We start from the raw sequence: 72,089 nt of genomic DNA on the forward strand, positions 1-72,089 counted from the left end.
AAGAGATGGTGAGCAGAAAGCTAAATCTAAACAGCTAAAACTGCGGGCAGTTGGTGAAAAGTACGTTGGGGCACCTGAATTTAAAAGGCAGATATCATTGGTTAAGATAAAATCTTCAACCAGCTGTCCTCTTTGGTCAGTTTTGACGCTGCCCCAAAGAGTACAATGAGCATTAAAATCCCCTACTAAAACAAATGGTTCCGGTAATTGATCTGTTAAATTTTCTAATTGTTTAGTAGTGAAGTGGGTGTGGGGTGGAATATACAGTGAGCAAATGGTGATGGTTTTGTAAGATAGAATGGTGACAGCTACGGCTTCTAAAGATGTATTCAATTGGACGTTTCGGGTCGGAGTGCCACCCTGCACGACTATAGCCACTCCGGCTGACAAACGGGTGGAACATTCGCGGTCCCTTCGGACAACGGTGAAACCTTTGAGAATTTGACTATTTTTTGGACCGAGATTTGTTTCCTGAAGACATACAGCAACTGGTGAAAAGATGTTAAGGATGTTTTTGATGTCACCTAGATTGTGCATGAGACCTCTACAATTCCAATGAATAATAAAAGCCATTTTGAAATTAAAAGGTAGGAATTGGCACTACGGAAAGAATAAGAGGTGAGATGTTAGGTGACATAGATTTAAAAAGGCTTATACAAATAAGCGATAACCCACCACAGATACCTCGGCGTTGTAATTGACCGCGGTGCTTCATGGGCGAAGCATGTGGCAATGTTAAAGAAAAAATTAACTGGGCTTGCTCAAGTTTTTCACTTTCTGTCCGGTATGAAGGTGGGTCCATCTGAGAATTCGCTACTCCGGCTGTACCAGGCTCTCTACGTCGGCTATATTGGTATAGCATGCCCGTTTTATTAAATATGAGCCGCTGATGTTTGCGACGCTGGAAAGTACCCAGGCACAGATGCTGAAAACATGTATCGGTATTCCACGCGGCACCTCAACCTACGGAACAATTGAGGAGGCTCGCGTCACCCCTTTACCTGTCAATCTACGATGCGAACCTCTTCGAGTATTCTTCAGAGTGCTGTGCCGTCATGGGCGCCACCCCTTATCGGCATTTCCCGACATACGGCCGGACTCCATTTTTTCAAGTGCCATTAAATGCCAAGAATCTGCCATACCATCATACTTTGCCCCTGCTGAACTTCCACGTATGCCCCCATGGGTAATGTCCAAAATACAGGCACGTCTATCTATTCCCGGAATTTCTAAAAAATCGCGAATACCTACCGTCGGCCTCAGACATTTAACACTTGAATATATGTCGAAAGAATATGACTCCTCGGTGAATGTGTATACAGACGGATCAGTCTCGTCGTATGCGTCTGGTGCGGCTTTCGCTGTGCCTGTGCATCAATTCATTCCATGGTTTCTTCTGAAAGCGCTTACAGAGTGTTGGCTCGTCAAACTGCCGAGCTCTACACTTTAGCGCAAGAAAACGGCCACCACATCACATTTCAGTGGCTTCCCAGTCACCGTGGTATACACGGCAACGAACTGGCCGATGCCGAAGCGAAGAAAGCACTCGAAGAACCAGAGTTACTGCTTGCAATTGCTTTTTCAAGAGCGGACGCCAACTGCCTCCTCTCCAGTGTCATCCGAAAATCGACAGAAAAGCACTGGGACAAACCGGATAATAGCCACAGACGACTCCAGAGATTGGACCATACCATGAAATTTAGCCTACCACCAAAAAAAATTCAACGCAGCTGTGCCAGTCTTCTGCACAGACTAAGACTGGGGGTAGCGTTTACGCGCGGATACGTCCACCTCATGCGACGCACTGAGTCTCCAGACTGAGTTGTGCAATGTCAATGAGACTATAGGTCATGTGCTTTGTGACTGCCCTAAGTACGTGGAAGAGCGTCAAAAGTTGAACAATGACCTTACGCGTCTCGACAGCCCACCGTTGTCGGAGGACGTTATTTTGGGCCCTCGGCCAGACGCTCAATCGAGTTTCAAGGCCATTCAGGCGTTACAGAACTTTTAAAAAATTACCGCCCTGGACTTTAGGCTTTGGGCATGCCAATTTGCTTGTCATATGTTTTACATCCCCTTTCTCTCGTCATCGTCACCCATCATGTGCCTCTTTCGTCAATCTTTCTTTCCCTCTTCCCCTTCCCGCAACGCCGAGTAGCTGGCTAGAGGAATATACCTCATGCCGACCTCTCTGCATTTCGTATCATTAAACTTCTCTCTCTCTATCTTTCTGTTCCTTCTTGACTAATTTTACGTTCTTTGTTCATATTGGAGTAAATCCTAGACCTCACTAACCTATGATCACTGCATTTTACCCTGCCTTACACTTCTACTTCCTTCAACATGTTGGTATAGGCAGAAAGTATAAAATCTATTTCATTTCTTGCTTCTCCATTAGGGCTTTTCCAGGTCCACTTCTTTTGCTACGCTTCCTGAAGAAGGTGTTCATTATTCCAAGCTTATTCCTTTCCGCAAATTCTGCCAACATCTCTAGTGTTTCTAGAATCGACGCCGTTGTTCCGAATTGCTTGTTCACCAGCCTGCTTTTCCCCGCTTTTGCGTTGAAAGCGCCCATTACTACAGTATATCTTATCAATATCTTCATAAAACTGATTTACTCCGTCATTGTTACGACTGCAGGTTGGAGCGTAGGCTACATTTTATATCTCCTATTTACCTTTATTACGACTACTGCTGCCCTTTCATTAATGCAGTAGAATTCGTCAATGTTTCCCTTTATACTTATGGATTAGAGGTTCTACCCCGTATTCGTTCTTATCTGGGAGTCCTCTATAGCAAAGCATTTGGCCTGTACAAGGCTCTGTACTGTACTGTACTGTACTGTACTGTACTGTACAAGGCTCACCAGTTCATCAAACCTCACTAAGACCAATGATTTTCCAGACAATGCCTGATAGTTCCTCAGAGTCCTGCTAAGCTAGCTTCAGTCGGGAGGGTTCGTGTATTGAACGTTGCCAGGTTCGACTTCCAGTGGTGGCCTGTCCGGGTCCAGAGGTTCTTAGCACCCTCTACTGCGTTGCAGGTCTGACCACCGCCTTGGTCAGGTGCTCCGCAATAGCTGGGGACTGAGGGCCATGGTTTAACTGTAGTAGTCATGATGGAGGCAGTGGCCGAATACTGCACCAGGGAGCCACATTCCTGTTCTGGTGAGGGAGTTTCATGTTGAAGATTTGTGGGGATTTCTAATTTGGTTGCACCTGGACTAGTAAAGAACCCCTGGATCTCTGCATTTTTGCCGGTGTCAGGCGCCACTCCAAGCGCGGAGATATGGTGTACTGGAGGAGGATTCGCGCTCACGATCTTCAGATTAGAAGTCCGATGTTCTGCTTCTGCTCCACGCCCCCACCTCAGTCACATAGCTACAAATGGAACCTTTCTAATAGGACACTTAGAAAACCGAGGATTTGAACTTCTGACCATAGCAATCAAGCAACCGAGGTAACTCAGTCAGATAACCCTGCAGGTGGCGAGGCCAGGTTATGGCGGAAAAGACCAGCCCACGGGAGCCTACATGCCCAAAAACTCACTTGAATTATCCGCGACCAGTCAGACATATTGTATACACTTCGCTCAAAGTGCAATGAATGGTTGCCTGAACGGGGCATGCGGCACATCTAGGGCAGAGCCTGTCAAATGATCAATTACAGACGCAACATGTACACTTCGCGCATGTGGGCAACAATAGTGGACAACCAAAGCGATTAGAAGGATTAGAAGCGATTAGAAGGACAGATCTGCCGATCGGCGGTAAGGACTAAGCTGTCATTATTTATGCTATGAAGAAGTAGAAAGTTATCGGAGGGCTCCTCACCGCGATAGGTAGGTGGATATTATTAATCATTCCATTGTCTGTGGCCGCGTCGAGAGGCGCGAGTGAAATGTAACCGTAATGTAACCGGGAAACACTTGCAGCGAACGCCATACACGAAGGCGAGCTTTCTCGCTTAACGCGATCTCTTGCGTGGGCCGATCTTTTACTGTTTCGAACTTTTCATATTTCAGTCTGAGAAGATTTAACATAAAAGGCATGCGCAATCTGTTTTGTTTCATTACAATTGTTTGTTTATAGGCTGTTATTCTCAAAATTCCGAGGAATAACTGTGTAAAGAATTCAAGACAAGGTATGAGCAACATTAGTGATAGAACTTTACTGTCGTATTCAGAAAACGCGACTTCAGGAGTGACGCCTAGCGTGAATGTCTCATGCCGAGGGCGCTCATTGCGTTTCCTCCGGCGCGTTCACGATTTAAGTAAGCATGGGCTTCAGCTTAAGTTGCGTTCTTGAACACGGGAGCTAATGCCGCCTGGAATATTTTTCACTCGCGCGATGCGAACGCCGGCTGTGACGCAGACAACGTATTTTATCCGACATTAAATACCACAGAGTTTCATACAATAATTACTAGAGGGAACTGTGGCGCTAGTGTCTACGGGAGCTGCAATGAGAACAATTGTACCAGCACGGGAATTATGGGAATTACATGGATTTGTCTAAACTTCGTCCTTTTTGCTTGAAACGTCTTTGCGACTTTGTAAAATCGTCATTCTCAATAATGTACTGCGCAATAAATTACTACCAACATCATTAAATATGTCTGACAGCAGGATTCGAACACAGGAACTCTAGCACAGAAGGCTGATATTGAAACTATTAAGCCACGGACGCGTGTAAGGACAAGTGAATGAAACGCCTTTATGTATTTATCGCGGGCATGCCAGTGTCTTGAGACGTTTGGCTCGTTTCGATTTGACCACCTGGACAAGCTCAATCCTTGCAAAGAATGGCAATTGTGCGTGTTCGCGGCGTCTTCTGCACTTCCAAGAGTAAACATTGCGCTGAAATTTGCGACACTAAGCGTAATATACAAAGCCACAAGAACGTCTGAATCCACAAGCACGAAGATCAGACAAATCCATGTAGTTATCATCATTGCCATGGCGGTACAACGAGTGCAGGGCCAGAGTTCCCTTTAGTAATTATTGCACGAAACTCTATGTAACATACCACGGCGTCACTCGATTTTAAGGCGCGCAGCTTCCGCGACGCTCCGACGCCATTCATATTAAACTTACATCGCTGTGCCGTTGTTCTCCGACGTGGGCGGCGTTCGCACATTAAAAAAGTTACAACTGCCGGAATTGTTTACTAGTAAAAAAAAGTGCATTTGTCTGGCGGATTCATGGGCGCCTTCGCGGGACAGTCGAACACTTCTGCGAAAACGGGCGAGTTCTTGGCCGGAACGTTGCACTCATCGCCCATGGTCTGTGGCCGCTTTGCGCACACCGCGTAACAGTATGCCAGGAAGAAGATCTGGAAGTCTGTGAACGCTTCCAGGTGAAGCACCTTGAAGTCGTCCAGACCTCGAAAGTCAACCGCCACGGCCGCCGAGAAGCCCTCGTAAGCAATCTCCAGCCCGGGCATGACGGGCAGCGCGCGCATCGGGCGCCACAGCGAGCTGTCCGAGCCGGAGTGGACTTTGCAGTTAGCCTTGATCTCGTGCGCTGCTGCCGCCTCTGCTCCGAGCCACAGTCGGTCCTTGCCCAAGTCGTCCACCTTTACGCCGATATCGTCGAATGTCCTGGCCATCTGTCGAGCCGCGAAGGAGCCTAGGCCACCGTATTTCATCGCCAGCGTCGCCTCCTTGTAGTACATCGGCGGGCTCAGGTTCACTAACGCGAGCATCATCAAGTCTGGCAGGTAGAGGTAACGCTCGCGACCGAACCGGGGAAACATGCGAACGCTGTACACGTCCTCGAAGTATTTGTGGTTGCGTAGCGCCCGGTAGATCTCGGACGTCTTGACTAGATTCGTCATGAAGGTCTGGCCGCGCATTTCGGGAAAGACGGCGTACAGCCTATCGCGTTTCTTAGCGTCGAAGAAGCTGGCCCCTGGCAGTATGGTGCGGGTCATCTTGTCCAGCTTCGAGAATATCACCTGCTTGCTATCGTGGTCCATCCAGCTGAGCTTGTTTACTAGGCGCTTTGTCTGTCCGTTGATTCGATGCAGGAAACTGGCGATGTGCAGTCGGCTCTCCGTCGTGCGGAAGCGCTCGGTTAGCGTCGTCGCCCAGCCGAGCAGCCCTAGGCGAGATTCGACGTATTCCATGCAGCCGCGCTCCTTCATCTGTGTCAGGTTCTTGTAGATGCCGCCGAATCTTAGCGAAGGTGCCCCGTAGACAGCCCAGAGGTGCGTCTGAATGAACATCCACGAGAGCCCGATGATCAGCTTGTCGTGGTCCATGCTCTTCAGCAGCTTGTCGATGCTCTCCAATATTTTGCAATCCTCGACAATCGCGGTGTCCCCGCCGGTCCATACGAACTGCCTGTCGTGCTTCCTCAGAAGAGCGAGCCACGAGCCCACCGGAAGAGACGGCGTCTTGTAGTCCAGGGCGGCGACTTCGAACCATTCTTGCCGAGGAGTGTCGTATAGGAACTCGAGCTTCGCGTTGACAAAGGCCGTCTCGATGCCGAGGAGGTCAGCTGCTCCCACACCAGATTGCGCACTGTTGGTGTTGAGGACTTGGTAGTAACCGTTCACGTAATCCTCGTACGTTTTGATCGTCCTGACACGGCGTAACTTCTCCTCCCACACGGCATCCAGGCGACCGCGGGAGACGAGCAGCGCGGTAGAATTCCTTACGGTAATGGTGCCGAGGTCGAAAAGGAAGTTCATTTCCCAGTTCAGCGCCAGGTTCACCATGATGTCGAGCGGGTGGGTTGCGCCGCTGGGCTTTTGCTCGGGCCAGGGCAGGCCCAAGGAGTGCCGGAGATCCGCGAATTCTTTCAGGTTCTCCTGCGCCGACTTACCGGCCATGGTGCAACTCTCGAAGAACTGCGTCGCCTTGCTGCGATACCTCAGGTCGGCTTTAGCTTCCCCGATCGCCAGATCCAAGGCGGCAGCCACCATGCGCGACTCGGTCGTCTGTCGTCGCTTGGGGTCGCTCCAGCCGCCACACACGAATGCGTGGAAGTCTTGGCACGGGTCGACCGACCAGTTGACGGCCGCGCTTAGCTCTTGGCCAAAGGCAGCGCAGTCATCGCTCCTGCACGTGTCCACGCGCTTTTGGGGCTTTTCCAGGGTGATCATGTAGATGAAAGCCCCGACCGCGGCTATCAAGAGGGCCAGCGCTGGGACGACCACCAGCATGATCACCTTGCCGCGGTGCATGGTCTTTGCTTGAGCTTTCTCATTCGCTTCGACGTGCTGCGAGAGAGGTTGACATAATTAAACCATGGCTCTAGGAATGTAAAACGTCAGGTGCCAAGCTCCACAGTAATGTAAGAGTCTCTTTGGCTTGGCATTAGCGCGCGGTGGGACAAAGTCCTCAAACAACGTCACATCCATAGGCCGGTACGAAAAACAGACAATGAGCGTTGCATTTGAACGTCGTTAATGTTACGCACCCTTTTCAGCGAGAACAAGGGATACAGGGTGGACTTTCCGCAAAATAAGCCTCCAAAGGCAGCATTGCAAGAGGAAAGCCCTGTGCGACGCTGCACAGCCGAGCTCCAGTGAAGCAGTTAGCTCAAATATAAAAGGCCTCAGCGCCCAGCGTGCGCTCCTCGTTCTTGACTCGAAACGCTTTTCCACCAAAGATGTATTTCCGGCTCTTGTAGAACTTCTTCGAAACTCTTCTAAAGCTTTCACACAAGCTGTGCGCCCAACCCCAGCAGGTTTTGCGCATGCTCCGTTATATGTGAGACAGCGTGCAAGAAAAGCCCTCGCGGTAACAACTGCGCACTTAGAGACACTTCAAAACTTAGATTCAAGATAAGAGGGTATCCCATATGCGTATGCGAAGCTTGAGCGAGAAATACAAAACCGTTCATTGAGAGTAAGAATTCCCACAAGTGACGTAATGGCTCCGACGTCAGCATGCGTATTACGGTGCTCCCAATTCACTTGAAGCTTTGAATTTTAACCCAGTCCCATATTTTTTTCATGCGAGAGCATGAAATAACCCATGGAGGATAAAAGCCGGTGTCTCTCGTCTGGACAAGCGATAAATGGCACCTATATTCCCATTGACTGCGGCGCCAGGTCACGAGCACGCCTCGATGGAGCACAGAGACCGAAAGGGAACACCTGCTGCTGCCATAGCAAGCCAAGCGTTGCGACAGGGGAGAGCGCATTGTTCTGACGCCACGCCATGCTCGCTTTCGGAAGCCTGTGTCCTCCTTGCGTTCATTGCCCGCGCAAGCTCTCATCTGCGTTCTAATTGCGCCTCGGTAAGGCCAAATCAAAACGTGCCAAGGCTCCTGATAGCGGGACTGTACACTCTGCTTTATGACGTCCTGCTAACTGGACAAAAAATTCCATTGCGAACCGGGCTTCGCAATGAAAAAGCCGGTGTCTCTCGTCTGGACAAGCGATAAATGGCACCTATATTCCCATTGGCTGCGACCCCAGGTCACGAGCCCGCCTGGACGGAGTACAGCGAGCGAAAGGAAATACGTGCGGCTGCTTTAGCACGCCAGGTGATGCGAGAGGGGAGAGGGCAAATATTGTGACGCCACGTCATGCTCGTTTTCGGACGCCTGTGGTATACGCGCGTTCATTGCCTGCGCAAGCTCATCTGCGTTCTAACTGCGCCTCGCTAAGGCCCAATCAAAACGTGCCAAGGCTCCTGGATAGCGGGACTGTACACTCTGCTTTATGACGTCATGCTAACTGGACAAAAAATTCCATTGCCAAGCCCGGCGTGCTGAAAGCAGCGACGTCAAAATCACCGTGGCTTACTCGGGAACATCCCGAGTAGATTCTACGGCCGCCAGGCACGGATCCAAGGGCACCGGCCTTGCGTCATCTAGGAAGTGTTGGCCAAGCGTCTCAACACGCTCGCTTGTCCGCGAGCTGTTCATAACTGGAAGGACCGCTCAGCTGCGCTCAATTGGATAATGCTTTCGCATGCACATCTCATAAGAAGTGCGTAGGTGTCCTGGGTTATTGTTCAACAAACACTATACTTCAACTAAGCTGTCTCCATAAAGCGTTTAGTCATTAAACGACGAATGTTTTATTTCCCTCGCAAGCATTAAAAAGAAACCAAATTAGCACTTGTTTGATAACTTTGTGCGTTGTCCACGGAGAACGCCTTGAAATACGCTGCTAAGGAGCCTAGAGATTTATTGCTGCAGAGCTCAAAACATTCTGAAGCTGTTCCAAATATTCTTAATCCGAAGCATTCTTCGCGTCATTCTTGGCACTTTGTGATAGGTAGGTTTCTTTCTCGCCTCGTTTTAATAAAAGGAAAATAATGTGTGACAGATGGTGGGATTTAACTTGTGCCGTGGAGCATAGCAGCCAAGTGCTCTAGCCACTACACAGCGATCACTTTTTCTTTCTATTTTTTTCTTTATTGCCTGTTTCTGCAATGTCACAAACAAAAAATAAAGATATTTACAACATTCTCATTGTCCGCTTTAAAAGAACACCAGCTCATCTGGGGCCAGTGCGTACATTCCAAAAGAGTTGTATGTGTAAGAGGAGTTCTGCATGGGCTAACTAGTCTGGAACACTTCTCTTTATTTATTTTTTGTTCTTCAACAAAACGTGTGACACTCTCAAGGATTGACGCGCCGAACGGGCATCCACATCGACGTGCACAACTGCCATCCTGCACCTCCATATGCTATGGAGTACAATCAGCATGATTAGATCAATTTGTGGGTATCTGTTACTTTCTACAGGGAGGTACCGAATGCCTGGGGTATCCGAGAGTAATCTTTTTTACTGGTACACCGCAGAGGGTCCCGTAGAAACACGGCGTCCCAGCAATCGAGGGACACATGCTCTGTCGTTTCCTCTTTTCTACATATTATGCAGTGCGTTCCCCATGACACGTATATACCCTTTTCTGCCAGCCAAGGTTTGGCAGCAAGCGTACATGTATGTAGTTGGGGAAAAAATGTTTTCATCCTTGCAGGTACCATCATTTTATTTACCCTCTTTAGTACATCTTTCCCTCGTCCTACAGGGTACCTTGACCTATTCAAAGGTACAAGAAGTGTAACATCACATAGGGCCTTGTACAACATTTTTCATGTCATAGCAGCCAAATATTCAAGCGGCAAACCGAGCAGACAGTCTAGAACTACTTCTTTTAGAAAGTCATGTACGCTTCCTGCCAAATTATTCGCGGATACAACAATGTACGGCAGTGGTTTGCTCAGACGAAGCTGCCACATTGTACATAGGAAAGGGTCTTTTCCAAGGACTTTCACGTAAGGACAAAAACGGATTATTATCTGGCGCAAAGAGAGGTTTGTCCGACTTGTTCTTGTTCTCTTGTATTCCCACACGAACAATGCAAAAACACGGGGAAATTTCTGGATGTTAACCCTCGAGCAACGAAGAGCCTGTAGCACGTACCAAGCTTTACTGACCCGAAACCAGTTACCGGCACTTGCTCTGGAAAATATTGACCATTTACAACCATTGCATTCTCTTGTTCCACCTTGTGATTCTGTCCACTGTTCCTGCCAGTACGGTTCATTGTCCCTGTAGTATTGCAAGGGTGTCCCTAGATATTACACCGGTGTGTTAACAAGATTGATGTCACCGAAAATATCTGGCATCCCAAGCCAGTCACCATGCCAGAACCCCAGGCATTTTCCCCAATTCACCGCACTTCCGCTTACCGAACAATGTTTTTTAACCTTTTCCAATGCATGCACAATGCATTGGAAAAGGTTGCACGCGCTATATCACAATCGCACGCATAATTCTCTAGTTTCAAAGGCAGCCAGCTTTTTGAAACACTCAGCGCGTTCGCCAGTTGCCGCTTACTCGCCTTCTTTCCTTGTGACAACTCGTGCTTTCAGGGCCGCGTTAGGCTGCAGTATATCCCAGACCTGGGCACTTTCCTCAGCACTTCCTTGGTAGCAGTTTGCGCTATTTTAGAAACTGCGGCGTTGTGCAAACTTCAAGTTCGCCCAAGTTTCTCATGTTTTAACACTTGTTCGCCGGAGTATGAATGCCATCGTCGTTTTAACATTCGCCACATGACATAGCCATAGGTACGTACCAGTGTGCTTGACGTAGCTGCTTATGACGTCTCAAACCGTATTTATCTCGCTTACGCTCGTCGGCTACCCGCGTATAACCGAAGCAATCGCCATGTCGTAAGCTCACGCCGAACGGCCTGCACAGATATGCCTTCGCTGCCGTACGGCGGTCTTCGACCTGGTCGTCGCCGCGCTGCTGGCGTCACAAACCCGTGCGCCCGCGAACCACAACACGCAACTCCTCAGTTTTCACAAACACAACACGTTGGTTCATCTGGCGGCGGTGTGCGGAATCCCAAACAATGCTGGAGAGTCGGGTACGTACAAAATGCTTCGCATAACATGGACAACCACAGTGCGCGCAAATTTGTCGTGGTCCGGGATTCGAACCAGGACGAATTTTTCTTCAACTGCGAGGCTTTCTCTCTGAGAAACCTGTATGGGTCTCCTTTGTAACTTCGTGCTACGATTCGGGGGGGGGGGGGGGGGACAATTTTTCTCGTTCATGTACTTTACCTTGCGGGCTTCCGCAGAACTTATTTGTCATATCCTGCAAGGGACGGTGGTCTGCTCCAGACCACCTTCAGTTACAATTCGCTCCATGGAGAAACAAGACGTGTGTCGAGTGAGCTCCTGAATTGCCTCTTGCTATGTAGAGAATGCGGTTTAAATCATGGATCCGGGACCTCAAACAGATGCGACGTAATGCAAACGCATTTGTCTCGCGTTTACCGTTTAATTGCCACTGAATTTAATAGACTCCTTGTTGCGTTCTTCTATTTCCAATTACAATATACTTGGTTTTCAGCTTTAGCTTGACCTCTTCTTCGATTCCCTGTCCAGCGAAAGAGAGAAAACGTTATTTAATAAAGTGGCTAGGTATTCAGAGGCCCCCAGTCGAGAGCCTTGCTGCTGGGTTCACAACATTAAAGTACAGATATTCGTGCAGTCTTACACTTTGTGTCAACCACGTGCCTGAGCCATTACATGAAATTAATTTTTGCTCTGTGCTTCTCTCTACGTTGAGAACAAGCGCAGTACCAGTGCGCTTTCGGCACCTGGGTAGGAAAGCGCCGCCGACGGCGCGCTGAGAATCTCTAAAGCAATGCGCTGGGAACTGCATCAGGTTCGCATCAGGTGCGCGTGTGGTCTGCTGTGGTTATTTAAGAACTGTTAATAAAATGAGACACAGATAATTACTAGTCCAGCATCTTTCCCAAGACTGCTTCCCTATAGCATGCGCTACTGATTTGTAACTTCTTCAGCCAAAGCCATATTGTGCTCGACTTTAAGCAATGTGGAGCATGCGTTCGCTAGGGCCGCATGTGCCTGACAAGTGACCTTCCGGTCACCCGCCTCGATGAGCGCCACAAAAACGCACCTGTCCTTTCGTGCTGATGGTTCTCCTCCGCGCCACCTGCGATGATGTGCCACTGGAGGACCATTTTGCGAAACTGAAGAAGGCGCCTATGGGGTTCGAGATCTGCAAAGTAGAAATTAAATCAAATCGCAGCTTATTCAGCGTGAAGAGATCAAAGTTTAGAAATACTACACAAGTCGAAACGGAACGGTACGACGACGTCTATGGCCCGTGTGGCATCTTTTTTTTAAGCAGTACAGATTGTGATGTATCAAAGTCCCTCAAAAGGGGGTGGGTGAGACGGACATCTTATGCAAGCACAACCCTACCCAAATAAAAATAAAAGCCATTGATACATTCGAGGAAACAAAAAGATACGATTGAACGAGAAACGTGCAAGACGTGTGCGTGTGTTTAACCCTATAGGCCCTGTTTTTTGTTTTCCTCTAGGCAGAGATTATTTTTTCCTTGATATATTTAGTGTGAAAGTGTCTTCAGAAGCACGGTACACAAATGAAAATTTTTATTTTACAATATTTAACAAAATTACGGATATGGCATCAAATGGCGTCACCAGGGCTCAAACGTTCTGAATAAACACGTGATGTAGTCTGAAAAATGTAAAACTATCTTGTATAATATATTGTAGGGAGTGAAAAGTTGGATCTTATTTCCGTCAGACACTATGTTCGCTCTTGTAATGTTCAAACAAGAAAATGTAACTATAAAAATGAAAAGCTTATCACAGGTGATCAGACATCCTGACCCAGTCCAGGTTCGCTGTGAGTTCTTGGTATATGTAGGCCAAGCTACTCAAAGCAATTTTCAGTTTGTTTTACACCTAGCGAACAGGTTAGGCATACCAGTCAAATGAGTTTCCTTTGTTTTTATTGATAAAGTATCTGCATGCACCGGACGTCCTATGGTGTTTTATCAATTTTAACCTAAATAACAGTTCTTAACGGGTAAATACACAAAACTCAACAAAAATGCCCCATATGCTTCTATAAAACGCTTCCGCATACATGCCAAAGTAACCAATTTGAATACTCCCAATCTCAATTTCACAACCACTGAGCCCTGATGGCGTCAAATTCGTACACCGCCAAATGAGCTATTATAGGAGTCGCGAAAATCATTTCGCTCATGTATTTTCCTGAGCTGCCATTTAGCGCATTTTTATTGTACAGCTGCAACGGAAAAAGAATGGCACAAGTGAATCATGACCGGAGCGAAAAAATTGCGACACGCGGCGGTATTGTTGCCGAGCGTGCTGATAGCGAGATTGCCAGGCATATTCCATTTCCAAAGCGGGGGTGGCCGGCAGAAAGCAGCCCATCCCGACGTTGCCCCATCGGATATTCAACATCTTAAAAACACGCTTGTGCATTTCTCATCGGCCGAACCATGCGCCGATGTAGCTGCGCACATAATTTCGTTTTTTTTTTTTTTTTTTTTTTTTTTTGCGCTGGCGTTGCGAGCAACGGTATCTTCATCGCAGCTTTCCTTTAAAAGATTTGCTGGGCGATGCACTGTCAAAAGTAACGTGTGGAAGTGCCTACGTCACACGACAGCAAGACTTTAAAAGCAGGTGTAGTTCGCATGAAATTTGCCAGAACGACTTTAGGATGCCGCGAATCGACAAGGAAACAAGGGTCCAAATCTTAACCCTTGTTCAAGCTGGGCGGACAAGGAGGAGCGTTGCTGCGGAGGTTGGGTGCTCGCTTGGAAGCGTTACGCGGATTGTTCGAGCTTTCCTCCAAGAGGCAAGGATTGAAGACGCGGCTCGACATGGGCGCCCAAGACGGACCAGCGAAGAAGAAGACAGATTGTCGCCGCTGCCTGTTGCGACCCTTTTATAACAGCCAAGGAGATACGGCAGGAACTCGGCCTTCAGATATCGCTTACTACTATAAGGGAACGCCTTCGTTCAGTGGGGCTCCGCAGTAGAATGTCTTGCCAGAGGCCGCTTTTGACGCGACAAAACAAGACGCTGAGATTGGAGTTTGCCACAAGACATCTTTTCTGGACGACTGAAGAATGGATGAATGTAGTGTTCACCGACGAATCTACCTTCAGCAGCAAGTGGGACCAACAGCGCCGTGTCTGGCGGCCAGACTGTGCCCGGTAGGTCATGTGCTTCCGTGTATAAAAGGACAGGGAAGCAGCGCTTGCCTACGTGTTCTTTCGTCTCACATATGTTAAGAACAAAATGGCCGAATGTTTATGGCAGCTGCTGCGGTGGTCTTCTCATTTTATTGCATTTCTCTACGCCTGGCATATTTTAAAACCGGTTGCTAAGGAGTTTACTTTTCATTTAAATCCTACTACGCGAATTTCTGAAAAAAAACTGTTGAGCTGCTGCGTAACAAGCAACACGCGAGCTTTGTTTTTTGTTACAGGTTTGAACCCGAGTATACGCAACACGTTGCTGCTAGCGGCCGACGATCCGTCAATGTGTGGGGTGTTATAACATACCAAGGGCTTGGGCCGCTCATCCGGATAGATGGAGCTCTGACAGCATCAGCCTATGCAGACATACTCGAAAGGAACTTAATTCCTTTCATCCTGGATGGCCCGTTTCCGGATGGATGCTTCATTTTTCAGCATGACAGGAGCCCCATCCACACAAGCAGGTATAATTACTTGCAACCTATATGCACTTCGCACAAAAGAACTGGCAAACTTTTTGCTCACAATTTGTAAATGGATGCTATGAATTGATATTAGTGCATTGAAATGGAGGACTAAGAGTCTGTTTTTTTTTAAATAATATTCTCAGTTGAGGCCTATATGATGTGGGCATTCTACCGGTGCCTTTTGGGGCTAATGAACATGTGACTGTTGTCATTTAGCTTTTTTTATCTTTATCCACTTACAACGTTATTTTCTGGCTGATCCTTCAGAAAAGTTGTCACTATAATGTTTTTCTGTTCATAAAATGTCGAGCCCTAAGGCTGTTATTTTTTCCGAACGAGTGGTTTCGTTCGGTATTTAAGAGAGTAATGCACCGCGGTGCTTATGCACAACAGCGTTAGCTTTCAATTATTGCACCCTCATAACTCCCATGTGCTGTTCCTATGTTTCTGCTAAGCAAAAAGCTTCCCAGGCTTTATGATCTCAAAATGTCTTTTTTTTTTCTTTTTAAGGATGGTGCGGCAGAGGCTTGAGGAGCTGTACATTCAGGAGCTTCCATGGCCTCCAAAAGGAGCGGACTTCAATATTATTGAAAATGTGTGGGGCCTCATGAAGTAGCAACTGGCAAGACGGCAACTGCACCGAGCGTCAAAAGATCTGCTTTGGGAGGCTGTGCAAGAGGAATGGACGCGACTCCAGGGCCTGCCTAGTATTGCGAGCACACTCTATGCCTCACTGCCCGCACGGGCACGCAATGTCGTAATGGCTGGTGGAGCTTTCGCCCGTCACTAAGCCACTAGCCTGGAAGGGATTTCTTAATTTATTGACAGCTGTCAATTCATTTTATACTTTTCTTTATTTCACGTTCTGTGCTATAATGTTAAGGACATTGAAAATTAAAGACAAAATTTGGAGCTCAAGCTGTGCTGCGATCATTTGTTGCCAAAAAGTAAACTCATCTCTAGAATGTTTATGTTCATGCATGGTCCCCTGTATCTTCACTAGCGCTGACAGCCTTTGACAGTCTATTGTCCAGCAAATTGTGGGCTTTGAGGGAAACGTTCGCTAAAGAAAATGCTGCCCGTCAAAACGCCAGCTCAAAAAAAAAGAAAAAGAAATGAAGTCATGTGCGCGACAACGTTGGCGCATGATTCTAGCGATAAGCAGCGCATAAGCTATCATTTAATATGCAAGCTTTCGGATGGGCAGCTTTTTGACGACCACCCCCGCTTTGGAAATGGAATATGCTTGGCAATCTCGCTATCAGCGTGTTCGGCAACAATAGCGCCGCGTGTCGCAATTTTTTCGCTCCGGTCATGATTCACTTGTGCCATTCTTTTTCCGTTGCAGCTGTACAATACTATTATCAGGCTAGATGCCCAAGTTGTTTGGCCCTGACGATGACCTTAGGTGAAAAGAGGTGTAGTGCTGCTAGTATTGATTTCCTTAGTTTGAATTTTGTGCAGAACAGTTATTGTATCGCACCACTTGACATACACTTCTGGCAATTACCCCAAGACTATGCTGGCTTCACGTCGAAAGTTTCACTTTTTGTATTCACTTTCCTTCCATGAATTGTGTGGAAATTCCATGAAATGTCCTCAGTTGGCAACACCAGCACGGAAGGGGTTAGGGGCTTTCTAGAGATGATTTTGTAATTGCATCCCATTTAGTTCAGGGTGGTGGCGAATGGTAACCTAGCCTACGCAGCCTAACTGCACTGTATCCATTTGTAGCGTATCCCTCTGCCCATTTGCTTTATCTCGTGAGGCTGGCTTTGCCTGTGATGACCACGGCTTTATCGACTCACCCCTGCCTTTCTCCCACCACTACACTTGTAGGGACGTGCGCGCAGCCATGAGACAGGCGTTCGCCCCAGCATCTCGGTGACAACTAGCTTTATTTTCTTTCTGCTGGCGCCTTCTCGTGACGCTGGCTTCCCTTTCCCTCAATGGCCGCGCTTGCAGCGCCACAGCTGACTCACGGTGAGAGCACAGAGTTTCATAGAATAATTACTAGAGGAACTCCGGTGCTAGCGTCTACGGGAGCTGTAATGGGAGTGGTTGAACCGCCATGGGAATTGTGGGGAAGTACATCTTTTGCCTAAACTTCGTCCTTCTAGCTTGAAACGGCTTCGCGACTTTGTGAGCTCGTCATTTTCAACAATGTACGGCGTAACATATAATTAAAAAAAACATTACATTTTCCGATGGCAGGATTGGAACACTAGACCTTAGCACAGAGGCCTGATATTGAAACCATCACACCACGGACGCATTCGTCGAAAAGGGATGTGAAAAGCCCTTATGGATTTATCCCGGGCATGCCATCGCCTTGAGACACTTGGCACGTTTCGATTTGTCCACCTCGACAAGCTCAATCGTTGCAATTCGTAGCGAATGCGCGCATTCGCACCGTCTTGCGAACTTCAAAGAGTATAGATTGCTCTGAAATTTACATGAAGGCATATAAAGCGTAATAAACAAAGCCACAAGAACGTCTGAATCCACAAGCACGAAGATCAGACAAATCCATGTATTTCCCATAATTCTCATTGTAGGTCAACGACTCCAGCGCCAAAGTTCTCTCTGGTATGTTATTGGAAACTCTTGAGTGAGAGCACTAACGAAATTGTTAGGAGCTCGATTTAGCGGAAACAAGCAAACACGTTTTGACAGGTTGAGAACGAAAAGTGCACTGGCTTTACTCCACACTAAAACAGGTTTGCCAAGTCGCAGTGGTGGCGCCCCTGTCGGCCAGCCACCTAACGTCCCAAGAAAGGGCAGGGGCAATGACCCTCGCGTGGAGGTAAGGCGAGGTAATCAAATTTCGTAGAAGCGGGGGGCAAATCACAGTGACTGACGGTCGCTGCAAACCCTCTCCCCCCCTCCCCTTTAGAATGCCAGATGTCTAGGTGTGAATGGCGGGAGGAAAGAAGCGTTAATGTTCAAAATAGACGGGTTTCACGTGGTCGCACGGCACTGTCTCTTTCTTTGCCACGCACGACAATCTTCAAGTTTTCTCTGAACGCTAAACCACACCAAAGGGGCCTTCATAGGAAGGAGTCAACGGAGATTTGACAGAGTCGCGCCGCAGAAACACGAGCATGGTTGTTTCCATTGTCAGAAAACTAAGCACAGGGTGTCCGTGGACGATTTGTGGGGTTGTAGGTCGATGCTAGTCGATCCAGAAATCTGGCATCTCTAAGCACTGCGCCGCTGCTGACGGAGTGCCTTGCTGGGTGCGGAAAAACTGGCCTGCAACGCAGATTGCTGATCCATAGAGCATCTCGACTGCGCTTACTCCGAGGTCATCCTTGGTTGTTCGCAGCCCCAGTAGTACTAGGGGTAGCCTTTCCACTTAGTGCTGTCGGTCGAGCGTGGCGGCCAATGACGTCTTCAGTTGTCGGTGGAGACGCTCGACCATGCCGTTGGTCTGCGGTTGGTAAGCCGCGGTGTTATGCAGGCGCATGCCGTGCAGTCTCGCCAGGGCAGAAAAAGCGAGCTTTGGAATTGCCGGCCTCGGTCAGTAGTTATTCGCAAAGGGCAACTGTACAACTGTACCGCGATGCCCACGTAGCAACAAATGCTTTCGCAACTGTTTCGGCTGTGATGTCTCGTAGTGGCGTCGCCTAAGACCACCTTGAGTACCGGTCGACAAACGTCAGAAGGTACCCGAAACCTTGGCAAGGGGGAAAAAGCCCCGCCAAGACTAAACGCATGTTATCGAAACGGCTTTCTGGTAGTCGAAACGGCTGCACCGCTGAACGCTTGTGCCGAGTCACTTTCACGGTTTGACAAGCTTGGCAGTTTCTTGCGCAGCTTCGAACATCTTTCTTGATCCCTACTCATACGAAGCGGTCTATGATAAGCCTCTGTGTCGCTCTGATTAGGAATGGCTCAACCCTTGCAGTGAATCGAATACTGGCTGCTGAAACTAATAGGACGCGAACGGGCAAGGCGCCGCCTGCGATGTGTCGCACGTGAACAATGTTGTTGTACAGGGAAGCGGCACCTACGGAGACTGGAGCGACGAGCCTTTTTCCCGTAATCGGCGCAGGTCGCGGTCGTTTTGCTGGCTGCGGCCAAGAGCTTGGAAATGCACAGAGCCGCGACAGTGCGTCAGCTGCCTGGTTTTTGGTCCCAGAGATATTGAGGATGTCCGTAGCAAATTCGAAGATAAAGGAAAGTTACCGAAGGTCCCGTTCTGAGTACGAGGAACTGTTTTTCTTGCAAACGAAGTTTAACGGCTTGTCACCAGTCAGAATGTAAAAGCTATAACCTTCAAGAAAAAAAAAACGAAAATGTTTGACAGCACAATAGATGGCCAACATCTCCCTCCCGAAGGTACTGTAGCGAGCTTCTGTGAGCTTGAGGCGCTTTGAGAAAAAACCCAGCGGCCTCCAGTCAGTGCCATCGTGCTGCTGCAGTACTGCACCCACTGCCTTGGTCGACGCGTTTACCATAAGGTGAGTTGGGGCATCGGGCAACGGATCAATCAGCAAAACTGCCGTAGCCAACCGCGTTTTGGCTTCCTGGTAGGAGTGTCGCGACGCAGCAGGACGGTATGCGGCTGACGAACTTGCACACAGGATGGTATGAAGTGCCTGTGAAAATTTATGAGCCCCAGAAACTCGCGCACCTTTCTGAAGGAGGTTGGAGAGGGGCAGTCCTCGATTGCCCGCACCCGTGATTCCAGTGGCTTGATGCCTTGGGGTGAAATGCAATGGTAAAGAAAATCCAGGGCTTGAACTGCGAAAATGCATTTCTGCGGCTTTAGGACTAGGCCGTGTTCATCCAGTCGCTCAAATAGAAGGCGCATGTGCTCTTTGTGGAGTTCGTCTGTGTGGCTTGCAACGAGAATGTCGTTAAGGTAGATAAAAATGAACGGGAGTCACGCGTAACCTCTTCCATAAACCTTTGAAAAGTTTACCCCGCATTCTTCAAACCGTAAGGCATACGAAGAAACTCGAACAGCCCAAATGGAGTAGTGATTGCTGTCTTCGTGATGTCACTGATTTCGACAGGAATTTGGTCGTATGCGCTCATCAAATCCATCTTACTGTACGATTTGGTTCCTGCGAGACGAGCGCCGACGTCACGTATGTGGGGAAGGAGATATTGATCCAGAGTAGTAATGGCATTCAAAGCTATGGTAATCACCGTAAGGCCGTCAGTCGCCACTGTCCTGCTTTGGAGCCAGATGATGGGAAAAGAAGATTGGTCATTTTGTTTTTTCCCGTCTTGCATCGTTTGGTAACGCCACCTGGTGGCTGAGAGCTGCTGGTGTAAGGTGTTGGCATCGACGTAATTTTCAACATGCAGGTTCTTTTTTCTTTTATTTTTGACAAGGACTGCCATGTAACCCAAAATGTTCGCAACGCCTTGTCTACGCAAAACGCGTCACGAGGTGTCGCTACGAGCGTTTTTATTGTGAGAGCACTTGGAGTTTCTGCTAAGAATTCGTAGACGCCTATAAGGCATGACAAAGTTAACACCTTTGAAGGAGACTATGCACTGCGGTATATCACAGACGTCATTAGGATAGCTTCGGCAAAAAAAGGCTGCGTAGCCCGGACTCAGACAGATCCTGCAACAGAGGAGCCTGAGAGATGAAAACATAACGTAGGAAATCTTTACTGAAAAAAGAAAGCCGAAGGAAATGTCCCTAATAACAGGGCCGCAGGACCCGATTAATTCCCAATACAGCTAATGAAACAGCTGGGTCCAAAGAGCAAGGCACTTCTGGCTAATGCCATGGAGCAAGTGATTAAAGCAAATCAAATTCCATTTGGGTACATCAAGACCGTAAGTTGAGCCAGTTGGTTAGGATTCATCGTAAGGTGTGCGTGTGCGCGTGTGTGCGCGTGTGTGTGGGCGCGTGTGTGTGTGTGTGTGTGTGTGTGTGTGCGTGTGCGTGCGTGCGTGCGTGCGTGCGTGCGTGCGTGCGTGCGTGCGTGTGTGTGTGTGTGTGTGTGTGTGTGTGTGTGTGTGTGTGTGTGTGTGTGTGTGTGTGTGTGTGTGTGTGTGTGTGTGTGTGTGTGTGTGTGTGTGAAGGTTAGGGATTGAAACAGTATTTTTTTTTCTTTGATCTTGTTCGTCACGTCCTCTATTATGCACTCACCCGTTTTGCAGAGACTGCGTCCTCGCAAATAGCCATTAAATGCTTTTAATGCAATCCCCTTTCAGTATTCTTACGCCACGCGATCAGGTAGCCAGAAACTTTTTTAAATCAAACAGGAAACTCAGAGAGCCCGCTGGCTTTATTTGAATAAAAACCTATAGGGCCAACATGGTTCACAGCACGCACACACACCACGGATGATGACGCGCGTCGCATGTTTCTGCAGCCAGGCGAAATTTCCGAATACTGTAGTTACCGTTGCACCGACAGGCTACATAGTGGTCCCACGACGACATCGTATGAACTGATATCACGTAAATTTCGCGGAGAAAGAGCTAGAACATCTCGAAATTGTTCCGCAATACGCGACGGCAACACATTCAAACAGCGCTACGCCAGTTCGCACAAGCCAGAGGAGGAGGAAACGCTTGCCGCACGCCCTTTCCTCCTGATGAATAGTCTGTACAGCAACGTGGACAGGGATTTGTTATGGCACATTCTCAAGCACGAAGGTACAGACGAAGATATTGCAGTGCTGCTTAGGGACAGCCGAAACAATTTGAACTCAAAGGCCGGGAATACAATGAAGTGGCCAATTTCAGCTAAGTCTAAAGCAAGGATGCCCTTTGTCTCCATTGTTGTTCGCGGTTTATGTTACGGGCATACAAAGACGACTCGAAAATAGATATTTTGATCTATCCTTACATCCATAATGGGCAAAAGCTGCAACAAAAGAGGCCATATAACGTAAAACTATTCCAATCTGTTTTTATTCCAATTTCATGACGCCAAATTTACGTAACTACCTATACGAGCATTGGGCGCTGACCTGCAGCGTTGTACGAATAGCTTAAACGCTATGCTCGTTGATAGGAGGGCACTTTTGTTTGCTTTCAAAACGAATAAAATTACAGCCGTTTTTCGAATCTGATTGGCTGCCAGGAGGCGAGGAGCACGATCAAGTGTAGAGGGTTTCGATGGGGCCGAGTCAGTGCACTGAAATTGGAGAACCGGATCAGGAATATGGTGCCGGCGTCTGCGATTAGTCTGCTTCGCCTTAGCTTGCGGTGGCTGGTCGAAAATCTTGGAACTTGCAACGGAAGGTTAAGGATGCCGATAAAACGGATCCTCGGCAGAGAAGAGTTGACACATCGATGTCGTATGCGTGCCGAAAGGGCTCGATAACGTTATGCGGCCACGCAAAAAGTTTTGTTGTACGCAAATAAAGCCATGCTATCCAGCAGATGCGAATGGCCAGTGCCTGAGCGACTGGTGAGCAGCCATCTTATGTTCCTTTCGGAACGGGGCAGTCTCCGGCTATTCGAGAAAGAAATCAATTTTGTTCGCCATCTTTAACCCGTACACGTCACTTTGACGCGGTGAGTTTTCGCGGTTTTGTGACGTCGCATGACAGAAAGGCGTAGTCGGCGCGGCCTCGAAACTTTTGACCAATGGCAGAGGGCTAATGGCGAACAACCGCCGAATCAGAAATAATTATTTTTCTTTTATTTGGTCTATTCATGCATAATCAGCATGTACATGGGATATCAGATGGGGAGCTATCGCGGTGTCCGTGACGTCGCATGACAGAGGCAAAGTGAAGGCGGCCAGAACATTGTGACCAATCGTGGATGGCCGATTGCAGAATTGGAATCAAAAAGTGTGGAATAGCTTTAGGCTATGGCACCCGAGGTCCCTGTGCCGATGTATACGGAAAGCATAGTGCGACTAGCATACAATTACAATGCAAGATATTTACAGAGACTTGCTAATATATGCGTCAATGCAGCAACGAATGCAGGCCTGAGCACACCATATTATGATCTTTAATGTAGAGACGAGAAATGACGCAGTATCAATCAGAGAGGAAGCCGTATGCATAGTGAAGGAATATGAATACCTCTGTGTGCACATAAAAGAAAGAAAGTAAGACCTTGCTGCTCAAGCATTCACCAATCTAAGAATGAAGGGGAAGCGGAATTCGGCAATGATAAAACGTAGAGCACATTGGGGCTATAATAAATATGAGGTGGTGTGATGACTCTGGAAAGGAGTAATGCTACCAGCCATAACGCTCGCAAACGCCAAATCGTGCTTAAAATCGAACATTGTGTCGGGGTCCGAAGTTAACCAAATGTCGGTAGGCCACTTGGCTTTGGGAGCCAACGGTAAAACCACAAAATACGCAGTACAGGGTGACATGGGTTGACAAAGACGCGCCGGGGAATGCCGATTCCGCGGGTAAGTAAGATTACTCTTCAGCCGGACACGCGATACTGCGAAGTCGCGGTGACTGGCCGAACTCTTTTAACGCCTCATGCGACCGCCCCATCTGTTGACCTAGTGCTAGTGGAAAGGGTAAAACGGCTTCTCCCTTTCCAGTTGGAGTTGGCTATTGGTGTTGATCCGGGCCGCGTTCCTCGCTCGCGTGCGCGCCGCTCCTTCTCCCCCGCTAGGCTCCACCCACCCTCTCCGCGTCATTTTATGCTGTGCTTTCACTCTCTCTCAGCTCTCCCTCCCCCAGCTCGGCGAAGCTGCGCACGTCAAGAGAAACCCAGCGAGGTTCTAATATCTCCACTTTAAAAGACAACAGAGATTTACAAGAATGTTAAGAAATTAGAAGGGTAAATCTGTAATATAACACAGAGAAGTGCCTTGCTATATGAGGCTCGAGCTGGTTCCCTAAAGACACACACCGGACCAAGGCCTCGCAGCAAGATGAGACGTGTGTACTGCAAAGAAAGCACGGAAATGACTCGCCACATCGTGGTAGAATGCCAATATATTCACCCAGCGAGACCCGTAGGAACCGAGTGTCCACCTTCCAGAGGCGATGGGATACAAAGAGGGTGGAATGATCAACTGGTCAGCAGTCGAGATAAGAAACGATTAGTGCAGTGTTGGAATAAAGGGCACCGTAAATATTCATATTGTTACGAGGTGCTGCAGGAGTGAACGATAATGAGAGGCCTGACGAAGACGACGATCGCCGATAGTCGTTCGCACGGGCTCCATCTTGCCTGCCTGTCTTCTGCCCGTTGTATATATCTTGTAAATATAGTGCCAAGCGTCTTTTCTCCCCGTAACATTTTGGTGGAGAGTGCGGGTTTTTAAGGTTTCAAGATGGATCTACGCAGCGGACGCTCCTTGGCGGCAATAAATAAACAATATAAACGGAGACATGGCAAGCGTAGGTAATGGTACAATATAGTGACAGCAGTTTTAAATAGAAAAGTTAAGATCGACATCAGAGGGGCAAGAAGGCTAGATGGCGATAAATGTAGTGAATCAAGCAGGCTAGGTGACAGTCCGCGCCTCGCGTAAAAGGGGATGCCAATACGTACCATCGTCATCTGCCGTTCACGTCACCTCGGTAACCCGGTGTTTTGTAAAGAGCCCAATTAAATAAGCTAAAGCATTACTTGATCGCGTTCACCGAGTGTGGCGGTGTCGCACCTTTTCTTTGGACGTTACCGTCCTTGAAGCATCCGTTAAAGGTTGGTGGCCTAGGGGCTCTTTCGGCAGTGGTGGTGGTTCCTGTGGAACAGTAGCCTGAAAAGCGAGAAATAAACAACACCCGTTCGTTACAGTGCAATGGAAAATAACGTTGCGACAAACGTTTCACGGTGGGTGCCTTGCCACACTTGGACGGGTCATGCATGCTCGAAATATGCAGACTTAAAAAGTAGCGGCGGAATAGTTAAGGGTGGTAAATTATTCTGTCAAAATCCCATTTTCATTCATTTGGCGACAGAGATTTGATTAATACAGAGATTTGAATAATAGGTAAGAAAATGCAGAAAAAAAAACATCCTTGCTTAATGAAATTCCCCTTCAAAGCTCAGCGCCGGCAGAGTGGAAGCTACATAACGGCGCGAGCAAATCAAAATTGGGCTAGAGTATGAGTGCCTTGGCAGCTACCAGGTTCTACCAGCCAAAAGCACGATCTGCTTACGAAACACACCACATATGGTGCGAGACTCCGAAACGATTCCGACCACTTCTGGTTATTTATCGTGCGCCTAAATCGAAGTACACGAGCGTTCTTTTCCCCCACGAGCGTTTTTTCCCAAAAAAAAAGTTTCTTGCACTAAAAAAGTGCACAAAATGACTGTCACAGCATCTGGACCCATAGCCGATATGGCTGGTTGGGGATTTATCACAAAGGCTGAGTAAGTACAGTGTCAATTATCAAGTCCAATGATAATATGAAAATTACAGCATCAATGAGAGATGTACAGAATATCAGCAGTAATTCGAGAGTTTTCGAGCTCTCCGAAAGAGTGAGTCTCTTAAACCACGATGTAATGTTTGGCCGACATTTATTCAAGCTAGCCATATTGTACCAAATTTTTTCGCCAACAAGGGACATTGTTCGACGGCCGTAAACATTTCGCACTATCGGCACATTAAAGTTTTTGCTCCGCATGGCGACTGTTACACCTTGGTGAGAGATCGGCATCCTGACGTCTGCAAGCATGTGTGAGCTGTGACTAGAATCTGACGACTTGTTACTAGATGTAAATAGCGTAAAATAAACACCTTTTTCTTTCGCTCCTACTCCCGGACGTACTCATCCATATGGGACAAAGGATTCCTTGCCTAAACGCTACCCCGAATCTCAACAATGCTAACCACAGAACAATGTGAAGCATACGCACTGTGCTTCTACAGAATATGTTGGGCAACACGCTCAGTTTTCCTTGTATTTAGCACTGATTTTTTTCGTCTAAACCATCCAAAAGTGAACTGTAGTTTGTTAACTGTAGTGCTATAACTAAGACAGTGTCGTCTGCACAGAGAGCAGTTTGCGTGTGGGTCAAGGAGATAGGGTAATCATTGACGAAGAGGAAAAACAAGGTTGCTCCAACTACTGAACCTTGCGAAACACCCATTTAAAGGAGTTTCCTGTCTTTTGTTGTCGCATACTTGTACAAACTGAGTCCTCCAATTTAAATGGCCGCGAAAAAATTTTGAAGCAATCCTTCTAAATCCAGACCGTAGGAGCGTCTGCAACGACGTATTGTGCTTCACTGCGTTGAAAGCCTTTTTTTTATCTAGGACAATACCAATGATGATTTGATTATCGCTTAAAGCCGGGCTTACTTTGTCTGCCACAGAATTTACCGAAGTAGCCCTACAGTATTCCCTTCTAAAGTCATGTTGATTCGGAGTTACTATACTGTATTTTGTAATAAAGTCTATCATTCTTTGGCTACTATAGTTACCTTCTGGAATCCGTGATTTGTACGATACTTACTAAGATGGTATTTTGTATGCCTCCAGTAGTACATTGAAGTAGCTGTAAGATAGGGGTTTTCAAATGCGCGTTTTTATTTTTCAATTATCAGTTGAAGGAAGGGAGGGGGGTGGCTTATGTAGACAGCTACTTTCTTATGAATAAATTAGCCTTACCTTAAATAGCAATAAATGCCGCACAATTTTTGTTTTCTGTCAATCCAAATAAAATTTCGAGGCAATAACAGGTGTCAGGTATCATGTTACTGAATGTGCAACATGACGCCTAGCGCTAAAGTGCCTACGCACTTGCAAGATTTCGCACCGTCGATGGCACCCTTCAAGGATATAGCAAAATATAAACAGTTCATGTGCGTCCGCATGACTGTTAAAATAACCTGTCATTTATTTGCGAACACGTGCGCATTTCGAATTGTTGCCGCAGTTATAGTGTTCACGGTTGGGCACTATCTGGGCTTATACGTGACGCTTTCATCGTGCCCCCAGTATCCCTTATTGGGTCCCCCCTTTTCCTTTGTGTTGGTCGCCTTCGGGGATTCCTTTGAAGCGTCAGGCCCTGCATGCGCTTCCAGCACAGGCGCTTTCGTTGCATCCGAGACCAGCGCAATCTGCAAGCATAGAGCGCCGCTCCTTTGTTTCAATGGTTCACGTGGTCAGAGATGACATTTGCATGACTTTTGTCTGAAAGTGTTTGCTGCGGCAGTCGTAGCGAGCTAATAAACTTGTTCGCTAGTGCGCGTAATGGGACAACCTGGTAATGGCACTACCTCCGTAGTCGATTCAAATCGACCACCTAAACGTAAGAAAATTCGTATATTGATTGCGTGTGACACGTGGAAGATCTGCTCAAGCAGAATACTGTACGTTCGCTGCCTGGATGGCAAACAGTCAAGCGCCGAAATCACAAAATCTTGTCTTTTGTCATTGGATAGACTCCTTCGTTATTAATAGGTCCAGCCTCAGAGTTGATTGATGTTTGCTCTTAGGAACAATGCTAGCACGAGTGTAAATCCAAGCCTAATTTCGCACTGTGTTCTGGGTTTTTGTTAGCGTACAATTTGTCCATGACTAGTACATGTTCCCAGACTAAGCAGCCAGAATACTGTTTGCTCAGTAACATTGTTATATACAAGCGACATGATCTACGATTCTCAGACCGCACGTCCTCTTGAGCCGTGCGGATGTTGTAACGATGCATTTCACTTTCTGATTATCTTTTCTTATCATCCGGAGCACCGAGCCACATATTCCGGCGATAACTGCATTGCCGCAGCGTTTAAGCCAGCGATTAAGGGCGAAAGAAAAATGGAAAATTAAATATATCCGTACAAAGTGCGCCTTCTCTGCGACTTCCCGCACCATGTTGCCACATCGGCAGCGAACAGCGGTCAGTATCGCTTTTCTCACTTGCTTGCTGCATGGCCTCCGTGATCGGATAGCCTTCCGATTTCGAAGTCCATGGTTGCCGGTTATCGAATACATCATGCCCCATGGCGTTGAGCGGCGATCGCATCCACTGTTTGACCTCCAGAAAGGAAGGCCAAGACAAGGGCGAGGAGAGTGAGTAGGTTTCAAGTGATGGATTAAAAGGGAAGAGGATATGCGCAACTTTGGTAAATCACAATAACAACGTACCACGAAAAATTATAAGATTTATTTATTCTTATTCTTTGGTCACAAACCGATGATGGGAGGCAAAAGGCTGCACACCACTTACGTAAGGCCTGCCCTTTCCCCACCGAAACGAAAAACAAATCATGGCAAATGAACGTGTGGTCGAAATAGGGGTTCTGTCGTTCCGGTGTCCAATGTTCACAATTTTCTTGGTCTAGCTTTATAAACAATTAACGGTCTTCTTTTCGATAGAGGCATTCTATTTAAACAAGCTAAAACAGACGAACATGTCAATGCAAATGCGGCTGTTTGAAAATTAGTCTACGAACTGATTTCTAAAAATCTTCGTTGTCACGCGTTAATATACACTGCGTCTTAAGGTAACCATATTTGCAAAAACAACAATATAGACACGGATTTGGCGAGTTGCTCTTTGCATTGTTCTCTCCACTTTAATTACACAAAAGACGTGCAAGAATTAGTCCACAGGGGCATTCTTTGCATCAGGTGCGAAGGTGTGATGCTTTCCCAATATAACAAGCGTTTGTTGACATACAGGTATGCATTGGGAGTATTTCAATGTCCACCTTAGTCATGACAGACGTTTTGTCTTTGTATGCTGTTGTCCTGTTTGGCTGGGTCCCAATACATGCTCTTGCGACAAAATTAATGGTATACCGCTAGACAAAAAATTACAGGGTCTCTTAAGAACTCTCAAGAGGTGAACGGCGAAAGCCTACTCATCCTCCTTTTATCATTCGCCTTTTCAGTCATTATTAGTCACTACTGCTCCCTACTAAGCATTTTAGACATTTGTAATCAATTGTAATCATTACAAGCCGTCGTTAAACGTGTTGGTCATATCATAGTCATTAGTAGTCATTACAAGTCATTTCAGTCATTATTAGTCATTACTGGTCATTATTAAGCATTTTTAGCCATTTATAATTAATTGTACTCGTTGCAAGTTGTCGTTAGAGATATTTGTCATTTCGTAGTCAATATTAGTCATTACAAGTCATTTCAGTCATTATTAGTCATTACTGCTCACTACTAAGCATTTTTAGTCATTTCTATTCAATTGTAGTCGTTACAATTTGTCGCTAGACATATTGGTCATCTCGTAGTCATTATTACTCATTACAAGTCACTTAAGTCATTATTAGTCATTTCTGCTCACTACTGAGCATATTTAGTCATTTCTATTCAATTGTAGTCGCTACAATTTGTCGCTAGACATATTGGTCATTTCGTAGTCATTATTAGTCATTACAGGTCATTTCAGCCATTATTAGGTACTACTGCTCACTAGTAAGCGTTTTAGTCATTTGTAATCACTTGTGGTCATTACAAGCCATCGTTAGACATATTGGTCATCTCATAGTCATTAGTACGAATTACAATTCATTAGCAGTCATTTAGTCATTACTACTAATTACTAGACATTTCTAGTCATTTCTAATCAGTTGTGGTCATTACAAGCCATCGTTACACATTGGTCATTTAGGAGTCATTTGTAGTCATTACAACTCATTAGTAGTCATTATTAGTCATTACTAGTCATTAATCTCTAAGAATCTCTATTATAACGTTATCATTCACGAACTGTCACTATGAATCATTTTTCATTCTATAATTTGTCTTTTATCTGTCTTCATTTGGCCTGATGACGCTTCGTCGGACACTCCGGCAGTCAGGTCTGCTGGCACAAACTTCACCATGAGCCTAGAATGGCTTTCGCCTCAATAAGTCGCTCTTTTTTGAAGGTAGAGTGGTTATGTAAACATCGCCTCAACGTCACAGCTAGCATTCACGATGCAAAGCAACGTCAGCTCTGCGTTATTTTGATTCCTAGCGTATTACCGCTGTTTACCTTGTGCGACGTGCAGGAAATGCGATGCAATGCACCATTTCCGTATCCGTTTAAACGCGGCTGTTAAAAAAGTAACAGGCTTTCGTTCACAGAGGCCGCGGCACGAGCTGAATACAGTATACCTTTATGAAGGGTGTCCCAAATAATTCTAGCCACAGTTTAAAAATATCCAAATGCCACGTAGCGGGTCATAACCAAGGTAATCTTGTTTGCCGTCACTTGGAGATACTCAACTTATTTTTCATTCCACCTACTTAATGATTGGTCTTAATTATTGAACTTCTCAAATATTATAATTAGATCAAAAGTGTCAATGAGAAACTTGTAAGCGACATGAACATCTACCGACACAGCTTTCTGTTGCTCAATACGTGCTACATAAGTGTGTTTACGAGCGGGCAAGCCCGCGAATACACGCAAAATTACCGCGCGACCAGCCGCTCGAGGCACTCTTGAGTGTATTCGGGCACTTCTTTCAAGCTCGAAAAAACACTTTAAGTAGCACGTATTGAGCAACAGAAAGCTATTTCGGGAGTTTTTCATGTTGCTCTACAATTTGCTCAGTCACACATTTCATCTAACTATAATATTTGATAAGTTGATTCATTAACAATGACTAATAATCTAATTAAGCGAGAATAACATAATCCGAGTATCTCCAAGCGATGGCAAACATTACCTTGGTTCTGTCCAGCTACGTGGCTTGTGCATATTCTTAAACCATGGCTGAAGTTAGCTGGGACACCCGTATATGCCAGCGTATCCTAAGTGTCAAGCGAGAACGAAGCCTATACCATATTCATATATTAGTAATAATACTAATATGTCGTGACCACCAGTTCACAAAAGGATGAGCACCTTTCATAACTTTTATAAAGCCTCCATTTAATATTATTCTTTAGTCTATAAGGAATCGGGGGTTTAACCTGATGTTCATAAATTTTGTTCGGGGAGCAAAAATCGGTAATTATCGGGATTTACCCGAAAATGAAGAACACTATATGTAGAGTATGGGGTTACCCGTAAAGTTCTTACTGCGCCCTCATATTCCGCTGGGGAGTCGTACCTTTCCTTTTGATTTGGTCGCCTTTAAATGTGCAGGCCCGGCAGGAACTTCTGCAACAGGTGCTTTCGGTGCAGCCGGACCCTCTGAAGTCTGCGAATGAAGTGCAGTGCGTACATTAAGTTTCTGAGCTACACATCATCAGCGATCATGTGTGCTCTATTCTTCTTTTAAAACTTTTTGCTCCGACATTATGTGATTAGCTGAGAAACGAGTAAGTAGACAAGCCAGGGCTGTAACACTGCTGCCACCTCAGGAGATTCCAAATGAATCGGCTGACGTAGCTTCGTAAATTGATTGCATGTAACGACGCAAGTCATTTCATGCTACAAATAGCTCTGTATCGCGTGGTGAATTGCTGACCAATCGCATTAGTATGCCCCCTGGCTTGAGCAGGATCTTTAAGATTTTATGCTTGAATTTGCGTTTGCCTCTTGGCCTTTCGGATGTCCATTAATGCTAGTACACGTGCTCCCAGAGTATGCAGTACATGGCGACATGTCTTTAGCTCTACTGCGACCGCTGTGCTTCGAGGCGGGCCTGCAAGTGCAGTGTATTTCAACGCAACATTCTGAGGAACAACGCTAAATCAGAACGACAGGCAGACGAACAACCCAGGCGTTCTCGTGTATTATATTTAACGCAGCCTGGCCACGTCACTGTACCTACGTAATGGTTGATTCGTTGGTTGCTTACTTTCGGTTTTATGGCACAAAGCCAACTAAGGCCATGCTGCGCCATGTACCTCCGTAATGTAGGTTCTGATCGATTAACGAATGTTAAGCGCACAAGTCCTGCCGTGCCGTAACGGGTGACTCTTTTTTTATCATTCCATCTCTCCCAACCTTTGAGAATCTTACGTGTAGAAGAAGCAAGTGCCACGCCGTTTTTTAAACAGCGGAGCTGTTCTAAGTCGAGCCTTTGCCGTCCGTTGTCTGGTGTCACGCAGAGGGGCAGGGTGCGGAGAGGGGTATAGAAGCAGGTGCTTCGCCGGCGTGCGCCCTTTCGCCCCATGAATTCCGCTCGGCGCGAGCGGCAGCACCGACGTCGCGCAAATCCCGAGCTTCGAGAGCGAGGAGCGCAAACAAAGCGTCAACGGAGGGAAGTCTCTACCGGCGAGGATCGATGAGACGGGAAGGTCAAGTCAAGCACCGGTGGAGGCAAGCCAAACCCCACTTTTCAGAGAAGCCAACCCAGCCAAGCACCAGCACAGGCAAGCCAACTCCCAACTTCGAAAGTATAGGAGGCCGAGCAGAGACGTTGACGCGGAGAAATTCCTCCCACGGAGCGTGCCGATGGATGGTTCAAGAGAGAATTCCTCGACCGTGAGTGCGGCCACAGCTGCAAGGTGTGTGATAGACTGTGGCTTGGTCATAACCTCGCCCAACTAAAGAGTGTGCGCAATCCGGAACCGAAGCTCGAATATATCAAAACGACGACAACGAGACAAAAGACTCTTCAAAATCGCACTAAACACGAGTTCAAAGTTGAGAAAACGACCGCCAGATTCACTTATTTGACAGTTTTGACTGCGTGGAACTGATTTTTTTTTTTTCTTTCTTCTTTTTTTTTTTTTTTTTTTTTGATAGTCGCCGCAAGTCAGCCGCCGTGTTGCAAGGGGGTCGTGTGCGACACGCGCGTCATCGAGCTGCTGCGATGAGACTGCGCCCCGTCTCGTATAACCCAATGTTCATTTCTTGCCTTAAGAGGAAGCTTTAGCTCGGGCCCAACTCCGACGCGGCCTATTCAAATACATGTAAAACGCAAAAACGTTTTTATGAGATAACCCCTGGACCGATTTTGATGAAATTTGTGGCATTTGAAAGAGAAAGTTAAATTCTAGTGACTGTTGGAAGCGGAATTTCGATTTAGGGCTTGAATTTTCTTAAAACGATTTTCAAATATTTCACCGTTTGAAAAAAATAGAAGCACGAAGTTTACAAATTCATAGCTCTGCATCAAGAACTGATATCGCGGTTCTGTAAACGGCATCCATTAGATCATTCAAAGCGGACAAATTCAATATGTCATTTTACATCTTACGTGAATTTGTTACGTTGGTTACAACGGTTTTGCAAAAGTTTTATATCCCTGTGATTAAATTTTTTTATATTCATGTGTAACACATCAATTTTGTCCGCTTTAGATGTACTACTATATGCAATTCACAGAATTGTATTATCATTTTTAGTGGTTGAGTTACAGAGTTGTAAACTTGATAGTTTCGTTTTTTGAAAATTTTCGGTTTTTGCCAATTTTTAATAAAAAATTGACGACCTAACTTAAAAATTCGAAACGAACAGTCACTAGATTTTAAGTTTGTCTTTTAAATGCAACAAACCTCGTCAAATTTGGTGCAGTGGTTGGCGAGAAAAACGAATTCTGCTTTTACATGTATTTAGATAGGAGCACCCGAGCTAAAGCTTCCTCTTAAGAGCACGTTCATTCCCTTGAATCAATACACATACGAACCCGATATTGAGGAAACAAGAGGCAGGGATACCGCGTCGATTCCATCTTTCTTTTTCCTGCTTCGTCGGTCATCCGAGCAACGCACTCAAGCTATATCCCTACCGCCGCTCCCGACCACCTTGTAGTATTTCATATTCCATGTTGCATATGAAATGTCATGCATTCATAGTTTACGCCATTCCTTCTTAAAACTTACACAGACACGCGTTAGCTTCGAAACAAAAAGAAACTAGAATGTAGTCGGCTTGGCAGGACACTTCTTAGCAAAATGGCGTACTGAGGAAGACAGTATGGTTCTTTTTTAAGTATTTGCAAATGAGAATGGTACTGTGCTTTTAAAGTTACGCTGGGCTCTAATGGGTTAAGTGTCGTGAATGCTCTTTGTGCAAGCGGCGGTTATTGTTTTGTACTGTTTCAGTGGTTACTGCGTGGTGGTCACAGTAGTCACGTTTATCGTCGTGGGAGCTAGGGCAGGCGACTTGAAAGTTCGATTGGTTAATTTTTCGAACGGCCTTTCTCGGATAGGTGAGAAAGGAAACAACATGCCTCCTCCCGAACGCGGTAGTCCCAACAAGCGCGGTAGGGTAGGGCAACACTGTCCTGAAAGATTGCGTTTGGTTCCGCGCTAACAAGGGCCACACAACAGTGATGAAGACAGGGCAAGCACGGCACCGCCTATTTTGTGTTTTCGCGTTATTCCAGCCTTCTTCGCTACGGTGTTTTCCTCATTAAAGCGATAAAGGTGTAATGTATGAACCAACAAGCCCAGAAGTACGCGGTATTAGGCCCCTAAAAAATTGGCCGACGATTACGATATTTGGTAGTGCGATCTTTGAGCGCAGCTCCTGCCTTACTTGAGCAGGCAACCCCATACAGGACACGCAGTTACGAACGGAGGCGGTTCTGCGTTTCGCATTGGGCAGCACACACCGCGATCCGCCGCTATCGAGCCGGCGCTCCGGCGACGCACCATCGCGCCATATTATAGTGGGTCACCTCCGCGAAGAGGGGAGGGGAGATTAGCAATTATTATTTACTGTTTTTTTCTGAGGTGGGATGAGGAAACGGGTGGAGAACAAGGGTATTGAGTAGAGGTCCCACACTCATTCACTCACAGACAGGCCTCAATGTGGCCGCACAAGGTTGGGGTGGGAAGTATAAGTAAGGGAACGAAACGCTATAACTGGTTTTCGAGTCACCGCAACGGCACTGCACCAGCTAAGGGGAGGTGTAGGGCAACAGGGGAGGCTGGAGAAGGACAGCCAGGCGAGCACTGCCAGAGGCGGCAAATGCCACTGAGGAACGCGCCCCGCAAACGGGCAAGCGTGAGACAAGGCTGAAAGCCGTGGATCACGCGCGAGATAGTGTTACTGTATGTGCTCCCGCAGGGAGCGGGTGCATATACAGGAACACTAGCGCGAGGCGGCAGGGAGCGCTCGCCACCGGCACCGCGGTAGTGCCGCCACAGCGGGAGAACAGAACGGCGAGGGTGGAGTCACCGCTACGTAGCTGCGCGGAGGACGGGGGCGAGAGGATAGGTAAGAACACGTGAGCCAGCTTTGGAGGAGCGAATAGAGCAAGGCTCGTGCCATGCGCGAGAGATGGTGCCAAGAGCACGCGCAGCTAGAGCAGCGCGCTAGCCCCTGCTACGGAGCTGGTTACGGCGAACCACGACGGCGAGGCAGACGGCGACGCGAGACGCGGGAACGGGCGCCAATGAGCTGCGCTCTAAAACGGGCTGCGACTGCTTGCGTTTCGTAGGATTGGTGTTGTCCTTCGAAGAAGACTTGGAGGCTGTACTGGCCGCGCTGGCTTTCGCGTCGACCATGCCTCGATGGGGGGAGTCACTGGGCTTAAAGGGTGGAGGCTCGTCCGTTTGTCTAGCTTTTTTCGCAACGGCGTTTCCGTCGTTAACGCGATACAAAGTGCAATGCATAAACCAACAAGCCCAGAAGTACGCGGTATTACGCCCCCTAAAAAAACGGTCTCCAGCGCCGTCGCACTCACCTTACCGCTGGTTTCGGCGGTCGAAGCCCGCGACTGCTTGCGTTTCGTTGGCTTGCTGCTGTCCTTACCCGAAGAGCTCGACCTTCCGGACGAAGAAGACTTGGAGGCTGCACTGGACATGTTGTACTTCCTTACGTCGGCCATGCCTCGATGAAGGTAGTAGCTGAGAGATTAGAGGGTCGAGACTCGAGGTCCGTGAGAAGGAGCGACGTCTCGAACCGTCGGGCTTCTTCTACGTTATCTTTTGAGCGCGTGCTTCTCGCGCAGCACGCGCTGCATCATTGACGATGATGACACCGGACAATGGCACATGCCCACAACAAGGGATTGGCCAGGAAGCGAGCGGTTTAGGAATAAAGAAAAGGAGCAGACAAATAGTGCCCTTGGTCGTCACTGCGTCATCATTTCCTTCTGTTGACTTTAAATTCTGAGCGTGACAGGTTACACACTTAGGAGGAGAAAAACGAAAACAATTTTAAATAGTAAAGAAAACACAAGAAAATTCGTTTTAAATATGCAGCACCAACGTTGTTTGGCTGACGAAGAGGCGTGACGAAGAGAGGCAACAGCCAGGGAGTGAATTCCCCCTTCGTGCAGCTTCGAAGCCATCAGCTATCTGGAGTCGGTTAGCCTTCGAACTCAGAGCAGATCCCCTCCAAGACAGGAGGTGGGCGGCCGCTCTCAGCCGTGCAAGGTGCAGCTATGACCGGAATAGGAGCGGAGACGCGCGCTACGTAGCTACCGTGCAGCTCTTCTATCCCCCACCTGTCATAGCGGGCACACATCTCCCTGCTTCCCCCTGCTTGCGCGCACTCCCCCCGCCATCCGCGTTACGCACTCGAGAAGACGCCGCCGCGCAAAGCCAGCATCCTTCTCGGCTCACCCTCGCATGCTTTCCCTCCCACCTACAGCATGCGGCGCGCTGCCGCGATATTATTGCACTTTGAATTTATACGGAGCATCACTTATTTGCCAGGAGTGTGTCCATGTAATGCCTATCGCAATAATATCCAACATTCGATTTTTCGTATATTCGATATATATTCGGTATGAAGGTCCGCGCTGTGTCACGTGTCGCGTACTCCGCGGAGCCCCACGTGTTCGATGCCGCCCAATCGAGCTTCAAATTCAAATTCAAATTCAAATTCAAATTCAAATTTATTTGCCACCATGGTACAGATGATGGCGGGGACCCGTAGTAAAAGCTGCCGTTGGACAGCTTGACAAGGCCACGGGCCCCCACTTTGACAGCAATACAGTGGTTGTTTTTCTTTCCCTTTTTTTTTTTTTTCCTTTTTTTTTTTTTCCTTTTTTTTTTTTTTTTTCACACACACGAAAAAGAAAAGAAAATACAGGAAATACAGATAACAAAGGAAAAAAAAAAAAAAAATACATATAGCAGAGTTGTTATCCGGTTACAGTAGTCAGCATAAAATCAACAGCATTGTCCTGGCTGGAAAAAAAAACTTACAATGATGGTGAAAGAAAGAAGAATTGGGTAGACAAATCACAGAAAAAAAAAAAAAAAAAAAAGGTTAGGTGTAGTGTAAAAAATACTCGAACAGTTTGTGGCGTGTTGTGTTTTGGAGATCAATATCGTTTTGTGCGAGTTTGTTAAGAAGTCGTGGTAGTTTATTTTCTAATGTTTGATTACCATAGAAAGTTCTGTATGTTTTTACGTTCCATTGTGCTATGTTTCTTGTGCTGTACATTGCATCTCGTTTTTCTAAACCAGCTAATTTTGATAGAAAAGATATGTTCTTAAACACCTCGTTTTTCACACACTTGCTCAGACGATAGTCATAAAGTTTAGTAATTGGTAGTAAGTTATACTTTAAGAAAAGTGCGGCCGTATGGTAGGTATGCGGAACATTTTCAACAATTCTTAGAAATTTTTTCTGTAACAAGTGTAGTTTCTGAAGATTGCCTGCTGTTGTTGCACCCCAGGTTAAATGGCAATAGCTGAAATGCGATTGTATCAATGAATTATATAGCATTAGCATTACATTTCGCGGTAGTATCTCACGGTTCTTGTAAAGAAGACCAATAATACGTGAACATTTATTTGTTACAAAGCTGACATGATCATCCCATGACATTCTTTCATTAAATAATATACCTAATGTTTTAAATGAAGGCACAACTTCTAAGGGTACGGACTGAAGGAATATATTCTTAGTGAGACGGACCTTCTTGTTTCTACCTCTGAAAACAACGACTTTAGTCTTTGCTGTGTTAATCCGCAACGCATTTCTGCTACTCCAGTTTTCTATTTGCCTCAGTGCATTGTTTGCAGTATCTGTGAGTTCGGCTGCATTATCTCCGGCAAGAAAAATACTGGTGTCGTCAGCATAGATGATAAATTTAACGAATGGAGTTGCATGTACAATGTCATTGATGTAAAGATTAAACAGAAATGGACCCAAAATGCTACCTTGTGGAACGCCACAGCCTACAGATTGCATATCTGAGAGGAGACCATTTATTGCTACTGCCTGTTTGCGATCCATGAGGTATGACTGCACAAGCGATAGTGCATGGCCGCGGAAGCCACAACGCTCAAGTTTACGAAGAAGTATTGTATGGTTTAATAAGTCGAATGCCTTCGAAAAATCAAGAAAAATACCAATGACTATCCTATTATGTTCGAGTTCGTTCAATATATATTCTCGTTGATCTAATAGTGCAAGTTCAGTAGAGTGGTGCTTACGGAAGCCATACTGAGCTGCTGTTATAATTTTGTGTTTTTCTTCAAACTGCAAAAAGTTTCTAAGTATTACTTTTTCTAGTAGCTTAGAAAACACGGGTAAGATAGATATTGGCCTGTAATTCCCGAGCTGGTTTTTATCACCCTTTTTAAAGATAACTGTTACACGTGCAATCTGCATTTTACGAGGAAATACAGCGGTACTGACACAAAGGTTTAAGATATGCGTGATGTATGGTAAAATAAGGTCAAAAATATACCGTATAGGCTTTATCTGGAGGCCATCAATATCAATGGATGTGCTATTGTTTAGTTCGTGGAAGGCTGTCATTACATCTGCTTCTTCAACCGGTTTGAGAAATATAGTGTCGCTTATATGAACGACATCACTGAGATTGTTATGTGGGACTTGATTTCTAGAAGCGCAAATAAAGTGCGTATTAAACGTATCTGCTAATTCTTTTCCAGTTATACTTACACCATCGATATTTAGCATATTTAATTCACCTGATTTGCTATTTCTCCCCAAAATTGCGTTTAGCCTCTTCCACATAATGTCGACACGACCACAAGTTGACGTGAATTGATTTGTGTAATAGGCGTTTCTGGCTTTCTTGAGCTCAGTATTCAAGCGGTTTCGATATTTTTTAAACGCTGTCAGATCACATTCAGCTCTCGATTTAATAAACTTATGATATAGGATGTTCTTTGTGTTTATCTTTGCCACCAACTCCGGTGTGACCCATGGTTTGCGACTGTGACGCCTTTGTTTTTTTGTTAATATTGGGAAACAGGCCTCGTAAATCGGCTTCAGAATACCTAAGAATGCCTCGTAAGCATTATTGGCGTCATTTTCTAAAAGGACAGGCCTCCAGTTGTTCTTTTCTACCGAGTTTCTAAATGTCGACAGTGTTTTTTCAGATATAAGTTGGAAAGAATATGTTGAACTACGTTTCTTTTTAGACATGTTTTTAACACACATAAATATTGGCAAGTGATCGCTGATGTCAGAAATTATTACTCCAGATGTGATCATACTAGGGTCATGGTTAGTGATAAACAAATCGATCAGCGATGAAGACGTGATCGTAACACGCGTTGGCATTTTGATTGCATTCAGAAGTCCATGTGTTCTAAGCAATAAGTCTAAACTCATTTGGGATGCATCAACCGATAACATATTAATGTTTAGGTCACCACCAAGGACAATGTTTAAATGCTGACTGGTTGCAAATGAAATCAGGCTTTCAAGAAAATTCAAGAATATGGCTACGCAACCCTTTGGTGGACGATAGCACACTGCAAAAATAGTGTTGTTCAAACACATTGTTAAGATTTCATATTCTTTCACAGAAACTGTGAATCGCTCTAATATTTCAGGCCGCCACTTCTTCTTAAATGATATGGATACGCCACCACCAATACCAGCGTAACGATTCAGAAAAAATGTCTCATAACCAGGAATTCGAAAGACATCATAATCACTTGTAGACCAGGTTTCGCTGATCATGATAGCGTCAATGGGAACATTTAGTTGTTGAAAGAAAGTGTCGAAATATGCTTCTTTACGTCTGACAGATCGAGCATTGATATGAAGACATTTGAATGACGTCTGGAAAACCGGGCCAAGGTAATCTTTGAAGTTCTCTGGGAGTAGATAATTCTTTTCTGTTACAGTCTGCATTTTTGGCAGGAAACAAAAATAAAAAATCAATTTTCCCTTCTTATTGCAGCTTGCCAAGGTCGCAAGAGTGCTGCACTAGCATTGCTGACGCGCCATCAGTCTTTCTTATCAGAATCTTGCCGTTGCTGTGCCAGACATACTTGTACTGATTTGTTTTTGCCCATTCTTTCACTTCCCTCAGCAGTTCTCGATTTCGCCTGGTCAGGTTTTCCAACATGTGAACATTGGCATCCGCAGTGGTCAACTCCCGCCTGCTAGCCCACCATTTGTCCCTCATGCTCTGTCTCGCGAAACGGCAGATGATGCCAGGCACTTTGTCACGCTTTGCCGGCAATCGATGAATTGCCGTGATGTCGTGTTCTGATAGCTGGGGCAATCCACTTTCACCGGCCAAAGCATTAAGTTTGGACAAAAGATTTTCGCCTTCCGTTTGTGGTACACCATGAATTTCTAAGTTCAGTTTCCGGTTGCGCCACTCGAGGTCATCGAGTTGGACACTGAGCGATTCAAGCTGCTCTTTGTTCATTTCTGTTTTTGCGAGCCTAGTCTGGATTGCTTTAATATCTCGCTCATTTTGTTCTGTGCGCGTCAACAGGTCTGTCATCTGTTCGGACATAAACTGCACCGATTGCTCAATTCCATCGACAGTTTCTTTCAGTGGCAACAAAACATTAAGTTTTCGGTTAATCTCCTGAAGTACGACCAACATATCTTCTACGGTCAACGGTGCTTTTTCTTTCTCATCCTGGTTAACATGTGAGGTTGGTAGCCTACATTTCGGGCATTTCCATTTCTGGTAGGTTGATTTCTTAGATTTTATTGTTGCCTCCGACACTCCTGCGCAGCTTCCTACATGGTACGAAAGCTTACAAGTCATGCAAGATATACTCTCTTTGGGATCCAAGATTTCTTGTTCACACTCAACACACTCCATACTGACATAAACAAGGTTCGCTCCTTTGGCAGCAGCAGTGGCAGCAACACAATAACACCCCCCTCAAAAAAAGCCACTAACCTGTAACAGTATGCAGGAGTATTTAGGCAAACGCTCTTCCGAACACTGCTGCTGCCAAAGTGCCGTCTTGGATGCGATGCCGTAGCTTTATAGCAGATGCGTCGATGCAAGCGCATCTGCTTATATCGAACACTTGTGCACAAATTTCCGTCAACACTGTGTACACATTGTTAACCGTACACATTGTAAACTGAAATTTGTGCAGAAGTCTTCGATATGGTGCAATTTTTCGCCCGACCGCACGCGTGCGGTGCGGCTTGCGGCGATGGGCGGCTCGAGCGTAAAAAGGCCCTAAGAGAGCGGAATGAGGGCTTGATCGCCTCGATTCCGCATGTTTACATTTCGTTCGTTTGCGCTCAGTCACCGCGGGAGCCTTAGTGATTGCTTGCACTTAATCCCGTTTGCTCTGTGAATTCTTTTGCTTGTAAGTGTGCTGCGTACACATAGCGGTTACTTTGAAAGAAGAATTCGTGTAAAAAAGAAGGCTGACAGCCGCTGCGACCGAAAAACTTTCGACATAACGTCGCTGAAACGTGCGACCCCACGGCAACTAAACATCCTCTGTGCGCGTGTGTGTGTGTGCGCGCGTGTGCGCGTGTGCACGTGTGCGCGTGTGTGCGTGTGTGCGTGCGCGCGTGTGCGCGTGCGTGCGTGCGTGCGCGTGTGCGCGCGCGCGCGTGTGTGTGTGTGTGTGTGTGTGTGTGTGTGTGTGTGTGTGTGTGTGTGTGTGTGTGTGTGTGTGTGTGTGTGTGTGTGTGTGTGTGTGTGTGCAGCCGGCGGTATGGATCGTGTCAGCGAGTCTCCTCGATTGTGTTCGGGCTGCCAGCGCGACCTAATCTCGCGCCACATCAACGTCGAGCGTAGTGTGTGCGTGTGTGTGAATGCGGTTGACTGTTCTTGTGAACCGTGCGACGTCGCCACGTAAACTTGAAGCATGACGCGCATGACCCGTGCACCGACCCGTGCATGACCCGTGCACCGCTAAAGCCCCGTAAGAATTCGAGGGCCCTTATACGAAACGTATGCGGATTGGCCTAGCTATTACTGCACGGTGTTTTGCTGGCAATCCGTGTATAGCTTATGGCGTTTTTCTTATGTTCATTTGCAGTTGTGTATTTTTGATCAGTAAAATGGTATCGCCGATTACTGAAACATCTTCGACTGTAAAGGGCTGTTTATAGTCCGACGTAACCCCGGCGCGCGCGCACGCTACGTCACGTCGGCGAAAACGACCCAACGTAACCGGCGGCTTGCGACGCGCCCCGACGGGCCCGGCGCCGATATGGCTCCTGAGCCATTCGCGCGTCGGAGTCGGCGGAACTAAAGCCCCTCAAATTTGCATTTAGGCGGAACTCTCGCACCACAATGCATTGCGCGCGAAGAAAAAGGCGCCAACACCGCAGGCGGCTTTTGCGGACGGCGCGCGACTTGGCGAACGTTCTGCGCATGCTCCGAAAATAGCGACCGAAGGGGATGGCATCTCGGCTGGCGCAGCGCAACCGACGTAGCGTGACTGACCGCGAACGACGTTCGCCCACGCGCCGATAACGTCGGACTATAAACGTGTCTTAAGGGAAACTTGGAAGTAACGAGCTCGCAGCTGTATGTAATGTACTTTGATATATTGTATTATACTTTAATATTTGATGGCCAGTAGCAGTGTCTATGCAGTATTTGTTTTTAAAAGCAGAGTAATGCAGGCAATTAGGAATATATTTATTCACATATGCAATGCTCAAAATACGATTAGGATATTCATAGTTGGAAATGTCTTTTTGGTCATATTGTAAAGCGTAGTTAACGCGCGCACAAACACAGGAAAGTGTAAAAGTAGAATTAGCTGCTGAATTTTGTTATTTTTTATCGCATGTAACGCAATGCAGATATTTGTCAGCGAGTTAATACGCTTTTGCGCCACTATTTACTTGCATGCTAGGTCATACTGCACTTGCTAAGTCAACGGGATCATAATGCACTAAGATCAATAATCTCCACAAACTTCGGCCGTCAACATTCATGCGCGCGAATGAAATACTATCGCAGCTCTGCACACACGCGTGTATACTTTCTCTCGCATCTTCATATCGCTCTACGTTACTTTCCGCGCATAGTCGTGCAGTTACCGACGGTTCAGTCTTTCCGTCTAATTCTATGCGATCACTTTTATCTTGTGGTTTGGTTTTGTTTGCCGCACGGGATGCAAAATAACTTCTTGCCGTCCTCCGTCTGATCTCGGCACCCACCCGCACAGCAACAAGGCATTTCGGTCCTTCGCATCCTAGGTCATACTGAGCTATTTAGCGGGCCCATAACGAACTAAAATAAATAATCTCCACAAGCTTCGGCCATCAACATCCATGCGCGCGAGTGAAATACTATCACAGCTCGACATACGCACGTGTATACTTTCTATCGCACCTTTGTACCGTTGTATGCTACTTGCCTCGCATAGTGGTGCAGTTACCGACGGTTCAAAGTCCTTCCGTCCAATTCTCTGCAACCATACTTTTCTTCTGGTTAGGTTCTGGTTGCCGCGCGGGATGCAAAATAACTTCTTGCCATTCCTAGTCTGGTTTCGGCACCCAACCGCACAGCGACAAGGCATTTCGGCCCTCACGGAACGAAATTATCGCAGCAATGTGCATAGCACAACAGGCGAAACGCGCGTACTTCGCCCGGCGCGCAGGAACTTTCATGGTGGCAAAGGGGCAGAGCAAGGTCACATGTCACCGATCAGCCTATCGCTGGCGTCGTCGGCTGGATCAAAGACTTTCGGTACTTTAACATAATTCAGAAATTTTACGGTCGAATTGACTGTAGCACACCATGCGGATGGTATTAACACCTTCCGGTTTCGGGCGCGTGCGTTTTGAACGCCAGCTGGTACACGTCACGCCGGCTCCGCTGATCGGCGCGGCATTCATTTTTCTTTTCTTTTTCGCTTTTTCGCTTCTACTGCTGAACCGCGAGCGGTCTTGGCGCGGAATCGTTTTATTATTTAGTAAAAATGATTGCGAACGATCTTTACAAGCCTCCGCTGAATCCGCGTCAAGTGCAATTTCATAAAGAAAATGCAAGACGTCTTCTCAAATGATGAAATGTTTATTTTGCTCTATATAAATGCTCGTTACAGGCTTCTTGTGCATTCATCCAAAGTTGTGGCACCAGGTAAGCAGCAGTCGTTGCCGTACGAAGCTCCACCGGATGCCATCAGCTGAAAAAAAAATTTAGTTACAAGCATGTATCATATTGGTATATTGACCTATAGAGGAATATTGCGTGTAGAGGCGAAACGTGCGTAAGTGGTGAATGAGCGGCATTACAGATAAATTCACTTTTACATACATTTCGTAGCAAATAGACTCCTCCCAAACAATGCCATAAAATCTGAAGAAAACATCCGATTTTCAAGCATCCCTCTCTTCCCGGGCATCATTTCCTGCGCTTTAAGAGCACATAAACCGGGTGACTACGTGTTTCCAAAACAACTTGGCCTCAGTCGACGCGATGGTACGCCAAGTACACAGAGGTGGCTACAACACAGACTCTCAGCCAGACCATGCTACACGCTCGCAGAATGCCTTCTAGTCGCACTCAAGACGAATTTGCGGGTGCAAAGCCTGTTTTCAGTCACTCAAAAGACAGAAATGTCAAGTTCTTGAGCTCCTCGGCTTTATCTTTTACGCGTCCTGCTGGCGCAAGCAACACTCCCGTGTTATCACTCTCGACAATCGCTCGTCACGTTTTCGGCAAGCGTCAGTACTGAAATAAGATATATGTTGTTGCAGGGCCATAAAAAGCGTCACAAACTTGTCCCACTAAAATTCAATGCACGCAAAACTAACTCAACGCGGCCGGCTTGCTTTTTGCTAACAGCTTCACAATCCCAGGCGCGGCGAGGTTGCCTAAAAAGTATCCCAATATGTTACGAAATCAATTACAATAATTTTTGGGGTCAGACAATGCGTCACGAAGATTCAGTACACGCGAAACTAACTGCGGCACACAGCCAAGCTGCTTTTCGCTAACTTCACCATTACGCCGAGCGCGGCCACTGTGCTTGAGAAATGCCCCAAGAGGAAGCGAAATTAGTTGCAATAATGTCTGGCGTCAGAGAAAGCGCCAAAACATTCTCCCGGTGAGATTGAGTACACGCGAAACTGCGTCACACGGCCGATCGTGCTTTTCGTCACAAAGCCAGGTGCGGCGAGCGTGCCCGAAAACTACCGAAATAAGTTTTAATAATGCTTGGGCTCATAGAAAGCGTCGCAAACATCTCTCAGTACGAGTAATTAACTCAAGTTAGCTAGGCGTGGACGGCGGAACTCTTTTTCAATAACCGCGTCACTATATAAGTTCCGTTTTGTGCGGTAAGCCTCAATCTGCTTGAAGTGCGTCGCAGACTATCAAACAAAATTCCTCGCCTTGCTGTAGTCCAGTAGTGCAGCGGTGCCGTGTCGAAATGCAGACAGAATCCAAGAGAACGCTGGGAGCCCAAAAAACGGGCTAATTCCAAAACAGACGGGTCACCGAGCACGCGAGCTTCACATGCGCAGCCAGCCTCCCTCAAGCCTGTGGCATGTCTGGCGCATGACGTATGCACGTGCGTCTGGCGTGCCGCTAACTTGTTGTTAGCAACGCAAGAAATATAAGTCGCGAAGTATAAGTTCATTTATACGCAAAACTTGTTGCTTTTAGCAAGAAAGAATAAAAAGAAATAAAACGTTGTCTGTAAGTTCATTTCACATTCTTTTTTTTTTTCGATGCTCGCGTCAACCAGCGGATGGGATTAACACTAGGTGTGACGTGTTTCCTGTTGCCAGTTTTCGCCGAGCGTCCCCTATTTTTTAATTTCCTTGTCTATGGTATTAGTGGCAAGCTTTGCGCTACAGCTTGCGGCCCGTGGACACATCGGCCAGGGACGAATTTAAATCACGGCCACATTGCCCAGGCGATTATAGGCCTCATCGGCACTGGTTCATCGGCCATCGGCGTCTAATGTCACCGTTTGATGCGCAATCAACGCAGACGTATTCGTAGCAGTCGCGCGACACACGCAAAGCCTACAAACCGCCTCGCAAACGAAATCGAATGCACGGGATGGCAGTGAAGTTGTTCACGGCCGCCATCTTAGAGACACACCATACTATGGCCTCTTGTTCAGGACGCCGTTCGTTGACGCACATCAGCCTCATTTTGCAGCTTCGAGCAACTTCTCGCAAGACTAGCTTTGATATAGCACATATTTCACCATTCTTTGTTAACAAATCATTGTTCTTTTGAGATAACTGTGAGCCAACACTAATGTACAGGTTTTATGTAGGATTCGTAGAGTGACATGCCGATTCTGGAGTATTGGCCTAGAATGGGCATGAACCCATGGAACGTACGGAATGGCTATATCACAGAAAGTAAAGCAACCGCAATAATCCGTTAAATTCACCATTCCAGTAAGAGTCACCCTTAGCTCGGGCCCAATTCTGATGCCGCCTATTCAAACATATTTAAAACGCACAAACAATTTTCTGTGATAACCACTGGGCCGATTTTAATTAAGCTTCTTACATTTGAGAGAGAAAGGTCAATTTTAGTGAATTTTTCAAGCGAAATTTCAATTTAGAACATTCACGCGTATTAGAAATATGTCAGAAATTGGTAGGTTTGGAAAAATAGAAACACGAAGCTTACAAATGTGCAGCACTGCAGCAAGAACAGATATCGCAGTTCTGTAAATTGCATCCGTTAGAGCATTCAAAGCGGATAAATTTAATATCGATTTATATTTTACGTGAATTTGTTACATTAACTACAAGTCTTTTGCAGAAGCCTTACTACATATTGGTGGTCCATCTGAGAGCCATGTATATTACATCCATTTTGTTCCCTCTATATATGTACTATTGCATGCAATTTAGGCAATTCTGAAAACACTTTTCATTGCTGAATTACTTAGTTGTAAGCTTGGTAGTAACCTTTGCTGAGAATTTGCGATCTTTCGCAATTTTTAATGTGGTAGCAATTATATGGACACTCCAGGCGCATTTCTGCCACCGCCGTCGCCGTAAGGTTCCGTATAAAGTCCAATAGCGACTAAATCGTCGCCGCGCGCCGTATGCTGTACGTGCGATTGAAATCGTGCAGGATGAGCCGGCGATGGCGGCTCAATTCTCCCGCACGCAAAGGAGGGAAGTGGGGAGGAAGCGAGTCCTCTTCCGTCGAGCGCACGGCTCCGGAGGGAGGGGAGGGACGCCTGCCCGTCCGGCGGGCAGACCTCCACTCTAGCACACATGCTCCGGGAGAGTCGGTCAAGATACCACAAGCTCAGCAAGGAGGAGTGGGACTCGCGTTTGCGTAGCCCTGCTCTAGACAAGCAAATCCTGGCTTTCCGGCGTGGCCGTGACCGGGTCGGTGGGCTAGACCTGCCAGGCCCGACGTGGGACTACGCGGGGACGCGACGAGTTCCCGTCCTCGCCGGAACTCCAACAAAGTTTTTTCACTCAATTGTGCGCTTTGCCATTCTCGCTGCCGCGCGCACGGAACACCTTTCCAACTTTATTGCCATCGAAATTTGGCGCGATGCCAATGTCGTGTCTCGTTTACGGCTGCACCTGCCGTAACCATCCCAACAGGGCAATGCGGATTTTCCGATTTCCGTCGGTAAAGCGCGATCGACAGCGCCGTGAAGCTTGGATTAGGACTGCACTTTGTGACAGGTACGTATGGGCATATGCAGTTTACCTCTGTTTTTGTCATTACTGACTCGTACGGATAATCTCGACGAAGACGCAAATGCCTGTTTGAGCTAGCGAAACAAACGATCTCTGAGCTCGCGCGACCTGGTTGCGAAGTGTTTTTTCTATCCTCTCTGTGCGTCCGTCGCTAGAACGCTGTCATTTCGCAACTTCACATCGTGCACACTTGCAGCTTTGTAAACGCTCAGCGAATGTCCGTGCTGTCGGCTTAGTTATCTGTCGGAGCCAAGCTCACCTGAACTGCCGGGCTGATGTTGGAAACAGTGTGCAATCTAAGTAGCTGATAAAGCTAGTTAGCAATCGTTGCTAGTTGTCGTTTTGTCGTTCTTGTCGGCACCAAGTAAAGTAATATTTACTTGCAAAAGGCTTTTATGTTCATTTAGTGAATCGGGATGTAGCATGATATGTACTAAGGCTCATTTTCCTGCGCGGCGTGTTCTGGGGCCGAGTGGCGCGTCTTACTGTGTAACTGATGCATCTGGGCCGGTATCTTGTAGCGATGCCTTTTCCGATTCTATGCTTTTTCTGGCTTTTCGCGCTTGGCCAGTGGTCAGAGCGACGGTCTGCCCACATTATCAGCGGGATCAGGCGGCCGTGTGTGGTGGATGATAAGAATAGCATAGAATACGGCATAAGGCGTCGCTACAAAATAAGAGGCCCTGGACTTCATACTGACAAATGTACTTGTTGGTCTTTTCTTGCGGTTACCGCTCTTCACCGTCAAACAAATGCTATCGCTCAGCGCGGGACACGCCCGCATGTATCGGAAGCTTCTCGAATGTTATCGATCGTTCTATCCGCTGTCATCGCCGAACCTTGTGTAATCTGATTGCATGTATGCGCGACGCGAATGGTGTACAACTTTCTGGAAGAAACGCGGGCACCAGCGATTATTCTCGAACGTTCGATGACTCGTGTATAAAAGCTGACGCGCTTGACCCGCTGATCTGATTTCGACGATCGCCGACTGTGTTCGGCGCTATCGTCGTGCTTTAATTGTAGCCTGTTTTTGTGAGCACAGCTTCGGCCAATAGAAGTTAGTTTCGTTTTTCACAGTATCGCTACTGTGTTCTTTGCCGTCACTACTACGTCACAATACCGACGCTATTTGTGTACACGCACCAGTTAAAAAAAGGACGTAATCGACCGCTATGTTCCTAACGCGGCGCGTTCTAAGAGGAAGACAGGCGCCCCAAGAACGGGGTATCACCGATTTTGGTCATTCTGACCATTTTTTGGCATTTTTGTAGGTGTACACACATTTTATGTGGGTAAATAACGTATGCAACTTGGTATTCTGTTGGCCTCCCCACTGCTTGTGTATGCATGTACGTCTAGCACGTGGCACACCATAAAACAAAACACGCGATGCTGAAATGTGATATTGGCCCCAAGAACTACTCCTCATGCCCTATTCGAGTCATGCGTTTTTGTGCGTACTCATACTGTTTTTTACTTATTCACTTTACGCCACAGCTGCAGCGGTTTCAGGCCAAGGAGGAGTTTGTAAAGCGCTGTCGAAGCTCTTGTTCCAGCCGTTCGTCACGCTGAAAAACCCTCTGGGCACAAAGCGTTCAATAGCGGGCTCGATGGCTAGCTGACGATGACAAAATATAACGGCGCGTACACGTTGCTTCGGTCTTCTCTCACACGCTGCTTGTTTGGCCGCAAGTGTCGCGTGGGGCGCCTGTCGCAGCGCGCAGTCGCGCCTGCCAAATTGTTTCTCGCGGCCACCGAAGGATGGCGCCACAATGCATCGCAAAAGGCGGATTCGCTCGCGTCCGCTGCTGCGCTTCCTTACTCCAGCGTTCTGACAGCGAATTTCCGTGGTCAATGGCTGCGATGTGTTCATGTTTTCTCATGCGCGTGACACCATGCTTGTTAATTTAGTTAGTATGCCTATGTTTACAAGTTTATACGGTCCAAAAAAAGTACTATCCTTACTACGTATAGCTGTCTACTAATTTGCTATCGCAATCGGTGCTTCGCCTTTCAGGCGGAACTGCGATTTTTTATTAAAACATTGAAGGCCTAAATCGAGAATTCGCTTCGAAAATTCAGTGGATGTCAGCTTTTTCTTTTAAATCTAACAACTTCATCGAATTTGGTGAAACGGCTGCCGATAAAAATGATTTCTCCTTTCCCATTATTTAGATAGAAGCCCCCGAGCTAAACCTTCCGCTTAACAGATCGGTGCGCTTTCGAGATGCCTGTAAGCCTACATTATATGTTCAGGTATTGTATTGTCAGTCATTATACAAATAAGATAATTATGACCTGCTTCTTCGGTCAGCATACAAGGGTAGTATTAACGAGTTCGCTGGTAGTCTCATATAACCTTCGTATATATTGACCCTTTTCTCGGTGGCCTCGCCGGACGCCGCCTTCTTTGATTACGAGGTGACGCGTTCATTGATTGCCTCAGCTGCCTCTGTTATCTCCGTGTTTACTGTGAATGTGCATGACGCCTGGTGTGGCTCAGCAAACCTCTCTTGCGGATTATATCGTTGACGACGGCTGGGTCGACGACACGAAGCTTTGGTCCCTGCTTCAGTGGGCATCTAGGCACTTTCGGTCCTCATTTCGCCTTGTCCGAAAAGCACGAGCAGCGTATACGGTGCTTGTACTAAAAGCGGGGCTAAAAATGCATTCCAAGCTCTCCAAACTTTCCGCTTATGAATTAAATCAGGATCGGTGAGTTTATTTCTTCTTTATTTATTTGGCAATTGCATTGAATCAATTACTTGTCATGTTTCTGACTTCGTAAAGTTTCTTGGAGTGGTCAGGGTCTGATTGTTTATTTTCTGCCTAATCGCTCGCGGGTGTGCTCAGTTCGACAGATCTTTTCTTGCTGCGCACAACGCTTGGAATGTAGATGATCTCTATTTTCTAATATAGCTTGTAGCAAAGACGTACTATCGCTAGTCACTCGTTCACTCTGTAAACTGTCACGAAACGTTCAGTTTCAACCACTCGTGTGTGACCACACAGGTGTAGTTGCCGTCACCCACGCTTCGGCGCATTGATTTAAGAGTGATCCCATTCTCTTATTCTTGATACGTGGGCGATACGGTGTGCGTAAGTTTCTGTGTGAGTTTGGATGGATAGGTGAGTGAGTTTCTGTGTGAGTTTGGATGGGTGGGGAAGACGACGAAGTGCGTTGTGGGGAACGCTGCTTTTCTGTCTCTGCTAATTTCAAGCTACTTTGTGGAAGACGCCGCTCCCTTCACTACGGCGATGGACGTAGAATCACCTGGAGGGGTGCCGGGTCCTTCCACGTCAACAGCGGCCCCTCCGAGAAAGCGGTCTAGTCGCCCGAGTGACACCGACAGCGAGGACACTGTGATCTATTCAACGACCAGTGATGAAACCTCGGATGACAGTGACTTCGTGCCCGTAGCAAAGCGCAAAGCAAAGAGAAGACTCGTCGGGACATCTCCTTCCACAAGTAAGACAACTGTGGTCCCGAGGCGAAAGTCATCGGACCACACAATTTTATTCGTGCCTGTGGCTCCTAGCGACAATCTAAACCGGCTCAACCGCCAAGCTACATCTCTATCGCTCGAGGCGCTTGTTCCGGGTCAGATCAAAGATATAAGGATCAACGCCCGAAAGAACATTCTCGCTATAGATGTCACAAACCGCAGCGCACTAGACGTTCTGAGTAACGTTAAGGTGCTGGATAGGGTCAACGTACGCTGCTACAAATAAGACGATCGTGATTCTACGGCCGGTGTGGTGTATGACGTCGACAATTCCATTAGCGATGCTGACCTGCATATACTCATTAAGCCAGCGACAGAGGGAATTGCCATATTGCAAGCCCGTCGCCTGGGGAGTTCGCACTGTGTGAAGCTAACATTTAAAGGAGACAGCCTACCGTCACATGTCAAGGTCGGGCACTTCAGACGCGTAGTACGGCCTTTTGTTCCAAGGCCACTTCAGTGCCGGAAGTGTCAAAAGATAGGGCACGTTAGTGCTGTTTGCACAAATGGTGCCGTGTGCTCACGATGCTCTGGGTCGCACAGCTCTGATGCATGTCGTGCAGAAAACCAAAAGTGCGCCAATTGTCATGGCTCTCATGATGCATCTTCAAAGATTTGCCCACGTGTGAAAAATGAGCTTAAAGTCTTGAGGCAAATGGTCAGAGATGGTTCGTCACACAGGGAGGCTGCCGCTAAAGTGCGACGTCGGCGTTCACATCGCCAGAGGTCTAGGAAACCCACTGCTATTGCTAAGGATGCACCGCGTCCACCGACAGTCCACAAACTTCCACAGAAAACTAGCAATACTAGCAACGAGGTTCCTAAACAGAAAGTCCCGAATAACATTGCCTCATACGAGGAGTGGCCGCCGTTGCCAAGGCTAGACGAACCAGTGGAGCAGCAAGATGTAGCACGCTCGCCGAATTATCCTTCAGCTTCTGGCAGCAGCGCAGAAGACGACAAACAAGTCGTCACCATGATACGGGTCCTTGTGAACACGCTACGAGTACTACTGACTGCCATACACACTCCGGCGGCTCGAGGTGCACTTGAAATACTGAATGCTCTGAATCCGGTACTGTCCGGTCTTGAGAAGCACCATGGCTGCTCCTCAGCACTACTTCCTTAAAGAAGTCAAGCAAGCGTTCCTCTTCGAGTGGAATGCCAGAGGCCTTAAATCCCGCATTTCGGACTTTCGTCCGTTTGTTTTCAAGCACAAATTTCCAATCATTGTAATTTGTGAGCCAAACATTGAGAGCGCCTTCCGCCTATCAGGATATGAAGCTTTCATGTCTGCCACCTATGCCGACCGCAGCAAAGTCATCGTCTACGTCAGATGCGATTTCACTTATCTTTTACACCCAGTGGCACCTGATGACGACAATCAGTACGTATGTTTGACTATAAAATGCAAGAACGTTTCACTCACGCTGGTAGGTGCCTACATTTCACCTTCGAGTCGATTTGACAACGCAAGACTAAGTACAATTATAGCAGCGACACCTGGACCATGGATTCTTACCGGCGATTTCAATGCGCATCACCCGCTATGGGGAAGCTTGAAGATGGATTGTCGAGGAAGACGTGTACTATCCTTCGCGTCGGACCATGAACTCTGCTGCCTAAATGATGGCAGTCCCACTTTTCTGCGGGGATTGACATACAGTAGCTGCCTGGACTTAACTTTTGTTTCAAGATGCCTCAGTGCCAGTGTGAAATGGTTTCCGGACAGCGAAACACATGGTAGTGACCACGTTCCAACGTACGTTAAAATCGATGGCATACGCAAGTCACACTCTACCACAGTTCTTCAACGCATCGACTGGCCTAAATACAAGTTACTCATGGAGAAGAATTGCCAAAATATCCAACAATGTCCGCCTGGCAACATCGAGGAGCTCATTAACAACGCTGCTCGAGAAGCCACAAGAATTTTTAGGCCTAATCCTAAATTTTCTGAATTCGAAGCAGAATTGGAGCGGCTTCGAGCAATTCGCCGTCGCGCGGAACGGAGGTACAGGCGCACTAAGTCCATCTACGACCTAAGGGAGGCGAGACGCATACAGAAGAAGATTCAACGTCGGATCAACTCCCTGCAGTCTTTAAGATGGAAGACTTTTTGTGATTCCCTTGATCCACATAAACCCCTATCACATATATGGAGAACGGTGCGCGGTCTTCGAACATCACCACAACAACGCCACCCTTTCAAATGCCTGGCTCTCAGTCAAGGTCGCCGAGAGATCGACGTAGCGGAGGATTTCTGTTTAAGGGTAGCGGGTCTACCATCCTCGTTTCCCGTACATGACCCACTTGACGTTCCGATCTCGCGGGATTCTCGTATGGACAATCTGTTTTCCATCGAAGAGTTACAAGCGGCGTTGGCAGCGTGTAGACGTTCCTCATCACCTGGGCCTGACGGGGTGACTTACGCAGCTCTTGGCAACCTCGGTCAAACAGCCCGGCATGCTCTTCTAGAGGTGTACAACAATTCATGGCGGGAAGGAGTGGTTCCAGCTGCATGGAAGTCCAGCCGCCTCGTGCCTCTGCTCAAACCAGGTAAATCACCCCTAGATGTGGCGTCTTACCGTCCCATTGCTCTGGCCAGTTGTCTAGGAAAAGTGATGGAGAGGATGGTGCTGACACGTCTAGAGTGGTATCTAGAACGCTACAAGATATACCCTGACGCTATGGCAGGCTTCTGACGCGGACGCTCTTCAGTAGACAACGTCATAGATCTTGTCTCGTCTGTTCAACACGAAAAAAGCCTAAGGAGACTGTCAGCGGCGACGTTCCTGGACATTAAAGGCGCTTATGACAACGTAACACATCGAGCCATCCTGGACGCCTTGGGCGATGTCGGCCTAGGGGGACTTGTGTTTCGATGGATATTCAGCTACTTGACAGACAGGTCATTCTTTGTGCAAACAGAGTATGGTGCATCATCACAACACAACACCTACCGCGGAGTACCACAAGGCGGAGTCTTGAGTCCCACTCTATTTAACCTCGTGCTCATCGACCTGGTTCACACCGTTCCACAATCCGTCCATGTGTCGATCTATGCAGACGATATATGCATTTGGTCATCAGGAGTGACGCGTCCGCAGGTGCGCGCCAGACTGCAAAAAGCGGCCACACTAACATCCAGCTATCTTCGAGCACGAGGTTTGGAGGTGTCCTCCCAGAAGCGCTCTATCGTCGCTTTCACGCGCAAAGCAATGAGACAATACGTTGTTAGAATTAGTGGACAGCCAATTGCCTACGAGAAGACGCACCGTTTTCTAGGAGTAATAATAGATCGAAACCTCTCCTGGAGTCCTCACGTCTCTTACCTAAAAAGGAAACTAGTGATGATAACAGACGTGCTCAGATTTCTTGCAGGAAAGTCATGGGGTGCGTCTGTGAGTGCAATGCTCCAACTCTATAATGCACTGTTCTTGGGTCTCCTACGCTACAGCTTACCTGCACTAGGTGGGACCGGTAAGACCAACCTCCGAGCCCTCCAATCTGTACAAGCTCAAGCTCTGAGAATTTGTCTTGGCCTTCCGAGGTGTGCATCAACGGCAGCAACAATAGCCATCGCGCATGACCACCCTATCAATACGTATATTCATATCGACTCCTTACGGGTGCACATCAGGCACTTTGCCCGACTTCCATCGCATCATCTCGCCTCCCTTCCTGCCGCTCGACCTCGTTCAGCGTTTAACAGAATTATTGCCGCCAACCACGGAAGTTTACCGTCAAACTTCACACATGCAGCACGGCCATCTCTACCGCTGTGGTACCTGCATCCACTCCAAGCCCTTCTTGTTATTCCCGGCATCAAAAAGAAAACGGAAATGTCATCTATCGCCCTCAAACAAACCGTCCTTTCATTCTTACATGAAAAACACAACGAACGCACTCACGTTTACACGGACGGTTCTGTCTCCTGTAATAGTTCAGCTGGAGCAGTGGTACTTCCCGCTCAATCTGTCACTATCAAATTCAAGACGTCTCACGTTACATCATCGACGGCTGCAGAACTCGCAGCTATCCGTGCTGCTCTGGAGTTTATAGGTCCCAATTCACCACATTCATGGTCCATCTTTTGTGATTCAAAGGCAGCTCTCCAGTGTCTGCTGTCCCCTTTCAACGACGGACCAAATGTACAATTAGTCGCAGACATCTGACTACTCCACCATGACGCAATCGACAAGGGACACAACATCATCTACCAGTGGATACCGGGTCACTGCGGAATTTCGGGGAATGACAGTGCGGATGACGCTGCCCGGTCGGCCCATGATGGTGCCCAGATTGTACCCATACCGCTGTCAAGAACAGATGCAGCCACAAGTCTTCGCTCCCTCGCACGCGAGCTTACGCTAACACTGTGGAACACCAGCGAATTCACGAACACACGTCTTCACAGATTGGATCCAAGTTTGCAACTCCGTCTTCCACCAGGGTTGCCACGAGCGGAAGCAACACTTCTGTGCCGCCTATGGCTCGGCGTGGCATTCACGAACTCATATTCCTTCCGTATTGGAATGGCCGACAGCCCTGCTTGCGACACCTGCGGCTGCGAAGAGACGATCGCGCACCTCCTCTGTGACTGTCCACGTTACAATGTGCAAAGAAAAGTGCTCGTGACCGTGCTCGAAAAACTGGACAATCGCCCCTTCACAGAAGAGAAAGTTCTAGGACACTGGTCCAGACGGGTTTCGGCACTCAAGGCCTTAAGGGCCTTGCTCAAGTTCTTAAGGACATGTGAATTGTGCGAACGACTTTGACTATTGTTGCGCTTAACATCGCGTTACTGTGTGCATTTTTCTTGTTTTTTTTTCTTCTCTCTTCCTTCTCCTTTTATTCCCTTTACCCCTTTCCCCAGCACAGGGTAGCCAGCCGATATTTACATTGGCTAACCTCCCTGTCTTTCCTTCCCTTTTGTGTCTCTCTCTTGGATGGATAGGGTTGGATACAGTGCTAGAAACATACTATGCCAGGAAACGGTGCTACTTCCTACGCCTCTGTTTAGCGAGTAGTACACACTCTTGTCAACGTTCTCGGGCAGAAGTGCTTTCTTTGGAGGTTAACGATAGGAAGAGGGAATTTTTTTATCCTAGAAGAAAGCCGTGCATCATGAAGGGTGGCCGGCAACACAAGCAGTCCTTATGCAGCAGCAGCCCGTTGGCTTGGTCATACAGATTCATTCCATTCATTAATGTGACAGTCATTATTTTTGCAGCCAACCACTGCACATGCCTTCCCTCTACCTTTCCACATTTTGCTGCATGAGTGGAGCTCAGTGCCTTAGCCAAGACCCAGTTGCATTTCCGACAGCTTATCGCACAGTAGCAGGGCAGAATCGGTAATGGTTTTGTGTTCGCGCGCATTCGCTGAGGCAACGAGCGCCGCCACCGAAAGCGCCATCTCGTTCCTCCAGAGCAAACTGCTCCGCGAAAAGTGTCAATCTACACAAATAAATAGGCGAGATAGCAACTCAGCAGTCCGACAGTCATGTGAAGCCCGGGAATGTATGCAAAGTAGAACTTCTCCACGACCGCCTCTACTGGGATTTTAGCCTATGCCACTGAAACAATGTGCATCTCGAAGTCGAGCACGCTAATCACTGAGTTACCGCGCAATAACCATGCCAGGCATTTAATGCAAGGCTTTGCGCTCCACAGCAGGCCTTCATAAAAGCGACGTCATTGCATGCATTTCGGAGGCCAGAACGAGCAATATTGTAGCGGACGAGGATTACAGCGTGGGAGTATCGCATATAAAATGTTATTGAAAAGATGGCGGTATCCATGCGTACAGTTCTTTTTGGTCACGCTCGTGAAAACAGCGTCGGCGGCAGACAGGAGGCGTACATGACAATGATGATAATAAACCTCAAACATGAAACATACAACATGCATACACAAAGGTGATACGGTGAAGGCCGTTAGTGGAAAACAATGTCAAAAGCATCAACAACTTCAATGCCAACAACAATGTCGCTGACTAGTCGTTTCCACGCTATATCACAGTGCCGTATATTAGCACTGCAAATGTACAGGGAAAATGAAGTCCTCAAATCTAGTAGGTGGCACTGTGTAATTCCGTTCGCGACTTCAATTGTAATAGAAGGATTCGCTTCATGATTAATATACAGGTGGGACCTTAAACATAACTCATCGACCTTGAAAGCAAAAAGCCTTTAACACAGCAACTGTTTCCTCACCTGCGGCCCTAAATAGTGATTTCCGCTAAAACGCAATTTGAACACTGTTGTAAGGGCACTTCGGATTCGAAGATAATTTCAAATGTCATCCAACAGTCATATCGGATAATTAAGATATTGGGCGTTTTTCTACGGAACGATGAAGAAAATATGTCGCAATTTACACTAGTTCTCGAGACTCGTTACGCTGACCACAATGCCACCTCTCATTGAGAATAGACAAAATAAAAGAAAATGAACATGATGCACCATGATTATTTCCAACAATGATATTCGAATAGTAAAAATTACGCCGCATCGAGAACAAAACGAAAAATGGAATTAGCACAAGCTTTTCGCTAAACAACTGAGCATAAAAGGTACCGTAAGGCTATGCACTTTCAGTGAATAAAACTAGCCGGTATATTAGCACGTGGACTAGTTTATCTTTCTTGGGTGACCGCTTTTCACCGGCTAACAAATGTTAAACATTAAGGTCAAACCACACGTAAGCGCACATGCGCCTTGAGTTTGCCGCGCCTCACGAGTAATGAGGGTTTGAACCTACAAGACGCGCGCCAGCGCGCGCTCACTTAGCTCACTATTTTTGCCTTGGTAGACATAGTTTCGTATTTTTGTCAGGCATCCAGAGTACCAATATTTGTCTGGCGAAAGTATCTGGGCTCACACCACGGACGCGTAGGATCTGTCCTGCACCATCTGCGCATGCGTGAGGCCCGTGGGCGCGAGCTTTTGCGCGCCGGCAAGCGTACGTGTAGTGCGGCCTTTATCGTTCAGTTCAGGACGCGCCTGTATGTATGGGAAGTTTCTCGAACGTTATCGATTATTCTATCCGTTCATTTTGTCACCAAACCTTACGTAAACTGAATGTATGCGCGACAAGAATTCTGTAATACTTTCTGGAAGACACGCAAGCACGAGCGATTACTCTGGCACCTTCGATGAGTCATCTATAAAAGCCGACGCGCTTGAGCCCCCCAGATCAGATTTCGACGATCGCCGACTGTGTTCGCCCCTTTCGTTGTCGTTTGATTGTCAGTTGCTTTTGTGGGCACCACTTCATCCAATAAAAGCTAGTTTCCTCATTCAGTGTTGCTGTTGTGTTCTTGATGGTCACTCCAACGTGGCCATATCTTCAGACACGTAGTTCAAGACCCCCGACATGCAATCTATGTAAAATAGAGGAAGGATTTTAAGACGCCTAAAACAGACACATAGAACCTCATTTTAGGCACAAAAAGGAAAGAATAGGCATTGCAAATTGTTCACAAACCAAGAGTAGCTTTCAGTATTGAATGTTATATAGTATAGAATGCAGTAAAGAATAGAATACTATACAGAATATAATATACAGTATAGAAACCTGAAGTGGCGTTCACTTGTGAGAATACAACGTTATTCTGCAAGCACCTGTTCATTGCAAGCATCTGCTCTTTCCATAAAGAAATAAAATTTCGGGCCGAACGGTTCATATGGTGGTGAGTTAGCCAGCGAAGCTGCTGCCGTTTGGACGCATACTCCAACGACCTAGCTTGGCGCTTAGGAGCGGCCTCCAGTGCGCTATCTTCATCATCATCATCATCATCGTCATCATCATCAGCCTGGTTATGCCCACTGCAGGGCAAAGGCCTCTCCCATACTTCTCCAACTACGTATTTACTCGCATAATGCTCGCACTCGCGTAATGCTCGCACCCCCCACATTGGCTATCAAAAACTGGAAAATTTTTTTCCCCGCATAATCATCGCACCCCCAAAATTACTGCCGCGAGCCGTCTGCTCGTCGTAGCGATCGCCATGGTTGGGCGCGCGTGCTACTAGGCGGCGGTACTGTGCTATCATCCGCTGCCACCGCCGCTACCGATCATCCACTCACCAGCGCTACGCCATTTTGCGAAGGTGTCTCCAGCTCTCCGGTGTCTCGTAGGCCTCGTTTGCCTTGTTCGCGTGTTGCACCGTGATCTTTGTGCCACTTCGCCATGGGACGCTACGCAAGCTACACAGCTGCTTTTAAGCTAAAAGCTATTGAGTATGCGTTGGAACACGGTAACCGCGCCGCCAGCAGACACTTCGGCGTCAACGAGTTTTGCGTCCGGCATTGGAGACGGCAGCACGACGAACTCAAGACGACTGGTAAGACGCAGAAACCATCGGAAGATGAAGAAACCATCGATTCCAGTGTCGACACGGACTATGATGAAGAGTACAAATGCCTGCAGGACGTACGCAACGCGAGTAGTGACGGGGAGGTTGCGTGCCCCAAATAAAGTGCTTTAGCAGCTTGAGCTTACGTTCACCTTGTACTTTCATAACGAAGGTAAGTTACGCTTGAAAGTAATGTTTTCGTTATATTTACAATTGCGGACCTGACAATCCTGATCTTGTACCCATTCATCTTTGCATTTAACACTCCAAAACATTTGCTTGAAAATTTTCCCCGCATAATTATCGCACCCCGAAACTTCGCGTTGATTTTCAGGGAAAAAAAGTGCGAGGATTACGCGAGTAAATACGGTACCCCGGTCATGTACTAGTTGTGGCCATGCTGTCCCTGCAAACTTCTTAATCTCATCCGCCCACCTAACTTTACACTTCAGGTGTAGCTTCCTCTCGACGCCGACGAGGATACTCTCGCATCTGCTCTCGCTGTCGTTCTTCGGAGGCAAAGCCACTCGCCGCTTTGTCCGCTTTCGCTCGTGCGCGTTGGCGTTGGTCTCTGCTGTCGATGGCTGTCCTCGTACTCAGCTTGTTCTTCGGCCGTGCGCACAATGCGTTGCCTTCCCATGCATCCAATTTTTGTTGGAGTTACAACTGTTGCAGCAGTCTACCTCTGCAATGCACCATCAGGTTCTTACCACAGCGGCTACAGCGACGCACATCCCTGTGTTTTCCTGTCGCAACTGCCGCGCCGTGGTATTAAAGGCAGACGACGGCAGACGCAGCCGGCAGCAACGGCGTCTAGCACAAGTACACTCCCCCACAATGCAATCACATGCCATTTCTTTCTTCTTCCCTATTCGGCACTCGCACCACCATCTTTTTTGTTCCCTTTACGGACGTTAGCCAGTCCAGATAACACCCCCCTTACTAGACCACGCAGCGTCGCCATCTTTCATGTTCACTTTACAGACGTTTGCCAGCCCAGATACACCCCCCCCCCCCTTACGATACCACACATATGGTTCATTCATACAGGTCCGTCAAGTACACAGCTTCGCTGTAAAAAAAGAGATCAGAAGCCAATTACAGTTTCATTGACTCAGTACGTGCTGCTTCTCAAGCAGGCATCGAAGCAATGCTCGTACACGCAGCTGTATGCGTAGATCTTGTATGATGCACAGCTCGTATGCATTGCACATGGTTCACATATTGCAAACTGATCATTTCTCGTTGCAGTGTTCAAGTGTAGAGTAGAGCAGCCTTGTCTAAACGCGCTGCCGGGGCTCCGTGGAGCCAGGCAGCGCCGTCTAACGTTAGCCGCTGGGTTCGACATAGGTATCCACTGCGCATGCGCGACAGAAAGAAATCGGCCAGATCATTGTTCCAGTTCCAGTTCCCACCACGTGCGTTCGCTTCCCGCGGCCAGCGCCGCGCTGCGTGTCTATGGGAAATATACTGGGAGAAAAAAACCTATGGTTGAAATACTGGTGCAGACAAAGATAAAACGTGAAAGTGAACTTTGTTCGTCAGAAATACGTGAGAAAAAGGCCGCGCCTACAATATTTTGGAACCACATAAAATTATTAGGCAGGAAGTCAACAACAACATCATCATCATCATCATCAGCCTGGTTACGCCCACTGCAGGGCAAAGGCCTCTCCCATACTTCTCCAACTACCCCGGTCATGTACTAATTGTGGCCATGTTGTCCCTGCAAACTTCTTAATCTCATCCGCCCACTTAACTTTCTGCCGCCCTCTGCTACGCTTCCCTTCCCTTGGAATCCATTCCGTAACTCTTAATGACCATCGGTTATCTTCCCTCCTCATACGTGTCCTGCCCATGCCCATTTAATTTTCTTGATTTCAACCAAGATATCATTAACTCGCGTTTGTTCCCTCACCCAATCAGCTCTTTTCTTATCCCTTAACGTTACACCCATCATTCTTCTTTCCATAGCTCGTTGCGTCGTCCTCAATTTAAGTAGAACCCTTTTCGTAAGCCTCCAGGTTGCTGCCCCGTACGTGAGTATACTGGTAAGACACAGCTGTTATAAACTTTTCTCGTCAGGGATAATGGCAACCTGCTGTTCATGATCTGAGAATGCCTGCCAAACGCACCCCAGCCCATTCTTATTCTTCTGATTATTTCAGTCTTATGATCCAGATCCGCAGTCACTACCTGTCATAAGTAGATGCATTCCCTTACCACTTCCGGTGCCTCACTACCTACCGTAAACTGCTGTTCTCTTCCGAGACTGTTAAACATTACCTTAGTTTTCTGCAGATTAATTTTTACCCACCCTTCTGCTTTGATTCTCCAGGTCAGTGAGCATGCATTGCAGTTGGTCCCCTGAGTTACTAAGCAAGGCAATATCATCAGCGAATCGCAAGTTACTAATGTATTCTCCATTAACTCTTATCCCCAATTCTTCCTAATCCAGGTATCTGAATACCTCCTGTAAACATGCTGTGAATAGCATTGGAGAGATCGCATCTCCCTGCCTGACGCCTTTCTTTATTGGGATTTTTTTGCTTTCTTTGTGGAAGACTACGGTGGCTGTGGAGCCGCTATAGATATCTTTCAGTATTTTGACAGACGGCGCGTCTACACCCTGATTCCGTAATGCCTCCAGGACTGCTGAGGTTTCGACAGAATCAAACGCCTTCTCGTAATCAATGAAAACTATATATAAGGGTTGGTTATATTCCGCACATTTCTCTATCACCTGATTGATAGTGTGAATATGGTCTATTGTTCAGTAGCCTTTACGGAATCCTGCCTGGTCCTTGGCTTGACAGAAGTCTAAGGTGTCCCTGATTCTATTTGCGATTACCTTAGTAAATAGTTTGTAGGCAAGTGACAGTAAGCTGATCGCTCTATAATTTTTCAAGTCATTGGCGTCCCCTTTCTCATGGATTAGGATTATGTTAGCGTTTTTCTAAGATTCCGGTACGCTCGAAGTCATGAAGCATTGCGTATACAGGGTGGCCAGTTTCTCTAGAACAATCTGCCCACCATCCTTCAACAAATCTGCTGTTACCTGATCCTCCCCAACTACCTCCCCCTTTGCATAGCCCTTAAGGCTTTCTTTACTTCTTCCGGCGTTACCTGTGGGATTTCGAATTCCTCTAGACTACTCTATCTTCCATTATCGTCGTGGGTGCCACTGGTACTGTATAAATCTCTATAGAACTCCTCAGCCACTTCAGCTATCTCATCCTTATTAGTAATGATATTGCCGGCTTTGTCTCTGAACGCATAGATCTGATTCTTGCCAATTCCTGGTTTCTTCTTCACTGCTTTTAGGCTTCCTCCGTTTCTGCGAGCATGTTCAATTCTATCCATATTATACTTCCTTATGTATGCTGTCTTACGCTTGTTGAATAACTTCGAAAGCTCTGCCAGTTCTATTCTAGCTGTAGGGTTAGAGGCTTTCATACATTGGCGTTTCTTGATCAGATCTTTCGTTTCCTGCGATAGCTTACTGGTATCCTGTCTAACGGAGTTACCACCGACTTCTATTGCACACTCCTTAATGATGCCCACAAGATTGTCATTCATTGCTTCAACACTACGGTCATCTTCCTGAGTTAAAGCCGAATACCTGTTCTCTAGCTTGATCTGGAATTCCTCTATTTTCCCTCTTACCGCTAACTCATTGATCGGCTTCTTATGTACCAGTTTCTTCCGTTTCCTCCTCAGGTCTAGGCTAATTCGAGTTCTTACCATCTTATGGTCACTGCAGCGCACCTTGCTGAGCACGTCCACATCTTGTATGATGCCAGGGTTAGCGCAGAGTATGAAGTCTATTTCATTTCTAGCCTCGCCGTTCGGGCTCCTCCTCGTCCACTTTCCGTTATGCCGCTTGCGGAAGAAGGTATTCATTATCCGCATATTATTCTGTTCCGCAAACTCTACTAATAACTCTCCCCTGCTATTCCTAGTGCCTATGCCACATTTCCCCACTGACTTGTCTCCAGCCTGCTTCTTGCCTACCTTGGCATTGAAGTCGCCCATCAGTATAGTGTATTTTGTTTTGACTTTACCCATCGCCGATTCCACGTCTTCATAGAAGCTTTCGACTTCCTGGTCATCATGACTGGATGTAGGGACGTAGACCTGTACAAGCTTCATTTTGTACCTCTTATTAAGTTTCACAACAAGACCTGCCACCCTCTCGTTAATGCTATAGAATTCCTGTATGTTACCAGCTATATTCTTATTAATCAGGAATCCGACTCCTAGTTCTCGTCTCCGCTAAGCCCCGGTAGCACAGGACGTGCCCGCTTTTTAGCACTGTATATGCTTCTTTTCGCCTCCTAACTTCACTGAGCCCTATTATATCCCATTTACTGCCCTCTAATTCCTCCAATAGCACTGCGATACTCGCCTCACTAGATAACGTTATAGCGTTAAACGTTGCCATGTTCATGTTCCAATGGCGGCCTGTCCGGACCTCGTCAACAACAATAGAGCTACATATCCTAGACGAAGAAGGAAACGCACTGGAAGGGGACACGTCATTAAATTACATCCGAAAAATAACAGCCGAATCTTTCCAAGGCAGTGACGATGTTTTATTTGAAGAGAAAAGAGCATGAAACAAAACCAGACGGCAAAGCAGCTGGTGCTGACAAATTAACACTGGAAGAAAACCTAAGAGAAAATGCCTAAGCGCACAGCCACAGAGCTAGACGAGGTTCCTGTTAGGCTGATTAATGAACTAGGACCAATAAGTACAGAAGTTCTGTTGAAAGCAGTGGAAAAACTTTAAAAGATAGACGAATACAAGACAGTTGGCGAGAAATTGGAATGAATTTAATTGATAAATGTAAAGGGGAGAAACAAACAATTCACTTGCATAGACCGTTGACCATTACGTTGGTAATATCATCATCATCATCATCAGCCTGGCTACGCCCACTGCAGGGAAAAGGCCTCTCCCATACTACTCCAACTATCCCGGTCATGTGCTAATTGTGGTCATGTTGTCCCTGCAAACTTCTTGGCACTTCAAGCTATGGCACTTCAACGTAACCTGGGGCCTGACGAACCAACCGACTGAGCTATCTTTCCGGGCAACATCCAAGGTTCACGAGTTCAAATCACCTCTTCTCTTCCTTTTTTTGTTTTCCTTCCTTTTTTTCTTTTTTCTTCCCCCTTTTTAATGTCTTTTCTTTCAGTTTATCACTGTACGGGAACCCTCCTAAACATATATATATATATATATATATATATATATATATATATCATCATCATCATCAGCCTAGTTACGCCCACTGCAGGGCAAAGGCCTCTCCCATACTTCTCCAACTACCCCGGTCATGTACTAATTGTGGCCATGTTGTCCCTGCAAACGTCTTAATGTCATCCGCCCACCTGACTTTCTGCCGCCCCCTGCTACGCTTCCCTTCTCTTGGAATCCAGTCCGTAACCCTTAATGACCATCGGTTATTTTCCCTCCTCATTACATATCCTGCCCATGCCCATTTCTTTTTCTTGATTTCAACTAAGATGTCATTAACTCGCGTTTGTTCTCTCACCCAATCTGCTCTTTTCTTACTCCTTAACGTTGCACCCATCATTCTTCTTTCCATAGCTCGTTGCGTCGTCCTCAATTTATGTAGAACCCTTTTCGTAAGCCTCCAGGTTTCTGCCCCGTAGGTGAGTACTGGTAAGACACAGCTATTATACACTTTTCTCTTGAGAGGTAATGGCAACCTGCTGTTCATGATATGAGAATGCCTGCCTAACGCACCCCAGCCCATTCTTATTCTTTGGATCATTTGAGTCTCATGATCCGCATCCGCGGTCACTACATGCCCTAAGTAGATGTATTCCCGTACCACTTCCAGTGCCTCGCTACCTATCGTAAACTGCTGTTCTCTTCCGAGACTGGTAAACATTACTTTAGTTTTCTGCAGATTAATTTTTAGACCCACCCTTCTGCTTTGCCTATCCAGGTCAGTGAGCATGCATTGCAATTGGTCCCCTGAGTTACTAAGCAAGGCAATATTATCAGCGAATCGCAAGCTACTATGGTATTAAATTAAAGCTACAAGCATGGGCAGGGAATAATGGCATTTTGGGAGAACTTCAGAATGACTTCAGAATAGGTAAGCGTCTGGATGATAACGTATTTCTTCTTACTCAGTGTATTTAAATATCAAGAGTAATGTCAAAATCAAATGTCAAATCAATACCGAATAAATATCAAAAGGAGACAGTTATACGTGCCCTTTTTTAGCCATTACAGGAACGTATGACAATTTTGACCACAACATTTTGGGGGATATTCTGGAAGGGGAAGGCTTAGGTGACAACTGTCTACAGCTTTAAAGGGAGATTTACCTAGAAAATGCCGTTTGCGTTGAATGGGAATGGATTATGAGTGAGCAGAAAGCTGATATCAACAAGGGACTGAGGCAGAGGTGCCCTTTATCCCGACAGCTGTTTATGATGTACCTATTCAAGATGGAAAGGACGCTAGAATGAAGTAATATAGGGTTTAATATCTCAAGGAAACAGGCGGGTACAGTAGTAGAGCAGCAGCTTCCAGGTTTATTTTATGCAGACGACATCGTATTGCTAGCTAACAAGCAGAATGATATGCAACGTCTGGCTAATATCTGTGAACGCGTAGGCGAGAATTTAGGTCTGAAATGTAGCGTTAAAAATCTGGTGTTATTCAACAAGTATTCAATTTAAACAGTGAACAGACAGTGTCAATTCAGGGCCAGGAAATACCTCGGGTAAAAGAACATATATACCTTTGTATGTGGGTAAACGAAGGCAATAGATATATATAAAAACACAGGAAAATACAAAAATGGCAAAGGGGAAGAGAAATGCGGCCGTAATGAAATACAGAGCGTTATAGGGATACAATAGGGACGAGGTGCTCCGGGGTATGTGGAAAGGTGTAATGGTTCCAAGACTTACTTTAGGAAATGCGGTTGTTTGCTTGAAATCAGGGGTACAATCAGGACTCGATGGCAACCAAAGGTCAGTCGGACGCCTCGTATTGGGCGCTCATGGAAAGAATACAAATGAAGCTGTGAAGGGTAATATGGGTTGGACTAGTTTTGAAGTGAGGGAAGCTCACAGTAAAATTGAGTATGAAGAACAACTGAGGAATATGGAAAATAGAAAATGGGCTCGGAGAGTGTTCAGGTAATTGTACAGGAGAGAGAGAGAGAGAAAACATTTATTCGGACCATTGAGGTGGTTGCTCTTGAGGTCGAGTGGGTGGTGTCCTCATTCCAGGACTCCGCTGGCCATGGCTGCTCGACGTACTTGCTGGACGAGAGTTTCTTGTCCCTCCAGGGTATCGCCGGTCAGCTGTACCTCCCACCGCTCAAATGACATGCTATGGGTCTTCAAGTGTTGAGGTTTGCCCCCGCACCCCCACGAGATGTGAAAGAGTGTAGGGCGTGTGTCGCCGCACCAGGGGCAGATGCCGCGATATGTATGTGGGGGAATTTTACTGTATCTGTGTAGGTTTGGAAATGTGTTGGTCTGAATAAGTCGGAGAGCTACGCTGTAAAGCAGTGATCTGGGTTTGTTGGTAAGACATCATGAGGCTTATAGCGCGTTAAAAAGACAAGGACGAAAGTGAGACGTGACACACACAGGCGCTAACTTGCAACAATGTTTATTTCGAGCAAATGACCCATACATATATACAACTTTTATATACAACAGCGCATGTATGGTGTACGCGAAAAAGTTGTATATATGTATGGGTCCCTTGCTCGAAATAAACATTGTTGCAAGTTAGCGCCTGTGTGTGTCAAGTCTCACTTTCGTCCTTGTCTTTTTAACGCCCTATAAGCCTCAGGAGAGCTACGGCATCTTCAGTGCTGAGCTTTCTGTGAGGCGGAGGATAAATTCTGCGGTTGAGTCGCTGGATCGCGAGTCGGTCGCAGTAATTGGACGGCAGGGGCATAAAGGTAAAGGGTGGGGATTGATGAGATGCTTGGTCTTGCACCGCTCAGTTGATTAGCGCTCGAGCTAGGGCGTTCGCCCTTTCGTTCCCCTCCATACCCGCGTGGCCCGGCGTCCACGTGATTTGATGGTATTCTTGCAGCCTCGGGCCTAGAATCTGAGCTGCCAGCAGTGGTGTTCGTCCGTTGGAAAAGTTACGGCAGGCCTGCTGCGAGTCGGTAACGACATGGACTTGCCTGCCTACCCTTCTTCTTGCTTTATTACCAGCGCCGCGGCTATGGTCTCAGCCGCAGCTGGGGTCTCGGGCCTTACGGAGGCCGCGAGGGTCAAGGAGTTGTCTCTCCCGTTCATGGCGGCTACCGCGAAGAGGCCCCCTAAAGGATACGCCGCTACGTCCACGTACGTTACGTACGGGTCACCCTTGAATTGTCGGCACTGTCTGTCGACGCGAGCCTTGCGTCGTCCTTCGTGGAGTTCATGACTCATGTGCTTCGGTATCGGGTTCGCCTTGATGTTGCATCTGACCTGATCAGGCGGGAGTGATCGTTGCCCATAGAGGGTACGGAGCTCCGTTGCCGTTCCGGTCCGGTGGAGGATGGCTCTGCCCGCCGCCGTGTTCTGTACTCTGGCCTTTTGCGAAGCCATAACCGCGTCCGACAGCTCAGCGAAGGTGTTGTGGATCCCGAGGGCCGCTAACTTCTCGTTTGAGGTGGTGACAGGGAGACCCAGGGCCGTTTTGTATGCGCCTCTGATGATGGCATCGACTTGTTCTTGGTCGCGTTTGTTTAGCGAGTGATAGTGATACGGCATGCTATACGTTATTCTGCTGGACGAGGCCTGGACGTTAGCCTGGACGAGGCGAAGCGTGTCCTCTTCTCGCATGCCCTTGCGGCTTCTTGTAATTCGTTTTATAATCCGCGAGATCTGGTTGGCGGCAGACCATAGGGTTTGGATGGTGTGGGAGGCTTTCAGGTTGCTCTGGAACCAAAAACCCAGAATCCTAGTCTTATTGCCCTCCGTGATCTTCTGGCGCTCAAGATAGAGGTCGATGGGGCCGGGGGACATGTAGATTCCTCCTCCGTGCACCCGGATCACCTCGGACTTCTCGGGCGCGCAACGCATCCCGCTCGCTGCCGCAAATCTCTCCACGGCCGTCGCGGCCTCTTGAAGGGTCGCCTGTTTTCGCGCTAGGGAGCCCTTGGTGGCCCAGAGCGTGATGTCGTCTGCGTACAGGGCGTAACAGGAAAAAGATTGATTCACAGTCGAGGAAAAGAACTAGGAATCTTACCAGCAAGTATATGGCCTGTAGGGTGGGCAACACAGCAACAAAGAACGTCAAACGGAAAGTCAGAGAGGTTGAAATAATCTCATGGGTGGCGGCAATGGAAAAGAAACGTGCCATGAGTACCTACTTAAGAGGAAAAAACGGAATCGGGAAAGGAACAATTTATGATAACTCAAAGGGAGGGGGAGGAGCAGGAATAAACTTTATTTTAGGACAGCAGTTTTGAGACCCAGTCCTCTCTACCTAGATGACGGCCTCAAGCCCTTGGGCCCTGGCAGCATCTTCGGCCTGCTGGATTGCCTTGAGTTGGTCTTCCGCTGCAAAGCTTAGCAACGCGGTCTCCCACTGCTCTCTGGTCTTGTGTATGTTATTCTGTGTGGGTGTCCGAGGAGAAGCCTAGACTATATGTTGTAGGTCAGCCCTTTCTTGACAGAATCTAGATCTATCCGTGTAAAGGTCCGGGCAGTAGCGGTGGTAGGCCATCGGGTTCGGATATGTATCTGTTTCTAAGAGACGCCAAGCTCATTACTTTTCGAAGCGACATCAGGATACCCTAGAACACAGACCTATAAAGCGAGATATCAGAAGGAAGAAGAAGCATGTGCTTGCTGCGCTGAAGCTGGGGAAACTATGCAGCATGTTTTATTAGAACGTAAAGATAGAGAGAAACAACTTTATTGGCCCATAATGAAATGGAGCGCGTTAAGCGCCTGATGGGGTGGCTCCCTCTTCACGAACTCCCTATGCTTCCAGGGCCACCTGGCCCCTGTGGATCAGTCGGAGCTGGTCTTGAAGGGCGGGGCTGGATAGCATGATCTCCCATCGCTTGTAAAGGGTGGGGATAGTAGTGGGGTTAGTTATGGGTATAAGTGGGGGTTGGTCTTTTGAAAAATTGCACTCTCCTATGGCGTGCCGAAGGGTGCCTAGTGCATTGCAGTGAGCACATGTGTTATTGTATCTTTCTGGGTATATTTTTTTCTGGAGGCAGGGCTGGGGAAAGGATACTGGAAGATATCTGCCCAGTAGTCGATTTAGGCACCACTGGCTTCCTTGAAGCCCTTGGGTTGAGTGAGAGCTGGGGGAAAGTAAACATGTCCGCAACAAAGGTTACTAAGATACAATTGGAAGATTGGTGGAAGAAAAGTAGGGAAACAACAAAAAACAGAGGCTTACAAAAAGAAAGTTCACAATAAGGGTTCAGAAACTTTGGTTATGGGAATTCATCGTGGGTTTTCTTTTTCACATTCCTAGGGGCGGGCAGGAATATAGGTAGGACATTAGGCAATAACAAGAACTTCGTGGCACAACCCCCCGCCCCCTTCCAAAGGGGGCGCTCATAGCATCCATCCATCCATCCAGCGTTATTATGACTTTGCCACGGCAGCTCGTACAGCGCCGTGCTGCCGTGTTTTACACGCGTTACCAGGCCGCCACGCATGCAAGCGCGAGTGGAGGCGGGCGACCGTGCGTTTTGTATACGCACCACACTCACAGACCGTGTTGTCTGTACGCCTGTCTTTGTGTTGCGCGTTAGCAACGACGGATGGCACATTTTGTATCTGTACAGAACGGCGAACGTGCCAGCTCTGCAAAAGCGAGATCACCCGCCATCACTAGCGCTTGTTTGCCTGGCACCCTCGTTACACGCATAGAACACGAATATTGCACGGCGCTGCACTGACCGGCGTGGCAACGCCATATTACAGCCACATAGGCATGCAGCGTGGCCCTTGCGGCGGGAAGCGAACGCACAAGATGAGAACTGGAGCAAAGAAGCGATGAGTGGGCACCCGGTTTTTTGTTTTTGCCGCGCATGCGCAGTGGACACCTATCTCGCACCCACTGGCTAACATTAGACGGCGCTACCTAGCTCCACAGAGCCCCTGCGGCGTGTTCTAGACAAGGCTGCTCACCTGCGTATACCAGGACACACAGACTTAAACATGGCAGCGCTGTTTCATGTTTCCTTCAGTGCGTCAGCGTTCTTAAGTGCTGTACGAGTGATTTATCCGCAACTAGTCCATAAGACGCCTGCACTTGAAAGGAGTGAAGGAATACTGTGAACTTGTAGTGAACTGGATCTCACATGCGGAATCGAAGAGTTAAGCTAAAATGGACGGCATGGCTGAAGATGTACTTCTCTACGTTCCCCTACTATATAGTGCCTTTCGATTTCGACGTCACGACAAGTTAGCGCGATGCTCCCTCCTCCCCTCGCCTTGTTTATTCACCGTACGCGCCAATGCATGCAACCAGGTTATGAAATTTTTGCGCCCGCCGTGTAAATCAAAAGCTAGTTTTATAGCGGGTCGCCCGCAACTACAAAAGAAAGAAGTCGCAGTTTCGCCCGAAAGAGGAAGCATCAATTGCGTTAGCAAATTAGAGCTATACGAACTAAGGATATTATAGTTTTGTCAGCCGGATAGACTCGTAGACATTCGCTTACTAACTAATCACGTGCCCACAAGCAAACATGAACACATCTCACTCGATTACCACGCACACTCGCTGCCAAAACGCTGTAGTGAGGAAGCACGGCCGCGAGCGAATGGACCTTTGCGCTCCCTCTCGCTCAAATGCGAACTAAGCGGCGAGAACAGAAGGCACACCAAGCGATTAGCCCTCGGGGCACCTAGACTCTACGCATCGCAGATTGCTTTGAAGATAGGGACCGGGCGGCCGCGCGCGGCCACGTCACACGCAGCCGCCGCTGGAGTAGAACCCCCCCGACGGGTGCCTTGCGCGTGACGCAAGACGGCGCGCTTCCTTTCAGCTATGGCCCCTTGCGCGTGCGAGATTGAGCCACCATCGCAGGTTCATCCTCGCACGCTTTCACTCGCACTAAAACATACACCGCGCGGCGAAGGTGTTATCACCCTTGGACTTAATACGGAGCATCACAGCAACGGCGACGCAGACGGCATAAATGTGCCTGGAGGGCCCATATATTTGGTATCGCAATAAAAGAAAACACCGGTGTGCGCCAACGAATGGCGTCGGTAACGAGACCGCCATTCCGTGTGTGGCAAAGAATGGCGGTTGGGAACAACTTTTTTGCCATCCCGCACACTCCCTTTCGCTTGCGATGCGATTTGTCAGCTTTCCGAATGTCGCGCAGCTGCTGCGAATAGATCTGCATTGATTGGACTCCCGATTAAGCATCAGCGACTACGCCTAATGGCCTAGGCAATGTGGCAGCGACGAAAATTCGCCGCTGGCGGATGTGGTAATGAGCTGCAAAACCGCCGCGAATGCTTTCAGCTAGTATGTTAGCACGGCTGGATCATGTGATCAGTCTCTAGGTCACGCGTGCGAGTTGGATTGGCGGCTGTTGAAGCGGCGTTTAGTTCGTCGCCATGTATCCAACGCGATCTGTGTACCTATCGGTAGATAATC

The 72,089-nt window shown here is 47.3% G+C and overlaps 1 protein-coding gene across 1 annotated transcript; it reads right to left on the reverse strand.

Moving 5' to 3' along the window:
- Window positions 1-5,104: 5,104 nt before the first annotated feature.
- LOC126534863 (neprilysin-1-like) lies at window positions 5,105-35,654 on the reverse strand. Its single transcript, XM_055072882.2, has 5 exons — window positions 35,437-35,654; window positions 30,961-31,050; window positions 24,605-24,700; window positions 12,410-12,511; window positions 5,105-7,225 (listed from the first exon to the last, which is right to left on the reverse strand). Exons 1-5 carry the CDS (start codon window positions 35,578-35,580, stop codon window positions 5,168-5,170), a joined length of 2,490 nt encoding a protein of 829 aa, XP_054928857.2. The 5' UTR covers window positions 35,581-35,654; the 3' UTR covers window positions 5,105-5,167.
- Window positions 35,655-72,089: the final 36,435 nt, after the last annotated feature.

Source organism: Dermacentor andersoni, chromosome 7 (genome assembly GCF_023375885.2).
Source record: "Dermacentor andersoni chromosome 7, qqDerAnde1_hic_scaffold, whole genome shotgun sequence".
Classification (NCBI taxonomy): domain Eukaryota; kingdom Metazoa; phylum Arthropoda; class Arachnida; order Ixodida; family Ixodidae; genus Dermacentor; species Dermacentor andersoni.

Coding starts and splice junctions, on each gene's coding strand:
- LOC126534863 (XM_055072882.2), bottom strand. CDS start 35,580: ATGGCCGACGTAAGGAAGTACAACATGTCCAGTGCAGCCTCCAAGTCT. Junction 31,051..35,436: donor CCGCCGAAACCAGCGGTAAG/GTGAGTGCGACG, acceptor CTTCATTCGCAG/ACTTCAGAGGGTCCGGCTGC. Junction 24,701..30,960: donor CGACCAAATCAAAAGGAAAG/GTACGACTCCCC, acceptor CTCGCTTTTCAG/GCTACTGTTCCACAGGAACC.